The sequence below is a fragment of the Enhydra lutris genome, unplaced genomic scaffold (genome assembly GCF_002288905.1).
Source record: "Enhydra lutris kenyoni isolate GAN:26980312 unplaced genomic scaffold, ASM228890v2 scaffoldscaffold25, whole genome shotgun sequence".
Lineage (NCBI taxonomy): Eukaryota > Metazoa > Chordata > Mammalia > Carnivora > Mustelidae > Enhydra > Enhydra lutris.
The window spans coordinates 4,854,951-4,919,556 of record NW_019154109.1 but is presented as its reverse complement, the minus strand read 5'-3'; the positions used below and the strand labels follow the sequence as shown (position 1 = coordinate 4,919,556).

Below are 64,606 nucleotides of genomic sequence, written 5' to 3'. Positions count from 1 at the left end.
GGGGGGGGGGGGGGGGGGGGGGGGGGGGGGGGGGGGGGGGAATGGCTCCTGGCCCCTCCCAGCTTCTGGTGGCTCCAGGCGTTCCTTGGCTGGTGGCAGCATCACTCCATTCTCCACTTCTGTGGTCACATTGCCCCCTTCTCTTCTGTCTGTGATCTCTCTGTGCCTCCCTCTTAAAAAGATGCTTGTCGGGGCACCTGGGTGGCTCAGTGGGTTAAGCCTCTGCCTTCAGCTCAGGTCATGATCTCAGGGTCCTGGGATCGAGTCCCACATCGGGCTCTCTGCTCTGCAGGGAGCCTGCTTCCTCCTCTCTCTCTCTCTGTCTGCCTCTCTGCCCACTTGTGATCTCTCTCTGTCAAATAAATAAAATCTTTAAAAAAAAAAAAAAAAAGATGCTTGTCATACCATCTACAGCCCGCCCGGATAGTCCTGAATAATCACCGTAAATGTAATCCCATTTGCAAGGTCTTTGCCATGGGAGAGATATTCACAGGTTCCACCGATTAGAGTATGTGCATTTTGGGGGGCAATTACCAAGCCTACCCGGGAGGGTGTGCCCAGGAGAGAAACTGAGGCATAGAGCAGCCCAACATCCTAGTCTCAGTCAGAAAATTAAGGAGGGGAGCCCCAGAACAGACAAGGGGCCAGCTCTGCCTTTGCCTCTCCTGGTATGGAGGGAGTCCAGCCCTGCCTTCTCCTGGATCCCTTGGTTCCTCTTTCCTGGCCCTCCCCTCTGCTGGCGCCTGCGTGGGAGGCCCTGGCTGCATGACAGATGAGTCTGGCTTCAGAGCGGGGACTCTTCCTTTTCTCCCCTGAGAGCAGCATCTTTCCCCAGCTCCAGCTTGGTAGCCCCACAGTGGGAGAGGTTGTAAATCCCCCACCCACCCACGGGAAACAGCTGGGTCCCAGGCACATCCTGTGGACTTAACCCTTTCCAGGCCTGCTGACCACTCCCTGGGCCTGAGCTTCTGCTCCTGTGTGTAAAGCTGGCGAATGGCCCCAGTATTGTTTATAACGATACTTAAAACTGCCGGCCCTGCTGGGATCCAGGAAGGGGCAGGGTCCGCTGACACCCTGGGGTGGCTGGTGGCGACCACAGCAGGAAAGCGCTTGCCTGGGGCACATGAGCCTCCTCTTTGGTCATCCCTAGCATCCAAAAGGCCTTTGTTGGGCATTGAACTCTCCAGGGCTCTGGGATGAACCGGGACCAGCTGGAAATATCCATACTGGCCCCAGGGTGAGGCTGCTGGAATCTGTTTACTTAGCTTTCTCCTCACCAGACTGTATGTGTCTAGGGAGTAGGGACTTTGCTTATCTTTGCTTGATAATAAATTCTTATAAATGGCCTGGATAATGCTGAAAGTTTCCAGCTGTCCATAATTATTCTCCCTCTCTGCCTCTTCTGACACTGAATTCATTTGGGAAAGTTGCTGTGGTTCGAAGGGTGTGAAAATGTTTCACAAAGTTAGGAAATCACACACCTCAGGGATGATTATTATTATTTTTTAAAGATTTTATTTATTTATTTGACAGAGATCACAAGTAGGCAGAGAGGCAGGCAGAGAGAGAGGGGAGAAGCAGGCTCCCCGCCGAGCAGAGAGCCCGATGCGGGGCTCGATCCCAGGACCCCGAGATCATGACCTGAGCCGAAGGCAGAGGCTTAACCCACTGAGCGACCCAGGCACCCCAGGGATGATTATTATTAGAGTCTCAGAGAGGCTGGAAGTGGACACCCTTATCGGCGGGAGGGTGGGGAGGCTGTCCATTAGCAGGTTCATGATGGTAATAATCTCTCTACTGGTGTGTGCTGGTAATAAAATTTCATGGGGCTTTCATAACGCCTATCTTATTTCATCCTTCCCACTCCCTGGAGCAGAGATGATCCTTCTCACTCGTGGATAAAGAAATGAGAATGCAGAGACATTTAGTAATTTGTTCAAAATCGCCCAGTGATTGTGTGATGTCAGGGCTGGGATCAGAACCCAGGTCTGTGGGGCTCAGAACCGGCCAGGGCAGAGCAAGGAGATGCTGTAGGTGCTGGGGTGGGAAAAAGTGGGGCCAGCAGGAGGGACAGGCAACAAAAACTGGAATATGAGGCCCAGGATAAAGGTTGGGCAGTTTTAGGGGCGCCCGGGTGCCTCAGTGGGTTAAGGCCTCTGGCTTCGGCTCTGGTCGTGGTCTCAGGGTCCTGGGATCGGGCCCAGGTCGGGCTCTCTGCTTGGCGGGGAGCCTGCTTCCTCCTCTCTCTCTCTCTCTCTGCCTGCCTCTCTGCCTGCTTGTGATTTCTGTCTGTCAAGTAAATAAATAAAGTCTTAAAAAAAAAAAAAAGTTGGGCAGTTTTAGATCCCTACCCTGGGTGACTGAAGGTGGTGGTCAGGCGATAATATCATTTTATTGAATGCTAAATGTGGGCCAGGACTCTGCTAGGTGCATTGTGTGAATTATGAATGATTCATGTAGTAACGACAGCAAAGGAACAAGGATGGGATGGAAAATGTGAAGATAGAAGATGGGAATTGAGGTTTTTCAGGAGAAAGGGGCCTGGGCCAGAGGCGTCATGATTAACCGCATGCTTGCTGGCTCAGAACAAATACGGGCAGATGCGTCGGCCACTTTGGGCTGGGAGAGAGGCAAGAAAACCTATCACTCCAGAAGTGGGCTGGGGTGTGAGCCTGGACACTCTGGCCCCGCCCCCTGGGCTCTGATTGACCCCGCCCCCAAGTCTCAACAGAAAGACAATAGTCCCAGAGAGCCACCTCCTCAGGGGACAGGACAGGCGGGTGCCAGCCTGCCCAGCAGGACAAGGAGGCCTTGTCCAGGCCTCCCGTCCAGATCCTGCTCCACCCTCGCTGGCCCTGGGGGGTGGTCGGAAGTTTAGATCCTGGGGTGGGAGGAGGCCTGGAGCTCTCAGTAAGGGCCAGCGCTGGGGCTGGGGTCACCTGGAGGTCTCCAGGGAGCCAGGGTGGGGCTGGGGAGCAAGCTCTGGCTTCTGAGGAGTGGAACAGACATGTTGAGGCTTCCAGACCTTTCTATTTGATCCACAAGATACCCCTGTGGGGCCTGAATGGAAGGGATGATTTGTCCCATTTTACAGATGAGAAAATAGAAGTTCGAAGAGGTGGAAGCTTTCCTGGAGGCCACCCAGGGAGAAAAGACAAAAGAGGAAGCGCCTGGATTCCTGCCAGCATGGGGAGTGCGGGGAGGAGGTGGGGGCTGAAGAGTTTATTGGAGGCTAAGCAGATTCAGGAGACCAGAGGCCATCTGAGAAGACGGAGGCAGGCTCCTGTTAGCCAGTTCTCCCCCAGTCCACCTTTTGCGTCCCCTTCCATTGCCCTCCCCCCAGCCAGCAGGCCCCTGGGAGCACAGGCCAAGCCTGCAGCATTCCAGGAAGGGAGGCACAGGGTCCCGGCCGCACAGCCCAAATCTGCTCAGCTTCTCCTTGAAATTCCACACACCCTGAGCATTTGGCAGGAGCCCGGAATGCGCTTCATCTGAACAATTTGTCTTTCATGGCGTATTTGCATCAATTACTCCATTGTTCCTCTCCCCTTTCCAGGGCCACTAGGGCTGCGGAGGAGCTCCGTGAGCGCTTTGGGGGCGGGTCAGTGCGCGGCGCGGGGAGGCAGGGGCGCCCCCTGGCGGTCCAGTCTGCACGCACACATGCTGGTGCCCCAGCCGGGCTTGTCAGGGGCGGCAGCCTCAGCAAACCTTCCCGGGTGGCCACCCCAGCTCCCCAGGGTTTCCGGCTGGAGCAGGAGAGAGATTCTGGGTGGCAAGAAGACACAACACATGCGGATCAGGCACTTCATAAGAGGAGGGGTGCTCTTGTGAGAAAAAGGGATTGTCCCTGGGTCCAAGGCCAGGCTTCCGCCCCCGAACTTCCCCCACACCTGCGTGGCCATAGGTGATTCAGCTTTGGGGTTCAGGGCCTCTATGAAATGAGAAGCCTGGCGGGGAGAACAGTGTACAATGGCACTAAAATCCTGAGTGTAAACGCCTACCACACCGGGTCTGAATCCAGGCTCTGCCCCTCGCTGGCTGCGGGCCAGCTGTTTACCCTGATGAGTGTCTGGGCCTTGCTTTGTTTGTTTGTTTGTTTTTAATTTTTTTAAAAGATTTTATTTATTTACTTGACAGACAGAGATCACAAGCAGGCAGAGAGGCAGGCAGAGAGAGAGGGGAAGCAGGCTCCCCGCTGAGCATAGAGCCCGATGTGGGGCTCGATCCCAGGACCCTGGGATCATGACCTGAGCCAAATGCAGAGGCTTTTACCCACTGAGCCACCCAGGCACCCCTGGTCCTTGCTTTATAATCTGGTGGCAATGATAGAGTCAATCTTCATGATGGGTGGATTCTGTACTTGCAAATCAGCCTGCTTGCTAACATTTATTAGTAACCCCCAATAGATACTCGGGCGGTTTAGCTGTTGTTTGCAGACATGTGTGGACCTGGAAACAATTGGCCTTGTGCAGAGCCCGCGTTCCCAGCTGCCTTCTCCTGTTGGCTCTGTACTGTAGATGAGCACTCCTTCTGCAGTCTATTTAGTGCCACGTTTTTTGCATTTTTGTACTTTTTGTTGGTGATTTCCCTGTTGACAAAGGCCGCCTAGCACCGTGCTGGAATGCGGGCTGGTGTTCCTAAGCTCTGGGAGCCTGTGATGCGTCTCACAGAGAAAATCCGTGTCTTAGAAAAGCTTCATGTGGGGGTGAGTTACGGTAGTGCTGGCCAGGAGTTCGATGTTAATGAATCAACAGTATGTATTAATAAGGTGTCTTTAAACAGAAACACACAATCAGGTTCTGTGTTGATGGGTTGGGGAAAACGTGGTGACCAGAGGCTCACGGGAACCTAACCTGTATTTCCCCGGGAGCAGTGGTTCCGTATTTGTCCATTCAGTGTTTGGGCGGCTTGATGGAACCCAAGAACCCGGAGTAACGAGAATCCACCGTACTTACCTCACGGCTCTGCTCTGAGCCGGGACTATGTCCCGGGCGGCCCTGCAGTTCTTACACTCCTTGTTCTGTGATGTGTGAGTCCGTGTGTCCATCTCCTGAAGCCCCTCAGCCGCCCCGAGCTGGGATCCCTCCACGGGCACACACAGAAGCCTCGCCAGCCAGGTTTTGCGGCTCAGACCCAGAACTTCCAGTGACTCTTCATTTATTTGGTTTCATTGAAAGGTCCACACTTGTTCTTGATGACCCTGAAAGACTTTCCACAGACATGACCTCATTTGCTTCTCACAACAATACTGGGGTGGCAGCGTCATTGTTCTCATTTCATAGGTGAGCCTAAGGTTCAGAGAGGCTACATCCAAGCTCAAGGTTACCGGGTTATTTAGCTGGAGCCAGAAAGCTGCTCATTCCACCGGCTTTTCACCTCCAGGCTTGTCCCTATTAAAACATGTCGCTCCAGGGAAGGTAAGAGCCAGACCTTGTAAGATTTTATTTATTTATTTGTCAGAGAGAGATAGAGAGCATGAGTAGGGGGAGCGGCAGGCAGAGGGGGATGCAGGCTGCCCGCTGAGCAAGGAGCCCCATGCAGGACTTGATCCCAGGACCTGAGGATCATGACCTGAGCCAAAGGCAGCCGCTTAACCAAATACACCACTCAGGCGTCCCTTGTTATTGACACTTTAGTGTGAATGAGTGCACTGAGGTCCCCAAAGAAACTGGCTGAGAGCAAGTGGGAGATGACTATCTGAGCAATGCTTCTGCAGGTAACCCTAGTCACCCCACTTCTCCTACCTCCTTTTTGCCTGCAGCCCCTGCGGGCTCTGAGTCACCCGCCCCACTGTCACCATGGTTACCATCCTACACACTCAGTACATCACAGCTACACCTAAGCCTCCCTTCCCCATCTCACCCACCTGCCCATCCCTCCCACATCCTCTCAATCAATTTAGTTCTATCTCAAGTTTCGGTTAAATTAAAAGTATTTGCATATTTTTGGGCTATGTAAATATTTTGCCTATCCAAGCCACGTCGTCTATGATGATTCACTTCCCCCTGTCATACAACTTCTCTGAAGTTAAGTTGTGCCCTGTTTCTATTTGCTCGGTGGTGTGTGTGTCTGGGTCCATATCAGCCTCTATTTTGCTGATGGCAGAATAAGTTCAGGACATCCAGACCCACAAGTGAATTTAGGAATGTTCTTTCCCTCCCCACCCCTCGCCTTTCTTTCTTTTTCCTTTTAGAACTTTTCCTTTTCCTTTTAGAACTTCTCAGCAGCCACCCCCTACCCCACTCCCACCTCCTGCTCTAATCCGTGGGAGGCACTCACCGTGCCTCCCCCAGAGCCCGGCCTGATCTCAGGTGCTTTCCTCCCCATCACCCTGGGAACTCCCTTTGCCTCTTACCTACCCATTCTCAATCTCCTATGCCCCATGCCTTCCCCTTCTGTAGTTTGCTCCTTCATTTTGGGGAAACACCATCTCCAGCAGCTTCCTGGGAAAAGACGCAAGAGAGTTTTGAGGCTTTGCATACTTGAAAACATCTGTCCCCTGCCTTACAGTTAACTGATAGTTTGGCTGGGTATCTCTAGCATTCTGGTTGGAAATCGTTTTCCCTTAGAATTTTGAAGGCATTTTTTTCTTTTGCATTCTAGCTCCCAGTATTGTTGTTGAGAGACCTACAGTCATTCAACTTTTCAGTCTTTTGCATGTGACCCACTTTTCCTCCCTGGAAGCTTGAAATATCTTTTGTCTCCTCTCTCTTGGGTCTTTGTTGTAACAGAGCCGGGTGCTTGGTGACCCGACCCCTTCCCCCTTCCGTTCTGGGAGGTGTGGGTTTAATTGCTTTGATAACCATCTCCTTCTGAATTCTCTGATGTCTCTTTCTGGAACTTCAAATAGTAAAATATTTGACCTCCTGGATGATCCTATAATTTTCTTATCCTTCCTGATCTCTTTCCCAACTCTTTTTGTGCTTTTGGGACGATTTCTTCAACTTTCTTATCCAGCCCTTCTATTGAATGTTTGATTGTTGCTATCATATTTCTCATTTCCAAGAGTTTTCAAAACATTTTCTGAGTGTTTCTTGTCCTTTTGACACAGCCCTGTGTTCCCAGTTTATGGACAGAACAACTTCTCTCTCTCTCTATTAATCATAGTTTTTTGAAGTTTTGTTCTGTTCCTTGCATTGCATGCTTTTTCCGTAGCTTTTAATCTGCTTGTTTTAGTTCTCTTTCAACTTAGATGTCTTCCTTAACTATCTGGTGATCCTGAGGCGCCTGACTGGCTCGGTGGGTTAAGCATCCAACTCTTGATTTCAGCTCAGATCCTGATCTCAGGGTCCCAGGATTGAGACCCATGTATGGCTCTAAGCTGAGTGGGGAGTCTGCTTGAGGATTCTAGCTCTCCCTCTCTCTCTGAAATAAATAACTAAATCTTTTTTTTTTTTTTAAGATTTTATTTATTTATTTCACAGACAAAGATCACAAGTAGGCAGAGAGACAGGCTGAGCAGAAAGCCCTATTCGGGACTTGATCCCAGGACCCTGGGATCATGACCTGAGCCGAAGGCAGAGGCTTTAACCCACTGAGCCACTCAGGTGCCCCTATATAACGAAATCTTTAAACAAAATCTGGTGATCCTTAAATGTCCACTTATATATATATGAATTTAAGACACTCAAAAGCCAATTGGAAGCTCTGTGTGGAGTGGGGCTGGCCTCTCATGGCTTTGACTTTCGGTGATCAAGCCACAAACTTGTGGCCTTCTTGCAGGACTCTCAGATGTGAATGCCTTCTCTTGGGGTGGCCAGTTTCCCTGGATCAGAGTCTTTACGTCTCATACCAGGTAGTAGGAACGAGGCTACCAGTGCCTCCACTCCTGGAACAGAAGTAGGAGGGAGTGCGTGTGTCTTACCCTTCCATTTGTCAACTTCCCTTCATCCCCTTGTTTTTAGGATGATTCCGCTGTTCTTAGCTGTGCCTGCTGTCCCCAAATCCCAGGGCTCTCTGGTCCAGGGTATCTGGAGACAACACCTCTCTTTTTCCACTAAGGCCTGAACCCTAGCATTTCGGTGTTTGCACCGAAACCACGCCCACCAAGATAACCAAAGACATCCCACTTGCTGAACACAGTTGGTGGAATGGGTTGGTGGAATGAGCTTCGAGGATGTTGACTCAGTTGATTACCCCTCCCTCCTGGGACTCTGTCTTCTCTTGACTTCTATGCTGAACTTGTTTGACCCACATTTCTTTTCCACTCTGGATTCCTTCCTCTGCCTCTCCATCCCACATCCATTCTCCATGGGGCTTCATCCTCGGCTTTCTGTTCCCATCGTTCCCTCTCCTCCTCTTTCCTTCCGAAGATTGTCCTTCTAATTCCCTCTTGAACCATCTCTGCTCCATGCGACTGCTGCTGCCTTCATTCAGGTCCTCCTCAGCAGTCACCCCTTATTATTATCACTATTTGGTTATATTTGTATATTATTTATATTATAGTATTAATGTTTATTGTATTTGTTTATTACTATTATTACCTCCGAACGGGGTCCCTGGGCCTCCAATTCTTCCACTCTCTAATCCAGCTTTTATAGTGCAGTCTCTCATGAGCTTTCTACAGTTCACACCTGACTGTGTTACTCTGGTTTACAACACTTTAATAGACCTTAATTAAACGCACCAAGTCTGGGCTCCCTGGCCCCTAACATGCAGATCAGGTTTTGTGACTTGTCCTCATCCCACATGTACTCCCAGCTTCATCTCCTCCTGCTGTCCCCAGTCTAGTCCTTCACACCCTAGCAAGAGCAAACTGCCCATAGTTCCCCAGCCCCCATACCTCATGCTACTGTGCCATTCCTTGGGGCGTGATGCCCTTTCTCCTTGGTTTCCTGATGAACTCCTGTACCTCTTAAAAAACCTAGCTCAGGGGTTGCTTCCTTGCTGAAGCTTCTTTTGAGTACACCCCCCCCACCGCCTTTTTAAAATTTAAGTAGGCTCCCTGCCCAGCCCAGTTCGAACTCATGACCCTGAGATCAAGACCTGAGCTGAGATCAAGAGTCAGACGTTTAACCGACTGAGCCACCCAGGCGCCCCTGGAGTCCTTCTGAGAGAATTTATCACACCTTGTCAGTACTGTAATAAAACACATAGTTGTGTGTATAACAAAAGCTTGGGAGTTTTAAAATATATTCATGTGGACAACAAAGCAGGAGATAAAGGCTATCTTCTGTGTGCCTTTCAGTCTGAATCATGAAGAATTCGCACTGATCAAGGTAGGGGGAGGATACCAGGGAGGGTCTAGCAAGTGTGGATTTCACCCCAGGCTGAAAATATTTTGAGCTGAGTGTGCATGAAGATAGAGGTGTTGGTGAGTATAAATACCGTTTTGTCACAGGCTGTGAACTATCTTGGCTCCCTGACCTCAACAAGGTATCCTGAGAACCTCAATATCCTTAAATAGCAGAAGCAGGAGTAGGAATATTCTTCATCCTTCCATACCTTTATTCTTTGCCTACAGAGTCAAGAAATGGTCCGTTTACTCCCTGCTTCACACTGCCCTCTAGTGTCAGATGCCTTGTCCTGCATCCCCGTTTCGTCCGCTTCAACCCCGCTGGTGTCCAGAGAGGAGGGGCAGGGGCTGGAGGTGCCCCTCCCTGGAAGGAGGCTCTGTAAAGCCTTGGAGTCAGCTGTGCACACACGACTGCCTCAGGCATTCCCCCCTCCCCTGTGGCTCTTTGAACGGGTTTTCGGAAGGTTTCTGAGTTCCCTGGAATTGGTGTGTGTGAAAGCTTATAGCTCTCAAAATGTTTATGAATGCTATGGATTTCAAAAGTTTTCAAAAAAGTTCTAACCTCTCCCAAAAGTAAAGAACCACGTAACTACTTAGTTCCTCCAAGGAACTTCTAGATTGCAGGGAGACCTCACCTTGAGACAGATAAACATTGGGGCGCCTGGGTGGCTCAGCCAGTTAAGCGTCTGCCTTCAGCTCAGGTCATGATCCTGGGATCCTGGGGTCCTGGGATCGAATCCTGTGTCGGGCTTCCTGCTCAGCGGGGAGTCAGCTTCTCCCTCTCCTTCTGCCTGCCGCTCCCCCTGCTTGTGCTCGCTCTGTCAAATAAATAAATAAAATCCTTTTAAAAAAAAAGATAAACGGTGTCAAAGCACTTATATTGTTACGGTAATTGCACTGAAAACAAAAACAAAAAACCCCCTACTTCTGTCAGAGATGCTGTATTTGTCGCTTTCCAAGCTTTCCTACTGCAGTTGACCCAGATTGCCAAGGGTGAACAAGGAATGCACTCGGGGAAAGTTTGCCGCTGATGGATTAGGGCGCAGGACTAGACACACTTTTGATTGTTTATCATCTGGGGGGAGGGGTGGGGGAAGAGATAAAATGGAAAGGGATTCACGTTAAGTTTTCACGACCAGTCTCATATATATAGTTGATAGGTACCACAAGAAAGTCACACACACATTCTTTCTGAAAGAGAGAGAGAGCGGCGCCTGGGTGCCTCAGTGAGTTAAAGCCTCTGCCTTCGGCTCAGGTCATGATCCCAGGGGCCTGGAATCGAGCCCCACATCGGGCTCTATGCTCAGCGGGGAGCCTGCTTCCTCCTCTCTCTCTCTCTCTGCCTGCCTCTCTGCCTACTTGTGATCTCTGTCTGTCAAATAAATAAATAAAATCTTAAAGAGAGAGAGAGAGAGAGAGAGAAAACGCGAGCGCTCCCTCTGGTGGCAAGGAGGAGAACTTCATTCATCTCCAGCTCCTAAGAATTGGAATTTCATCTCCTGGGCATACAGAGATTAATGCCAGTTTTCTCATACAGAAACACACAATGGACGGAAATAAAAATCACAGTTGCACAAACTATTTCATGCACTTTCTTATGAAAATTTCCCTGACTTGTAATTTTAGGGACATTTTATTAAATCACAAATCCCCAGAGCTTACTCGCAGTGGCCAATCCTGCCTTTAATAATATCTTGGATATTATGAAACTTATTGATTGATTCCTGTCAAACGAATCTCACTGAGAGGGAGTTTTTTATTTAAAGATTTTATTTATTTACTTGACAGACAGAGATCACAAGTATGCACAGAGGCAGGCAGAGAGGAAGGGAAGCAGGCTCCCTGCTGAGCAGAGAGCCCTACACGGGTCTCCATCCCAAGACCCCGGGATCATGACCTGAGCCAAAGGAAGAGGCTTTAACCCACTGAGCCACCCAAGCACTCCAAGAGAGGGAGTTTTTTTTTTTTTTAAAGGTTAGCTACCATGTGGAATCTGAAATGATATAATGAAGTTTTCATAGTCAATTACATTAAAATCCCATTTAAAAAAAAAGATTTTATTTATTTATTTGACAGAGAGAGACACAGCGAGAGAGGGAACACAGCAGAGGAAGTGTGAGAGGGAGAAGCAGGCGAGCCGGATGTGGGACTCGATCCCAGGACCCTGGGATCATGACCTGAGCTGAAGGCAGACACTGAACGACTGAGCCACCCAGATGCCCCCAAATCCCATGTTTTACACATCACTTAAAAAAAAGATTTATTAGGGCGCCTAGGTGGCTCAGTTGGTTAAGCGACTTCCTTGGGTTCAGGTCATGATCCTGGAGTCCCAGGATGGAGTCCTGCATTGGGCTCCCTGCTTGGTAGGGAGCCTGCTTCTCCCTCTGACCCTCCCCCTTCTCATGCTCTCTCTCTCTCTCATTCTCTCACTCTCAAATAAATAAGTAAAATCTTTTAAAAAATATTTATTTATTTGAGAGAGCAAGAGAGAGGGAGCACAAGTGGGGGAGGGGCAGAGGGAGAGACTCTTCAGCCAGACTCCCTGCTGAACATGGAACCCAATGTGGGGCTCAATCCCAGGACCCTGAGATCATGACCTGAGCTGAAACCAAGAGTTTGATGCCCAACCGGCTGAGCCACCCAGGCGCCCCTGTGTAACACTTTGAATGGATCTCTGGCCTATGTGTGATTTTGTAGCAGTATGCATTGGGCATTTGGAAAATACTGGAACTCTGATTTCTGCCTATCTTCCAAATGTTAACACACTTTATATGTTATACAGTGACTTTTTTAAAGTCACGTTCGTTCACATCACCCCTGATCTCTTCAGAAAAGTCTGCGTATTTGGGAAACTCTTGCATTCACAAAGGCAGATACAAATTTTTCAAGACTTGAACTTTCCCCCAAAAGCCTGGATTTTATAACTGACCACCAGTACACTCAGCTGTTGTCTTTGAAGCGAGAGGTCCATGTGTTTCATTTTTGAGAAAATATCTACCAAATATTCAGGTCCAACTAACCAGAGTTTTTCAATTAGTTGTTCCATCAAGTCAAAATGACATGCCATGAAAAAAGCAGTGAGCAGTGCCGCACTCCCTCCCACGTTGGTAGAGAGCTGATGCGCCCGGTGTATGCAGACCATATTTAATTGAAGACAAGGCACACTTCCTCCTGTTTCATCTCGAGTAAAGCTGGCTTTCCCCCCAGGGAACATAGCGTTAGGAAGCACACTGGGATCGCTAGGGGCACGGGTTCGGTGCTCCTGGCTGATTCCTGGCCTCAGCAGCCTTTGCACCGTTAGGAGAAGTGATGCCCAGCCAAGCGTCAGCAGACTGTACTCCGAGAGGCACTGGCCTGGACAAGCACTGGGGAAGGGATGGTCTGTCCTGTGAGGCTCGCCATAACTTCCACCTCCTGCTCTGGCTGGGAGAATGAGTTTTACCCCTACCCCTACCCCCGCGTCGGGTTCCCTACCTCTGCTCCTGTGGTTTCCCTCTAGACGTACAGTGTCGTTCGTTTCCCCTCCTGGACTTGCGGCAAGCAACCCGAGGGCAGGGCTCTGCGTCAGAAAGCCTCCCGTAGGTGACCCTGGCGAGGAAAGAGGGGATGGGTGGGAACTGACATGAGGCTGGGAGTCTGTACTGGGAAGGACACAGAGGAGGCGATCCTTTTCCTTGCACAGAGAGGCGTGTAGCAGCTTTCCTATTTCTCTGCCCCAGTGTGAAAAGGGGTGGGGAGCTTATGCCCTCAGAAAAAGGTTCGCCCAGCCTTGGGGTTTTGGTGAGTTTATTTTTTATCTTGGCTCAGGTCTTTTTTTTTTTTTTTTTTAAGATTTTATTTATTTGGGAGGAGAGAGAGTCAGCATGAGTGGGGGGAGGGACAGAGGGAGAAGGAAAAGCAGATTTTCTGCTTAGCATGGAGCCTGATGTGGGGCTCGATCCCAGGACACTGGGATCGTGACCTGAGCCGAAGGCAGATAGATGCTTAACCAACTGAGCCACCCAGGAGCCCCTTGGCGTGTCTTTTTTTTTTTTTTTAAAGATTTTATTTATTTATTTGAGAGACAGAAATCACAAGTAGGCGGAGAGGCAGGCAGAGAGAGGAGGAAGCAGGCTCCCCGTGGAGCAGAGAGCCCGATGTGGGGTTCGATCCCAGGACCCTGGGATCATGACCTGAGCTGAAGGCAGAAGCTTTAAACCACTGAGCCACCCAGGCGCCCCCCACTTTTTTTTTTAAAGATTTTATTTATTTATTTGACAGAGATCACAAGTAGGCAGAGAGGCAGGCAGAGAAAGAGGGGGAAGCAGGCTCCCCGCTGAGCAGGAAGCCAGATGTGGGGCTCGATCCCAGGACCCTGAGATCATGACCTGAGCCGGAAAGCAGAGGCTTAACCCACTGAGCCACCCAGGCGCCCCCCTTGGCGTGTCTTAAAAGAACTTCACTGGAGCCTTGGATCAGGAAGCCGCTTCCTGGTCAATTCCTCCCCAAGATTCCTGAGCCACAGTCATGGCGTGGGGGCAGGTGAGAGAGAGGGTGAAGAATGAGGGCTGGAATCTGCAGAGGGGGGGTTGGAGCGGAATGGCGAGGGGAGGAGGAAGCTGGCTGGGCCCTAAGTGTTCATCTGGCATCAAGACAGAGCCCTTTGTCTGTGTTGGTGCCTCTTCTCCTGATGTTCCTGGCCCCAGCCTGGACATGGGGTGAGGAGGTGGTCATAGTCCAGGATGACCTCGGAGAGGCTAAGTTTACTATCAACAAAGGCCCAGCTGTCCAGCTGTTGTTTCTATGTATGTCCCAGCACATTGTTGGAGGGGAGAGTGGTTCATCACCTAAGTCAAGGTCAGGAACTGGCTATGGCTGCTACTCCCAGGGGGAGAGTGCCCAGACATCTGGGTGCCAAGAACTTGAACAAGATGGCTTCCCAGATAGCCCTTTCCCTGCGCCCTTAACCATGAGCACTCCAACCTTATTTCAGGACCCTGGGGAACAAGCAAGGATTCTCCTGAGCCCCAAAGGACAATTTCCTGTGCTGTCTTTGGTCAGAAGTGTTCTCTCTGTGTTGTCCATTTGTCCATTCATTTATTCAACAAACACTTATTGAGCACCTACTATGTGCCAGACACTGTGCTGGGTACTGAGGAAACAAATGAATAAGACATGGTGTCAACATTCAAGTTTGTTGTGGCTTCAACATTGTGGGTTAAGTGCAGGGAAAGAGGGACACATGGGGGCTGTGGAACCTGGACGAGGGCTCCTAATGCAGTCTGGGGTGGTCTGGGAAGGCTTCCTGGAGGAGGCAGTGTAATGCTAAGATTTGGAGGAGGGTAGGTGCAGTGGGCTGAGGGTGGAGTGGGTGACAAAGGCCTTCTGAGAAGCCTCTGCTGCTCCAGCAGCTTTGAGCAGCTCTGTATGGCTGGAGCTAAGGGAGTGTGGAAGTCAGGGAAGCTTCAAGAGTGAGATCCCAAAGGGCATGTAACTTGATTACGGGGTTTGCATTTCATCCTGAGGCCACTGATGGGGGACATGGGGAAGTGACATGACTGTATCCTCATTTTAGGAAGATGGTTCAGGCAGCAGGGGGATCCTAGAGAGGCTGCAACTAAGCGGGCCACCCATGGTGACCCAAGATGACAGAGGCAGGTTGGGGACCCCAAGCAGGGAGCAGGACCAAACTCGGTGCTCCACTGATCCTGGGGAGCGGGGAAGGAGAGGTGTGGTGGGTGACCCTGGGATTAGGGGGTTGGCTCGGGGTGGAGGCTGTGCCATTTTCTGTGATGTGAAGAACAAAAGGAGGGACATACATGGGGTTTGGGTTGGGACCCAGGTGTGAGGAGGGGCTTGCTGATGGCTGAGCAAGCTGGCAAACAGGCAGCCGTGCGCCCCGGTCTGAGGTGGGGGTGTCCCCGGCAGGAGACACAGATTTGGCACCAGGGATGGACAGCAGGCTGGGATTCTGTCCCCACTGACTCACCATCCCCTCTTAGCCCTGGGACTAAGTTCAGCCTTCTGACAAAGAAGAAAACAATGTCTTCTGCATTCTGGGAAGAAGGAATAGAGGGAAAGCAGTGAGATAGGACCAGGACCCAGGAAACCTGTGTCCAGGTGCCCAAGCCTGGCTTCCAGGCCCTGGCAGGGTGGCGGATCTGAGGCTCACTGTGGTGTCCTCAGGGCCTGGGTCAGTGCCTAGGATCCAGGCTGCCTCCATCATGAATATGTGAATGAAGGGATGGCAGCTGCTTGGGGACTTCCAGAGTCCCTTGGGTCTAGAGCACTGGAGGGGTGGGTAGGGTGGAGGGGTGAAGGGCAACAGGCAGGAGGTGGGTCAGGGCCATGTGGGCTGTGTGTCGCTGGCTCTGCTGAGGAGTGGCGCAGGTTGAAGTCAAGCCATTGATCCAAAGGGTTGTGTCTGTCCACAATGGGTGCCTTTTCTAATTGGCCTAACTATAGTAGGTAGTTCTTAAGGTATCTCTTCCCCAGCCCAGCAGTGTCAGCCCCAGCTGAGAACTTGTCAGAAACGCAAATTTCCAGGCTCTACCCACGACCTGCTCAGCGAATGGGAAACTCTGGGGCTGGGGACTGGGAATCTATGTTTTGCCAAGCCCTGCAGGTGATGCGATAAAGGTTGACAACCACGGTGCTAGCAGAGGCCGGCTCTTCTGACACACTGCTGTGCCTGAGCCCCCATCTGGGGCCAACAACTTTCTCAGCGGAGAGAGAAAACTGTCCCTGGAGAGAGGTGGTGCAATGCCTCGAACCAGCTGAGCCGCGAGGACAGAAGTCCTGTGAAGTAGAGGGGTGTGGAGTCCGGGAAGGCCTCCAGGAGGAGGTGGCTTCCAGCTGGGACTCCACCGACTGACTGAAAGCAGAAGAGGGAAACGTTTCAGCCTCAGAAGACCGCAAACTCCAAGATACAGAAGGGGAAAGCCAGGGAATTCGGATGGGAGGCAGGAATGGACTCATGCGGCTAGCACGGAGGGGCAGGCAAGCTGGGACCTGGGCAGGAGAGGCCTGGCTGGGGATACATTGTGTGGAGGGGGTGGGGTGGGCAGGGGGAGGGGGAGATGGAATTGGGAGAGAGACACAGTGAACTGGCTTCTGGTTCCAGCCTTGCTGACTGCTCACGTGCCACTTTGCAAAGATTTTGTTTCTAGCATGGGGTCCACCCCTGGTTTGCCAGCTCACTCTTACCTCTGTCCCCCCACATCCCCTCCCAACCCCACAGAGTCGGCCCCAAACCCACCTGCTTATTATGGGATTTCTGCTTCTGGAGAAGCAGCCTGTTTTTCAGGGACCTGTCCAGGCCAGGGCCGGCCCCAGGCTCTTGGGTGTGAGGGCTTAGCTGGCAGCACATGGGAGGTCTGGGCTGGGACTGGGGGTGGCCTTTGGTCCCCCTCCTCCATTATAGCCCTGGGCTGATAGGGGAACTGGGCAGATGGGCTGAGAAGGACTCAGGTCGGGTAATGCTGAGATGGAGGAGAAGGTTGCTCAAGGGTGGACATGAGAGGCTTGGGCAGGGTGTGGGAGGAAGTCAAGGGTGTGGGAAGGCGGTGGGGACCGTGCAGAGCTTTGAAGGAGGGAGTGTGACAGATGCCTGCTGTCGAGCTGGGGTCAGCCCGCTCTCTGCCCAGGGCCGGGGCCTTGCTGGGGCTCTTCCTGCCATGCCCTCCCCAGCTTCCGGCGCCCATCCCAGCCCCCAGTCAGGCCTCCCTGGAGGGGAGGGAGAGGCCTCGTCCTGATGGTGTCTCAGCGCAGACGAAACGGGCTAACACCATCTGTCGTTGCACAGCCAGACCTCTTACAATTAGGTAGATAGAGAACAGCTCATCAAAGCATCACTTACAGCTTCTAACGTTGGGGCTTTGGGGGTCCAAGGTTGATCCGTTCCAGACTCCTGGCAGAAAGCCTCCTGCTGGCTGAAGACACACGTGGCCCGTATCTCTGTGCCTGGATGACAAGGGCAGGGCTGGTCAAAGAGCACAGAGATCTGGGTGCTGGTCTCACCACGGACCCTTCCTTGCCGTGCGATCTTGGGTGAGCGGCTTCATCATTCCAAGCCCCCAGTTTGCTCGTTGGTAGAATGGGTTGGTGATAGTACCTACCTCGGCGTGTTACCTTGAGGCTTCAGTGAGAATCTCCTCAGAGCTATCGTTCATCAAGCCTTCGCTTCATGCCAGATATTTACAAAGCCCGCCAGACACATCACCTCACTTGGGCCTCACAGCAACCCTCTGAGGTAAGCACCGTTATTGACCCATTTTACAGAAGGTGAAGTAGAGGCTGGGAAGGATTAAATTGCTGAGGTTACACTAGGGAGTGTTACTAGTGAGTTGTGTGTCCATTCCCTGGCTTGGGCCATGTCTCCAATGCCATAGGCTTTAATGGCGAGTCTAGGTTGTGGCAGAAAATTGAAGGGTGAATCGGAAAGCTTTTAGTTCCTTGTTCCTTCTGCCCTGGTCTCCTCGGCCCATAGCCCTGCCTCTTCTCAGAACACAGCTGCGGGGAAACCTGGCCCTGGATCAACTGATGGGCTTAAGAGGAGGTGGATGGAGAAGGGGACTGGGGGCCGCTGAGGTGATGGCTGGAGTATGTGGGGGCAGGGCTGCCTGGGAGGCAGGCTAAGCCTTGTCACTTGCTAATCTGGGCTCCTTGGCTTCCCAGACAATGCCCGGACAGTCAGGCAGGCAGGCATTCAGGCTGACAGGTGTCACCACTGAGGGGATGGGGCCTTGACTCCACAACCTACAGCCTTACAAGGCTTAGCTCCTCTGATCAGACACTTCCTTCCTTGCCCTGTGGCCTCCCCAGCCCCAGGACATTGGGAGCTGTGGGACGGGAGGCTGGAAACCCCTCCAGGTTTTCTCCCCTCCCCTCATCTACCCCAAATTGCTCCCTCTTCCTGGGTTGGCCCCTTTCTCCCTAGATCCAGTGAGTCCTGATTCTCATTCCTTCTCCAGCAATTGTTGCATCTGTTTTGCATCGAGCGGGGAAGTCTTGGGAGATCTGAGAGGGCACAGACCACCTGGACCCAGGTCATGGCTGCCTCAGACTCTCCCTGAACTTCAAAAGAAGCTAAGGGAAGGCCATCAGCTTTGCCCCAGGGAAGGGGCGTCCCTAAGGAGGCCAGGCTCACCCTCAGGCCACTAAAGTAATCGTCTGAATGAGGAAGCCGAGTTTCAGAGAGGACACCACTGCTGGGTCAATCACGGTGACCCTGCATTGTGTTAGGGTCCAGAAGGCCTACAGCAGGGTCAGACTAAGGGCGGCGGGGGGGCGCGGGGGGGCCAAAGCTCCATTCACTGGCTCTGTACAGGGCGGGGCTGGAGATGAGGCCGGTTGAGGTGTGTGAACGAGATCAGTCTGAGCATTTCACACAAAACTGTTCACAGAAGGGATCACAAGAGAGTGAGTGCAACCTCACAGGAGAGAATAGAGAGCCGGAGGACGAAGGTTCTAGTAGGTTAGGGCTGGGGTGACCAGGTGCAGCCGTGGGGGTTGTTCAGCTCACATGGACCTTGGAGCAGGCCGGGCCTGGCCGCAGGAGCCCCCACTGGCTGTGGGGCACCGCTTTCCAGGGCACCTGGAGGGCACATGTGAGGGTAAAAGGCAGGGCCAGGGTTATAGGAGAGTTCAAGCAGGAATGATAGGGAGACAACTGGGTGTAGCCAAGGGGACGGAGTGCCGGGCTGGCCTTTAGGAGACCTGGCCCACTCACTGTGTGGCCCCTTCTCTCTGGACCTCTCTTTCCTCCAGAGGACAGTGACTGCCCTGGGCAGTCTTCCTGCTCTGACATCCTGGCATCCTCTGGGCAAGTTCAGAGCTGACTTCCAGGAAGGGGCCAGGCCCTGGTGGGCTAGATTCTGCCCAGGGATGCGTGAGGGTCTGCTCCGGGCTGTCGGGCCCAGGGAACACTGGATCTGAGTGCCTGCCCCCAGGCCCGCCATGTTTCTGCCTGGCCTCCTGAGCATAGCCTGAACCACAAAGTCCTGGGTTCGTGAAATGTCCAAGGCATTACAGAGTATGTTAGGGTCTCACTGCGGGTATAACAAATTTCCACAACCTTAGTGATTTGAAAGAATGCAAGTTTGCTATCTTGCAGGTCTGGAGGGTAGAAATCCAAAATCAGTCTCCCTGGTCTCACAGCCAAGGTGTCGGCAGGCCTGCTTCTGTCTTGAGGCTCTTGAGGGGAGGTCTTGAGGGGAGAATCTGTTTCCTTGACTTTCCCAGGTTTTAGAGGCTGCCCGCATTCCTTGGCTCAAGGTCACATCCTCTGTCTTCCAAGCCAGCAACATAACAGCATCTTTTCTCTTTTTTGATCTTTCTTCCTTCATCAGGTGTCCTACTACTGAGCCTGATCCTAATGCCTCAGTCTGATAAGGACCATGTGATTAGACTGGGCCCACAAGGATAACCCAGGATAATTCTCCAACTCAAGCTCTTTCATTTCATCAGATCTGCAAAGTACTTTTTGCCCTAGAAGGTAACATGTTCACATTTTGTTCATTAGGACATGGGCCACTTTTGGTGGCCCTTATTCAGCCCACCATAGGGAGTACTACCTGGGGATCTCACAGGGCCATGAGGACTATTTCTGGCTCTGTGTCTGGGGAGGGTCTCCCCTGGCCAGGTGGGTGTCTGTGCAAAAAAAATAGACACAGCCTCAGCGTTCCCAGGACCGCAGCTCCTGCTCCACAGGGAGAATGGTAAGTGGGCAGAGAAGCACTGAGCTGGGGGTGGCTTTTAAGGAGGGTGACAGTGAGCGAGGAAGGCAGGAGAAAGTCTGCAGAAGCACACTCAGTCAGGGCAGAGAGTGGGGCCCAGGGCCAATGCCATCCAGTGGTGGCCCCCTCAGCTGGGTCCTGGGCATCTTCCCACCAGAGATTGCCAGCCTTGCAGGCGGACCCCAGAGGCCTCTGCCTCCAGAGTGGTCCACAGGTGAAGGAAGACTGGGGCATGTTCAAGGACCACAGGGGGTGACAGTCCCACTTTTGAAGGCCACTTGTGAACAGGCAGCAGGTAAGAGGCTGACAGGTTGGGGTGGAAGTGAGAGTGGAGAGCTGGACCACACGGTGTGGCGGGGTGTCGATGAGGCCTGGGATGAGGCAATCCTGGCCCCACTCTGTCCCATTAGGGACTGAGCATGGCTGACACCCCAAGGCCCTCAGAGGCCGTGATTCATTGTGGTTCCTGCTGACCCTCATTTGTTCTTCCATTTGTCAATGTTTTCTTTGTGCTTCCCTTCCAAAACACAGAATTATCCAGATAATTCATTCTTTTGGTGCATCTTAACTTCTTGTAAGAAAGTTCTTGTATAGGGGCGCCTGGGTGGCTCAGAGGGTTAAAGCCTCTGCCTTCGGCTCAGGTCATGATCCCAGGGTCCTGGGATCGAGCCCCGCATCGGGCTCTCTCCTTGGTGGGGAGCCTGCTTCCTCCTCTCTCTCTCTCTGTCTGCCTCTCTGCCTACTTGTGATCTCTCTCTGTCGAATGAATAAATAAAATCTTAAAAAAAAAAAAAAGAAAAGAAAGTTCTTGTATAAATTATAAACATGACAAGCCAATGCTCTAAACTCCAGCGGACTCACCCCAGCCTTCACACCCTTCTCTGACCTCCCACTGCTCCTTGGTGGTTGTCTGTCCTTACTGTTCATTCCAGGCCCTGCACCCAGAATCCTATGCCTCTAAGCAACTTCCCAGACCCTGTCCCTTCTCCCTGGCAGCCTTCCAGCACGGGGGCGTTCCCAAGTTGACCAGAGAAGAACCAAATTGGAGCGGCCTCTGTTGGGCACCAGAATGGCAGTAGCCGGAGGATGGGGCCTTCTGTCCCTCCGTAGGCACTGTGGGTGTGTCTCCTTAGCACACCCCTGTCCACCAGCTCTCTCCCCCACCAGCTCCCTAACCTCTCGCTGCCTGGGAGTCCTCTGGCTGGCCTCCAAGAGGGGGTCAGTATCCTGCTTGTCCTGTCCCAGCCTGGGAGCCTGGCCCAGGAGATGACCGACGATAATAGTCACAGGATTAACATAGCAGGCATTGTCTTTCTCTGACTATAGGGTGGGTATTATGTGTTCATCAACTGTTCTAAAAATACCCAGTAAACAGGTGCGGCCTCCAATGGCACCAGCCCCCTGGATTCTGGCTGGAGACCGAGGGCAAGGCAGGGGAGAAGGTGAGTTAGTCTTATTGGGTCCCAGGCATGGGATTTGGGGTGCCGTTTGGAACCCGGGTAACCTAGATTCCCAGAAGCTCACTTGGAGGGGGGTGCAGAGCGTCCACAGACTCTCAGAACTCTGCGTGCATAGAGGCGGGTGCTGCTGCGACCACCCCCTTGGCTCAGCCCCAGGAACCTTCGCTGGAGTCCGCCTGCCGTGCTGTTGACATCACTCCCAAGCCCAAGCAAACTCTTAGGGCCCATGGACCAGAGCCACACGAGAACACCCAGATCTAGTCTATAGCCCTCTTAGGCTTTTGTAGTATGGGCTCAGGGATCTGATTTCTACATTTCCTTGTGAGAGATGTAGGTCAGCAAGACAGTTAATCCTCCCCCAGCCCCTGTTGGGCCCCCCAAGCCTCCTGGTGCCCCCCCCCCCACCAGAGCCCCGGGCTATGCACTGGTCCCGCTGTCACTGCTCAGTGCCTCCTCTGGTCTGGCCGCTCATTCTCTCCCCTCTTCAGCTGGCGTCCCCCTAGGTGGGTGCTGGTTGGACTCAGTCGGTGGCCTCTGTGTGCACAGGATCTATGTGTACCCTGATCTTGGACACACGTGTCTTCAGGGAGGGTCTGTGGTGTGTGCTGCAGTGTGTGTCTGCTCTGTGGGGGTGTGTGTGTGGTGGGAGGGGATGGGAGGGGCAGCGGCTCTGTTCTATTTTTACTGGCCAGTTGCTGTGGCCCATAGTTTTCATAGCCTCCCCTCTGTCTGCCCCTCACAGTCTGCGGTCCTCAGTGAGACACAGGCCAGCCCAGCTCCCAGAACCTGAACGAGGTAAGTGGTTGCAGCCCAGAACTGCCGATCTAGGTCGAGCCCAGAGAGAGAAACTGGGGCTTGAGTTAGAGAAGACACAGGGCTTGGAGAAGGAAGACCTATGCCATGGCCTGTGCATTTGGGTTTGCCAGTGGAATGGTCCTAAGATGCTCCCACAGTCCTTTATCCTTAGGAATGACCTCTCTCCTGCAAAACTGTAACTGGAGGTAAAAATCTCCACTGCCCATTTTCAGGCTAAGAGCCAGGAGCAGGATTGCCCACAAGGTTGCTCAAGGGGCCCCAGGGTAGGCCTTCCCAGCAGGTCCCGGAGGGAGAGGGCGCACAGAGGAAGGTGGTGGCATTGGGAATCGGTGGGGAGGGGTGGTGGGGCTGCATTTGGAAGTTTAGGAAGATCCTGACGAGCAATAAAGGTGGACAACGCCTACAGCAGAAGACAAAGAAGGGGCTCTGGTGTGTGGGACTCGGGGGAGCCTCGAAGACCAGCCCCCAGCCTCCAGCCCCTGCGGACTGAGGAAACCATCTTGCCTCTTTGTTCTTTGTCTCTGAGGGACGTGTTTGGCTCCCCTTGCCCACCCACCTATATAGCAGGGCAAGAGCCGCTGCGGGCAGACTGCCAGCCCCACTGTCCACTGCTCCTGACTCCACGGAGTAGAAAGTAGTTGGTGGGGCCCTCTAGAGGGAAGGCCAATGGTGACAGCATTTGGGGTTGGGGCATGAGAGTCTGTGAAGGCAAAACAGAGGGGCACCTTCTATATTGGGAGCCATGGCTGGGGGGGTGGGGTAAGGTGGACGATAGATGGTACCAGCCACTGGAATTGGGGGACTGTCGACCCCACAGTGGCTCTGAGGTTAGGCTTTCCTGCTAAGAGCTCAAGATGGAGGGTGTGGGGGGTGTGGGAATATAATGCTTGCTAATGATCAAAGAGGACTGGGATGCCCTTGAACTGGGGTCCAAGGTCAGGGGGTGGGGAGCAGAGGGAAGAACATGAGCCTAACCAGAAATTTGTGTCCCTGATTATCAGGTGTGAAAAAGATTGGCTCCTGTCCCTATACACACACACACTCACATACACACTTATCCTTACGCACACAGACGTTCATACGCTCAGCCTCAGTCCCCTAAGCTAGTTGATATTCCCAGTCCACCCCACAGGGCCTCAGGGAAGGGAAAGCCCAGCTCTGAGTCAACCCCTGGCCATCCTTCACTCCCTCCCTCCAGCGGTGGATTTTCTAATTATCTCCTCGCTTGCTACTTGTGGGGGAGATGGAATGCGAGCCTTCTGAACTCACATTCGCTGCTATCTGCATCCTGACTTCTTATCAGGTTTCTGCTTGTCTTCCACAGGACCTGTCAAGGGGTCCCATCTGGTGGGTATCAGAGCACAGGCTGGGGACCCCGGGGCCTGGCATTTGTCAGGGGGCAAGCTGGGGGGCAGGCCCTGGAGCTTGGCAGGAGACCGAGGCTGGCCCGGGCCAGGAGGGCCCCATGCTGGTGACAGTGGGCTCTCTGAGGGAGGCGTGATCATGGCCAAATGCCCACCAAGGGAGAGGCACATCCCCACTCAGCCGAGACCTGCTGCCCCCTGGGATTGGCATTATGGCAGGGCGGTAATGATGGACAGAAGGACCTGGAGGTGTTTCTTCACCAGCTCGTGTTTCTTTTTGGACTTACTTGCTTGTCTTCAGAGGAGTGGAGAATAAACAGCTGGTCATAAAATCTAATTTCAGCCAAATATCTGGGGAATTTATGGGTTGGATCCTACCTCTCCTTCTGTGCCCCCGGGGTGACAGCTGAGACTCTGGGGTCACACTCCCTTTCCCCCTTCTCCACCCCAGGCCTCACCCTCCCCAGGAGGCAGAGGCAGAGGTGGGAGGCCCAGACAGCTTTCTGACAGATGGGGGAGACTTGGGACAGGTGGCCGAGCCCCATTCATGGTTTGGGGGAGGAGGCTTCACAGGCACAGAGGGAGAGGAGAGAGGTGGCTCTGGAATGAAATGACTGAGCCACTTTACAAACATCCTTTAGATTCTGCCCTTCCGCCACCCCCCCCCCCCCCCCCATACCAAACCAGGTTCCTGGGCCAAATTCTAACTCCTGACCCCGCACGTCCTGCCCCCGCCTCCCCACGCATACACATGTCTCCCCCATCCTTCACCTCACAACCCAGCTCGGCATGCCGGTCCTGCCTCGCACACCTGCTCCCGCCAGAGTTGTCCTTCTCCTTCCCCTGATCTTTTGCACAACCCCACCCTCTACTGGAATGCTCTTTGTCCAGGCCCAGGCAAGATGGTGGGTCAGGTCTGGCTTTGGATGTCCCCCTGCGCCACCTCAAGGACCCCCTTCTTGGCCTGGGTCCCCCAACTATCAGGGGTGAAGGGATCCCCGGGACAACCCAGTCAGGGGGCTTCGAACTGTGCTCCGCAGACCGGGGTCCTCACCGAAGGCCGCGGGCTCCTAGGTACCCCTTTCAGCCTGTGGCGTTGGCTCTCATTGCTTGAATTTGTTTTGCTTCCAAGTAAAATTTGGTTTGAACGAAGCATTTAAGAGCTTTTTTCAGTGGACGACAATTTATCTCACCCCTTTGCAGAAAGGAAAACCGGCCTGAAGAGGGTCAGATAAAGATGAGAGTAGACGGCAGGATTTGCCCGGCCTGCTGGTTTAAGCCCCTCAGTGCAGCGCGGGGCCCCCTTTCCGCCCCACCCCTGGGCTGTCAGTCACACTGTGCCCGCGAGCTGCGCCCGCCCTGGCGCAAGGACACGGCCCAGCGCGGGAAGAGCGCCCCCTGGAGCTGGCCCAAATGGCAGTTACTTACATCCCATCTTTGCTCGGTGCTCTTCCTCTTTCGGATTCTCCCCTCTCGCACAACTTCAGGGACGCCCTCATCCGCCGGACAGACTCTAAACTCAGCACGTTGTGGAGGGCCCACGACCTCACATTTCAAACAGATTTCTATGGATTCTATTCTGCTCCCTACGAGGGCTGGCAGACTTTGCTGGAAAGGGCTCAATAGTAAATATTTTAGGTTTTGTATGTTCTATTGCATATTCTTTATTTTACACCCTTTATGCAACACAAGGCGGGAGAGGCCAGGTTTGGCCTGGGGTCTGTAGTTCGCAGACCCCCGCCCTACGTACCTGTCCAACAGAGCCACTTACGGTTCTTAGAGTGCTTCTTTGCATTTCTAGGATTTTTCTCTGTCTTGTGAGCGAATGAGGGAATGAATGAGTGAATGGATGAATGAGTGAATGAATGAAAAGAAGAATCAATGGACAAACATTTTTCTTGTCCTGGACCTGTTGGAATCCATTCTGTCTGATTTCTTCTTCCTGTTGTCTGGCTCTCCTGGGCCGGGCGGCTGACACAGCACCAGGGCCCAGCTGGGTTGGGAGGCAGGAGTTACAACTTGCTTGCTTTGTGCCCCCAGGTGCTGCCCCCCCGACCACCACCATGCCTGAAGTGTAAGTAGCCCCACCCCCCTGCACCCCCTGTGCTGCAGATTTCAGCCCTATAGGGGAGGCTCCATCTGTTCAAACCCTGAAGCAGCTCCCCAGGAGATCAGGTTCTCACATAGAAACAGTCCTGAGTACTAGGTCCCCTGTGTCACCACGCGTCCTCCTAGACTTTGAGCAGAACCTATGCTCCAGGTTGCCTAAGGAAGACCTCTGTGGCCTCTTACAGAGTTCGTCTCTGCACAGGCCAGATGAAATGCATGTGCCAGGTCATGATTTGGCTCAACAGATGAACAAAGCTTTGGGAATTTGCCCACAAGGCCAGGGATGGAAGCTTTCCCATGCTGGAACCCTGTGTTGAGGCTTCCCTGAACCTCCACCACTCCACTCCAACTTATAATGGCTAACGCCTCTGAGCAAGAACCCAGTAGTCCAGAGGGCCACTGAAGTTGTATTCTGTTCTGCTGGAACCCTTGAGCTGGTCTCCCTGCCTGATGCCCACTGTCCTTCTGGTGTGTGGTTGTCACCACACCACCACTGCCCAAGCTTGTCCGTGTTGTTCTGTTGTTGCTTATGTCTTCTGCATTATTCACACTCTGTCTTTTGCTCTTTCCTCCTGTCCTTCCTGTGATGAATGCCTGAAGCGAGGTAAGTGAGATCTGGGGTATCTTACCATTCTTGATCACTTGTCTAGGCCCGAGGGACCATCCTGTTTTGGACAGAGTCAGTCCAGTAACAAGGGATTGCCATTGGGTTATTCTACCCCTGCCCAATGACCAAACATCGAGAGAGGAGCAAAGAGGTGTCCTTACCCGTCCCTCAGGTCTCAGATAACGCTGACCCTGAAACAGTCCTGATTTATCGAGGCTGCTGAGAACACAGCCTGTGTCCCGTGCAAGGTCAGGAACTGGAGAGATCGGGCTGTGGGCTCTGATCTGACAAGGGTGGGAGTCAGCAGCCCTGACAAAAGGGACATTTGGCACAGAGATTCTCAGAGAGAATCCAGTTCACCGTTTCTCAATAGCCATATGAATTTCTCAGTTTTGCTGAGGCTCCTATTAAAGTGAGTTGCCATTGATCGATGGTCAAACAAGGTGGCCCATCAGCTCACCAAGAGGCGGGGAAACAACACTGCGACGGACATTTGCCATGGGTGCACGACAGGATGTAAACTGTGGATGGTAATGATCGTGGCAACAGGCCACTTCTCCCACAAGCACCCTAACCTGAAACGTAGCCCAAACCCCGCTTTAGGAGAGGAAGGGACCAACAAACCCTTCCGAACAGTGGGAGTGGAAGTCCCACATCCCATGCATGAACTATGAAGCCCATTCATCTTCCCCCATTTTCTCCCTTAGAGCCTGCTCACTATGCCCTCCTGGTGCACCCCACAGTTCCAGTAGACCGCTGCTCTCTGGCAGCAGCCAGAATCGACAGCCCATGGTCGGGAGGAGCTACAAGTGCTGAGAAGGCCTCACAGCCTCATTAGTTAGGGGTTGAGCAGTGCTCCTTACCGGCCTCTCCCCTGGTGGCAGGGGGGCGGGGGGATGCTGCTGCAAACTAAGACTTGTGAGAGCATACATAGTGGGCAAGAATATATCAAGTATTTTTAGTAAGAAGAGAAAACAATGTTTTTATACCTGAGAAAGATGAAGATGGATGGTGTTGACATTAAAAAAAAAAAAAGCTGTGATGTGCAACAAGACATACTTCCGGATGTGTGAAATTCACAGCTCGTTTCCGGACATGATAGATCATCGAGGTACGGGGATATTACCGTGCAGAGCGCTAAGTGGGGGCGTCTGTTTCATGCCTTTCAAAGGACTCGAGCACCCATGAGGTCATTCTGTCTGTATAATTCTGTGGACTGAGGAAGGTGGGTCTCGGCGTTCTTATTTACAGATGAGGAAGGAGGTGGCCATAGAGGTCACGTGACTCACACAGGACCCCCACCAGCACTGGAACCAGGATTGAAAGTGAGGGCTTCAGCCTCTAGGTCAAGGTCAAGGTTGCGGTCACTGACGACAGCATTCCTCGAATTTGAGGGGTTAAATCACAAAGATGGGGAACGTTTTAGGGGCGAGGATTCTGGGTATAATGGGGGTGAATCTGGAGGACACACACGCTGGCCTAGACCAGATTTCCCATCTGCAGCCTCTACCTCACCACCCATCTCTCTCCTTCTCACCATCAGAGAAAGTCCAAGATCACGGCCTCACGCAAGCTCTTGCTGAAGGTGAGGCTTTGTGCTGGCTCTGGGGGAAGAGCCAGTGGGAGGCAGAGGGGGTGTGGTGGAGACTCTGCGGGGGTGTGGAGGGTCAGGGGATGGTGAAGAGGAAGGAGGCCAAAGGGAGGAGGCTGAGGAGGGAGGCTGGCCATTGCCTGGAGCCAGGTGGTTGCTGAGTGGAAACCTGAAACTAGGGAGACCTGGCTCCTGCCCAGGTTCCTGAGGGAAGACAGTGACCAGTTTGCGGGCGTTCATCCACTGGTGGCTGCCAGAGGGCCTGCTTTATTTTGGCCAGAGTTTCTCTCTTTGGAGCTCCTTGGGCTGAAACAGACCAGAAGTGGCTACGGGGAAGACTGTGAGGGAAAACAGCTCCGGGGGCCTAGAGACACTGTGTGTGGTGGCCCAGGGTTCCTTCTCACCTGGCCCACCTGTGGGTTGCACACACACACCTGCAGGCTCGGGACCATCTCATCCATGTGCTCCCGGAGCTGCCTGCTCTGGGCCCTGACCAGCACGAGAGGACATGGTGCTTGTAGTGCCAGGGGCCAAGCCGGTACCAGCCTGGGGTCCTCCTTCCCCTCGAGCCCTGATGCTGGGTGGGGAGCGCGAGGGCCCTGGGCCCATGGTTCAGCAGGCTCTGTCCTGTGCAGAGCCTGATGCTGGCCAAGGCCAAGGAGTGCTGGGAGCAGGAGCACGAGGAGCGGGAGGCGGAGAAGGCCCGCTACCTGGCTGAGCGCATCCCCACGCTGCAGACCCGCGGCCTGTCCCTCAGTGCCCTGCAGGTGAGTCTGCGGGGCTGAGCCCCGGGCCCGGGCGGCTGGAGCCTGCACTAACGCTGGGGCTCCAGTCTCCGTTCCTTCCCAAGGGGCTCTTCCCTTTCATGGTCTCATGTCCTCGCACAGGCCTCTGGGGGGTGGTGCTGGTAGATCCCCTTTCTTTCTGTCTTTCTTTCCTTCCTTCGTTTTTTCCTTCCTTCTTCCTTCCTTCCTTCCTCCTTCCTTCTTCCTTCTTCCTTCCTTCCTTCCTTCCTTTCTTTAGTTAGATTCCATTTCACAAGTTCAGGGAGGGAGCCTCGGGACATGTCCGTCCTTCCCCTACAAATAGGTTTTTAATGTTTGTAAAACACAGATAACTGTTTAAATGCCAGCGACTGCAGAGAAAGGAGACTGGAAGGAAATACACCAAAATGTCACCAAGGGTCACCTCTCCCCGGTGGCAACACTTGTTATTTATAGTTTATTCTTTTTATTTAATACCTAGCTTTCAAGTTTTCTATAATTTGCTTATTTTTTTAAAAAAGATTTTATTTATTTATTTGACACAGATCACAAGTAGGCAGAGAGGCAGGCAGAGAGAGAGGAGGAAGCAGGCTCCCTGCTGAGCAGAAAGCCTGACGCAGGGCTCCATCCCAGGACCCTGAGATCATGACCTGAGCTGAAGGCAGAGGCTTTAACCCACTGAGCCACCCAGGCACCCCTGCTTATATTGTTTTTTGTTGTAAGAAAACTTTTTAAAGAAAACAATGACATTCAGAAAACAAAGGGTTTACGCAGGGACCTTTTAGCAGCCATGAACTTCAGAGCAAAGGGGTGTTTTCAGCTCCTTTCCAGAATGTAGGTATTGCAAAGGCACCAGGCAAAGAGGCAGAAAGGGAGACTGGGGTCCAAATGACTCCTCTCCCCTTTTTTCTGTTCCTGTGCGACGAACCTTGCTTCCCCCAGGACCTGTGCCGGGACCTGCACGCCAAGGTGGAGGTGGTGGATGAGGAGAGATATGACATTGAGGCCAAATGTCTCCACAACACCAGGGAGGTGAGCTTGCAGGAGGGGAGGGGCATGGCTAGCCCAGGCTGGCTGTGTGGTGGGGGCAGGGCATGGGCACTGATGCTGGAGCTGCGGACTAGGTCCCCTTCCTTCTGCAGGGTTTGGCAAGTGACCACGTGGGAAGCTCTGGTCCCTCCAGTCCAGCCCCCTAGGGCTGGGGATGGGCAGGGAGAGGATAATCACACAGATGAAAAGCACAGCCTTCCTCCCCACCTGCCACGCAGGCTCTTCGGTCTAAGAGGAGCTGCCCTCTTTGCTCACCCACACCAACAATCACATGCTGGTTAATAACCTCTTCCCTTTGTGGATGGCTCCCATGTGCACTGCATCCTTTGATCCTCCCTACGTGCTTCTGGATGAAGCAGGTGCTATTATCTGCACCTTACAAAGGAGAACGCTGAAGTTCAGAGAGGCTGAGAACTTTGGTCTGGGTCACACAGTGGTGGTTGTGGGACCAGGGCTGGTCGCTAACCCCCCCCCCCCCCAACTGCGGTGCTCAGCGTTCCCTCGGTGTGGGGTGTGGGAGTAGGAGCTCTGTGCAGACTCTTCTCCCATGTGGTGGGGCAGAACACGGGAGGGCAGAGCTCCTGCTGCTCTGGCAGGCTGCCCCTGGGTGCTTGTTCAAGCAGGGAGGAGGGGATGGAGTGGGATCAGAGACTACTCTCTTCCCTTTTCTCCCCATCAGGAATGATGATTTGCGGCATCACTAATCTCCCCAGAATTCCCTCCAAAGATAGCACCCTGGGAACTCCCCCTAGGGGTCTAGGACTTGCGGGGTTATCCACCTGACTGGGTCAAGGCTGTGCTCTCAATGAGCTGCTTTGAAGGCTCACGGGGAGGGACTAGTTAGAAGTAGGAATGGGCCACAGGGATAGGAGGAAGCAGCCCCACACTACGAAGAGCATTCCAAGCCAGACTTGTGCTGAGTTTGGTGGGGCTGCCCCATCTATTCCCGTTACCATGACAGAGATGTGCTTTATCTCTCCACTTACTCATTCATTTATCAACAAACACCTGTGGCTGTTCCGAAAGGGATGGGTGGGTCTGAGTGTCCCAGAGGGTCTGGCCTGGAAGCTGGAGAATGTGGGGTATAGCTTTGGCTGGAACCCTAGAAGTCTGAGACCCCCAGGAAGGGTGCTCTGAGGTGCTCCCTTGCCATTGGACCCTTGCTCCTTCTCACCTGCAGATTAAGGACCTAAAGCTGAAGGTGCTGGACCTCCGTGGAAAATTCAAGCGTCCACCACTGCGTCGGGTCCGGGTCTCGGCTGACGCTATGCTCCGGGCCCTACTGGGCTCCAAGCACAAGGTGTCTATGGATCTGCGGGCCAACCTGAAGTCAGTGAAGAAGGAAGACACAGAGAAGGTGAGGACCCTTCTTCTCAGAACCTTTCACCCCCTGTCCTATCACCTGTCACTCCGTCACATAGCCTCAAGCAGGAGCTCCTGTTGGAGGCCAGGCAGCCAGATAGAACATTCTTGAACCCTCTTGGAGTGATGAAGTCTTGTGATTCTCTTTGGGAGAAAGAGAATCTCTTTGCTCCCTTCCCTCAGGCTGCTCTCAATCTGAGGAGGAAATTGGGACCCAGAGGAAGCCAGACTGAGTAAGAAAGTAGAACAGCACCCAGTGTGAAGAGAATGTGCAATTAGGGTGACCAGGGAGATAGTGTCCTCTGTCACTAGAGGGGAAAAAAGACAGCAGGTCATTAGGTCATTGTGGCCATTGGACACATGAGCACAGACATTGGAGAACTGAGTTCAATCACTCATTCAGCAACAAATCACTCAGAGCTGATTGAACTCGATATATGTACTCAGAATGGATGGGCTCTAGAAGGAACATGGATGAAAGACATGGTCTCCGGCCCAAGGAGCTTCATAGAGAGAGGAAATGGCAGGTTGTATGCTGGTAAAATGGAAAATGAGCCAGTTTAGGGGGAGGTAAGCTTCTTAGAAGAGGTGGCCTTGAGCTTGCCTTGAGCACCAGACCAGGAGGTTGGCATGGGTCTGGAGGCAAGGCTGGGCTGTGGTCTACCAGGGTGGGAACTGACCCCGGCACCCCATTGCGATCATCCAGAACTCCCAGTTGACACAGCTTCCTTCTTCCAGTGAAGCCTCAGCTTGTCCCTTGTCTACCCCAAATGTGTCCTTGGGCCTCACCCGTGGGGCAGGGGTGCTGGGATTTCCTCTTGTCAAACAGGCTGACTTTCCCTCACCTAGTTTCTCTGGTGCCTGGAGGGCCCCCAGCTGCCCCCCGGCCTGCTTGGTCTCCGACATGTGTGTGTGGCCCCCCATAGGAGCGGCCCGTGGAGGTGGGCGACTGGAGGAAGAACGTGGAGGCCATGTCCGGGATGGAAGGCCGGAAGAAGATGTTTGACGCCGCCAAGTCTCCAACCTCACAGTAGAGGTACCTAGAGACGAGCTCCCTTCTTCTGGGGCCCACCAGCCTCTAATAGACAATAGGAGCTCTAGGACGATGGCCACTGGGTCAGGCCCAGTGTGGTGCGTTGATGGGGGTCAGCTTGGGTCGACTCAGTCCTGGCTCCAGCCCCCAGAGACCTTGGGCAGATCATTTCTGGTTTGGGGCAGTTTTTGCTCCCCTCATCTCCAAAGCTGGAGGTTGTATCAGATCAGTGTTCTCTGAATGAGGTTCTCAGTCAGGGTGTACCGGTACCGCCAGCAAGGTTCCGGCTCCACTCCTGAGCTGCTGAATCAGTAACTCTGGGGGTGGGTCCAGAATCTGGGTGATTCTCCCCAAGACCTTGAGATCCACTGGGTTGGATGATCCCCGAGGGCCCTCCAGCTCTGACTTTCTCAGAGTCTAAGCTTTTAAAAATACCTCCTGGCAAAGTATCCCAAACTCAGAGTCCCTGGCCTCAGGGGGTTCCATTCAGAGAAGACAAGACCACCCCCTGCCACCCCTGAGGAAATTGCTAGAGAAAGCAGCAACGTTAGGCCACATAAAAGCCCCACAGAGTGCTGATGCCTGCTGCCTTGCCCTGGCACAGGAGGCCTTCCAGAGCCCTGAGCTCTCTGAGGAAGAGATGGGCAAGGGTTAGCAGGTACAGGAGAAGGGCCTGTTTCAAGGCCGAGGTGCCAGGAAAGCACAGAAGTGAGAATTAACCAGCTGAGGGAGAGGAGCCACTGTAGAGCTTCCAAAAGGGATGGGGAGCTTAGCTTGGGCCCTGGGCTGAGAAGCTGAGGCTTTATACAAACCCTTCTGGATGATGGTCCAGTCTGGACGGGGGCAGGGGGGAGGGAGCTAGGGGTGAGAAGTCCCAGAACTGCACGTCCCACGGGGAAATCTGTAAGATGGCTTCTGCCTCTTTTTCCCTACAGGCCGGCTTGCTGCTCTGTGCTCTGGGCTTCCGCTTCCCGCTCCTCCCTCCAGCCTGGCTCCCCTCTCTGCCTCCCACCCTGCATTTCTGGAGCCTCCATCCTGCTCCCACCTCTCCCCTCCAGCCTGAGTGCCCTCCTCTGGAACTGGGATTAAACAGACACCCAAGAGGACACACAGCCGTGTCTGAAGACCTCCCCCTCGCAGGGTAGAGACCCCAGCTAGCTGAGCTGGGGAGGAAGAGGTGTGGCAGCACCTTCCTCTCTGGCCCCCTGCCGCAGCCCTGCACTGCTTCCCCGACCTGTAGAGTGCCCCCAGGCATCACAGCTTCTCCATTAAAAAGCAGGGTCCCAGTCATTTCTGTAGCTCTGGCTGTGAGTGCTCAGAAGAAAGAGAAGACAGGGAGTCTGGAGAGATGGATGAGGGTGGTTCCAGGCAGGAGCTCGGAGTCCCGAACGGAGGTCTAAGGAATTGGCAGCTGTCTGCTGAAGTCCCTCTGGGACCCATTCTGTTCAGCCCCAGTGACATCACACAGCACCCCCTCAACCACCCAGGTTGCTCAGATTACCCGAACCCTAACCTCTGCTGCAGCCCCAGCCCCTCCTAATGATGCCAGCCATCAAGATGGGCCTCTCCATTCAGAACCCCTCGTCCCGCTTGATTTCACAGTTCCCTTGCTCTGCAAACCTGGATCACCTCTCCCTGGTAGCTGCTGGGTGTTCCTGACTATTCTGGACTGAGAGGTCAGGGTGCTTTCAGCCCCTCCCCGGGCCCCACAGGTACCGGGTGGGAGTTGCTCCGCACCCAGGCCCCGCCTGCAGGGACACCTTTGCAGTTCTACGTCTGGCCACTAGGTGGCTCCTTTCCCCATCGCAGCCCCTGGGGCTCTTCAGTCCTTCGGACTCCTGCTCTCTCCACCCTCATGCCCCCTCCTCCCACTCATTTTCTCTTCAGGCTCCTGGACGGGTCATATCCTCCAGGTCATATTCTCTAGATCCACTGGCCTCGAGGTGGGCTGGACAGTAATCTGTCCTCTAGGTCATGTTCTTCCTCCATTCCATTGATGTCTGGACCCAGAGGGTGAGGGGTGCGAGCCTGCTGGAGTGGAATGGGGGGAAGCGGCAGCCTTTCTCCCTGCCCTCCCACATGCTCCTCCTATGGAGCAGAGACCAAAGTTCTGGGAAGAGCAGAGCCTGGTTTTTCAGGGCAGTGTCTTGGCGACTCCTAAACTGAGCCTATAAAACCGGGGCCCTTGGACTTTTTCACCACCCCAGCACTGGTCCCAGGAGAGGCTGAGCAGTCTGAGGAGTCCCCCTTCCTCCCGCCCTGTAACTCCCTGTTCTGTCCTCTGCTCCCAGTGTATTATTTGCCATAAATACCAGAAGCTGAGTACAAAGTGCAGTGCCAACTACCCCCCGGGACAGGGTCTAGATCCTGGGGCTGCCCAGCCTGCCAGCCCCTTGAGGGACCAGAAGCTTGAGTGGATGAGCGGAGGCAGCATCTGCCCAGGCTTCTTCTACAAACAGCTCAGTCGGCAGAAAGGCAGATGTGTGCAAAGAGCACAACTCCAACCATACACAGAAACCCTTCGGCACAAACACACCCAATCTCTCTCATACACACACACACACACGCTCGCGCACGCGTGAAGCTGAAGAACCTGATGGGGCCAGTCCGCGCCCCAGAGGATGGGGTTGGGCTCCCTGCCCAGGCAGCGACAGAAACCCACCCTTCCCTGCCTCTCAGAGCTCCTCCTTGCTGGCCTGGGTCCAAAGCATGGTCTCCTTGCTCTGCCTCTGCTCAGCCCTTTGAGAGAGCCTGGCCCCAATTTCCAAAGCCAAATCTCAGTTAAACCTCAGTTCCGCCAGTCGACTATTAACCTGGGGCCCTGGCAGACTGGGATCTCCACCCTGCCTACAAACGCCGGAGACCAGCCCCAGGCCTGACTCAAAGCAAACACCTGGGTGCCCTGAGCCCGTGGGGCCAACTCAACACACCCAAGGTGAGGGCCCTCTGGGAAAGGGCCACAGACTCACACAGAGGCTTCCTGGAGGTCGACATCTTGTCCTTCCTGTCTCCCAGCAGGGCTAGACCTAATCCATCCCCTGGGTGGGCAGAGCAAGGGCAAAGGGGCCAAACGCTTCCTGAGAGCGAAGACCCGGGGGCGGCCTGGGTGAGGGAGGAGGCAGGTTCCGTCACAGGGCCGCTTTGCGGGGGAAAGCAACGTTTGGGAGGAGGCTGCTCATGGAGTCATAGCCGTGAACAGGGCCTGGGTGGGAGGCACGTGTCTGGAGAGCCATGATTCTACTTCTTTTCACATGGAGGCCCAAGACCGGACCGGATACAGGGGCAGCTGAGCCGGGAGCTGGGCCTCCCACTGAAAACAGCTCCCACTGGCAGCCCGCCGAGTATACGCCGGGTGCCACCGTTCACAACCTCACATTTCACCCTCACAACACCCCTCTGAGAGAGAAGCACAGAGAGGTCACCACCTTCCCTCTTTGGTCACACAGCCAGTGGACGGAAGGGCCAGGATTCAACCCAGGCAGTCAGAGTCCATACGCTTAGTCACTATTTTAGTAATAATAAAAATGATGCTCAATGCTTTATCAGAATTATATCATTATATATATTCTCACAAAATGTTAAGAAGTAGATACTTTTTTTAAAAAAGATTTTATTTATTTATTTGACAGAGATCACAAGTAGGCAGAGAGGCAGGCAGAGAGAGGAGGAAGCAGGCTTCCTGCGGAGCAGAGAGCCAGATGTGGGGCTCGATCCCAGAACCCTGAGATCATGACCTGAGCCAAAGGCAGAGCCTTTAACCCACTGAGCCACCCAGGCGCCCCTAGATACTCTTTTTTTAAAAAAAGATTTATTTATTTGAGAGAGAGCGAGAGATAGCACGCGCGGAGTAGGGGCAGAGGGAGAGGGAGAAAGAGAGAGAATCCCCAGGCTGACTTCCCAGATCAGGGCAGAGCCCAGCTGGGGGGTGGGGGGTGGGGTGGCTTGATCCCAGGACCCTGAGATCATGCATGACCTGAGTTGAAAAACAAGAGTCAGCCACTCAACCGACTGAGCCCCCCATGTACTCCAAGAAGGAGACACTCTTATCTTGGATTGCCGAAAGAGCACCTGGCTAGGAGACATGAATTAGTTCACCCTGAGTTGTAGGGTTTGATAGCTGCTCGCCAACAGCTGGAGCCTAGGTCAGCCTGTCTCTGGGGTTGTCCTTTCCTGGAACCAGACCTGCCACAGAGAGCCCAACCAGCCCCTTTCCCCAAGGGACACAGCTGGGGGTCAAAAGCCCTGCTCATGCAGCTGAGGAATTCCAATATCTCCACCCAAAGGGAAAACATTCAAAGGAGATGCAAATGGCACCCAGCTGAGCAAAGGTAAGGTCTTCCTCCAAGACCAGGGCCAGAAGTAGGGGTGGTGGAGGGATGGCAGATTTCCTGGGATGCCTGTGGTGGGCAGGAGATGGACTTCCTCCCTCTTTTGTAGGAATGCCCAGGGCTGAATGCCACCTGCTATCCCCTGCCTGTCCCAGAGCCCTCAGGACGCCCGCTGCTGCCTCTCCCTTCCCACAAGGTCCTTGTCTCCATGAGGGGGGAGGTAGGAGGCTGGGCCCCTGTCTGTCTGGAGCCCACCCCAGCAGGGCGATCAGGACAGGCCCAGTGTCCAGGGCTGCCAGGGCTAAAGGGCCTGCGAAGGGAGGGAGCAGAGTTAAACATTAGCCCCAGAGGCCCCCCACGAAGTGAGTCAGACTCCCCGCAGGGATCTGGGCAGGGCAGCCAGGGTGGGGGGGGCAGTTTCGTTCCAGCTGGGAGATCAAGCTGCTGAAAACTGGGACAGGTTGCTGGGACCCATGCAGTCTCCTCTCCTGACCACATGGGGCTCTCTCCTCAGAAATCCCCAAAGCTTGCCAGCTGAGGCTCCTTTTTTAGAGCTGAGGAACAGGGGGCTCCTTGGATTCCCAAGACAAACTCCTAAGCTAGTCTCTGGGTTCCCTGAGGCGGAGCAGCGTGAGTCTCTATAACCCCAGGGCCCTGGCACAGGAAAACTATGGTCAATGTCTGCAGGCCCAGGGAGGGCAAGTGACTTGTTCAAAGTCACAGACATAACTGGGAGGAAAACATAGGTCCCTGGACCCCCAGTCTCCTGAAAAAAACTGGATGTGGGCTGAGCTTTGATATCTCAGCCAGAGGCAGAGTTCTGGTGACCTGAGCATGTGGCCCACCGCTGGTGGGGCTCAGCACACATCTGGCTCCAGGGGAGGTAGTCATTGTTTTTTAAAGTTCTTACTTTGCAAAACTAAATGGTATCAACACCATTTGGGTATTCGTATTTTAAAAATATTAGTTGGTGAAAACCCAAAGCCTGGGAACCACTGCCCTGGGTATTTTAGGGTATGAGTGGGATTACCTCATTTATTTGTTTTCTGCCTTTGCCAAGAGTTGTCAGGCATGGCTCAGTTGCTCGGTGGGTATACAGGAATGGGAATAAAATGGAAATGTCAGGGTGTGATTTACAAACCTGCTACTCTGGGGCCAGGGTCCCCACTCTGACCTCTTTGGAGAAGGAGAAGCTGACCTATGAGCTATGTAGATAGGGGTGGGGGGGTGGATTCCAGAGCCCGAGGTCAGTTTTGGGAGGAGAGAACGCCCCCTTCCCCCACTGCTGTCTGGGAAGTCTTGACAACCCTTGCCCTTGATGAGGGAATTCCCCATGTGACCAGCCCTATCTCCATGGATTGTCCTTGGAGGAAGCAACCAGCACATGCTTGTGGTTTTTAATGCATATATAGTTGAAGAGCAATAAAATGAACATCCTTATCCCAAGCACTCATGTTAAGAACAAGGGTGTTGTAAATGCTTTCGCAGGCCCTTCCTCTCCACAGAGGTCAGGAGTCCTCAGGTCTGCGTTTACTATGCTCTCGGTTCTCTTTCTAGCACTGCTCTGTACTTACGAACTCCTAAACAAGACATTGTCTACTTTTGTCTACTTTTGCCTTTTGGGGGTAAGCCTGACATAAAAGTGTGCTTCCTGCTTTTTCCCCTTCCAGGTGATGGTGGTGAAAGTCACCTCTGTTGCTGTGACGTGACAAAAATACCATCGCTTAGTCACCCATTTTCCGATTAACAGACATGGAGGTGGTTTCCAGAATTTTGCCACCGTAAAGAGTGCTGCTTGGAATATTCATGAGCCTCTTTTCTGCTCTGGTCAAGAGCTTCTTTCCCCAGGAGTGCAACTGCTAGGACGTCAGGAACCATATCTTCCCCTTTGCCAGATTGTTCCTCGTGCACCCCTTCCAACAACGGTGGTAGTTGCTGTTGATCCATGTCTTGTTTTTGCCATATCTAGGAGGCCAAGGAATGCTTAGAACCCCCTTCCCCATCTCAGCTTCTCCCTGACCCTGCTCCCAATGTTATACTCAGCAGGGTCTTTGGCTGATCTGGGTTTTCCTGTTCTTTCCAAAGCAAGTTAGTGTGATTCTCCAAACCTTTATTGAGCACCTGCTCTACTAGGTGTAGAGTTGAGGGGATCCTGAGGGGAGTAAGGCATTTGCTCTTAAGACACTCACGAGACACACAGGGAGTCAGCCCAGGGGCACAGATATCTGGCACATTAACACGTCCCTCCCTGGCCTGACCTGGGGAATCCCTCCCTCCTCCTACCCACTCTGCAGTTCTCCGCTGGGTGCTCTGGAAAACAGGCAAAGCTCTCTTCAGAGCACCCATACTCCTATATCCCGCTATCTGTTGGACAGCTCCTCCTGGCTTTCTTCATGGACCTTAAATTCTAATGAGTAGAAGTCAGGGACGCAGCTGACCATCTCACCATGCACGGACAGTCCTCACAACAAGGAATGATCAAGTCTAAAATGTCAGTCATGCTGAGGCTGAAGAATCCCTAGTGCTTTGAAGTCCTCCCCAAATCACCTCCTCCTCCTGCTGCCCTGTCTCATCAAGGAAGGGCACCTGCCTTCACCCAGCTCCTCAGCCTAGGGAGATGGGAGTCCCAAGGCTCGGTCTTCCTTCGCTGCCCACAATCCGTTGAATCAGTCCTGACGATTCAACTTTCCAAAGCTCTTGCCAACACCTCTCTTCTCCCCTTTCCTGGCTACCCTTGCTCAAGCCCCCTTCATTTCTTTTGTGGACTATACAGAATTGCTGCCCCCTCCCCGCCCCCACACACAGCATGGCCTCCCACTTCCAGTCTGACCTCTAGTCAAACTGCGTCCAGAGCTGTCTGTCAGGGTTATGACGTTTCCCATGTAAAGGCCATTAAACCCTCCCTTTTTGTTCAAGTTCCGCATATGCTACAGTGAAAAGGTAATACCTGAGCCAAACACAGGGTCCTTTCTATCTGTCCCCTGTCTTTCCCTTCAGCTTCGGAAGGCGCTCCACGCTTCAGGCACATGAGTCTTCTCTCCCTCCACAAACACCTCCCACTGTTGCCCCTCTGTCTTGGTTGATCCTGTGTCCAGAAGCCGGGTGCTTGGCTGCCATTTATGATGGCTGAATTCCACTTAACCTCCAAAGCCCAACCCCGATGTTCCTTCCTTTTTAAGACTTCCCAATCCCTCCATTAGAGTTAATCCCTCCTGGTGACATAATTTCAATTTTTATCAGTCTGCCTGGAATGAGGCTTTGGTGTGTGTCTCCATTGCTAGAGTGGGAAGGTCTGGAGGTCAGGAGCCGAGGCCTTACCACTTTTGTGTCCCTGAAGTCAAAGCCACTAGGCTGATTGTCGTGGGTAGAATTCTGGTTCCCAAAAAGATACGTTTAATCCTAACCCCTGGTACCCAAGAGTCTGACCTTACCGGCAACTAGGGTCTTTGCAGATGTAATCAGGTTAAAATGAGGTATGTCTATCTGACTGTATTCGGTGGGCCACATGTAATGACTGATGTTTTTCTCAGAAGAGGGGAATTTGGACGCAGACATGGACACACAGGGAGGAGTCCTTGTGATGGCAGAGGCGAAGATTGGAATAAGACAACTGAAAGCCAGGGAACTCGGAATTGCCAGTAACCACCAGAAGCTAGGAAGAAGCAAGGAGCGATTCGCTTCTCCTCTAGAGCCCGTGGAGGCAGCGTGTCTCTGCCCATAGCTTGAACTTGAACTTCTAGCCTCCAAAACTGTGAAAAAAATACATTTTTGTTGTTTTAAGCCACTCATTTGTGGCACTTTGCTACAAAGCTCCAGGAAACTGCTGCATTGACAGCACCTGGCACATGGAAAAAGCCTAGTAAATCTGTAATGCCTGCCCTCAAAGAACTTTGGGGGCTTTAATATGCACTTAATTTAATTTTCCTTACTTCTAGAATCATCCTCATACCAACCTTCCATGTCTTTGGGTTTTTATATCCATAGAGAGGCTGCCGGATTTTGGACTTAGAGCTGTTTGACTGTCCCCTGGCTTCAGGAAGTGTCCCTAGAAGGACCAGGCATCACATGACTTAGTAGGAGTATTTTTCTTCCTAAGTTGAGGTGCCTCTACCGACAAACCTTGGAAAGAGCATTCTCTAGGTCCCCAGGGAGACAGCAGGCTCCCTCTCCCTCTGCCTACTACTCCCTTGTGTTGTGCTCTCTCTCTCTCTCTCTCTCTCGGTCAAATGAATAAATAAAATCTTAAAAAAACAAAACGAAACAAAAAACTTTCTGAGGCCCTTGTCAACCTTAACACTGCTCACCCCAGTGCCATCAACACTCAATGATTGACTCATTTGATTCCCACAGTCTGGAAGGAAGCAAAATATCATTATTTCCACTACATAGATGAGGAAACAAAAGTGATCTGTCCCAAGTCATATGGCGCCTAAATGGCAGAATCCGAACTCAAAGCCACGTCTTCAGGCTCCCAGTCCAGCCCTCATTCCTTAAACCTCCCTTCTCACTGCCTAGGCCAAGAAGAAAGGCTCCCTGGAGGAGGGGCCTTTTTGGGAAGGAGATCCCTTGGCTGTGTGTCTGTGTTTCCAGGCTTCTGCTCAGCAGGGGGCTTGCTCATCCCTGTGAGCTCTCGGAGCTGGAGGGCACCAGTCCTGCATCAGTGCCAAAGGGAGGCCAGGCTGGGGAGCAAGGCCAGAGTGCCCCCAGTTCTGTCTCCCCTCCTTCTCCTCCTCCCGGTGCCTGGGGCTGCATCTCATCCCTCTCAGAGCAGGAACTGCTGCTGCTGACCTCACAGTTCTGGTCCATCAGGGGAGATAAGATTCTCTGCACTCAGTGACTGGCCGTCTCTCAGCCCATCTGAGACTGGTTCCTGGGTAGAAAGCCCCTGGCCCCCACCAGCCCAGCTGCACACGTGAGGGGAGCCAGGTGGTGCTGGTGTTGCCTGAGAGGCCTTCAGAATTCAGTCCCGGTTATCCGTGCTTATTCCTTCCAGGGGAAAAGCTGAGCTTCCTCTGCCCTGTTACACAGCCTGCCGCGCCTGCCCAAAGACCAGCGTCAGCAAAGCCAGGACAGTGCCTTCCACATCGCTGTGTTTTCAGAACTATGGGCACTCGAGTGTTAGCTGACCTTCATCTAAGGCTCTCATCTAGGGAGAGGCTGGCTTTGCACGGGGGCGCGTTTTGTAGTTTTGTCTGCGGCACAGAGAAAGCACTGCCCGGCTCCTCTCCTGGGGCCTCTTAGGGGCGGCGGGCCGGGCTGGGGGCTGCAGGCCGGGAGGCGCTCGACGCCCCGGACCCCAGATGACGGTACCTGCTCCCACTCTCCCGCTCGGCTTCCGCTCTTGGGTTACTCCGGGCTAAGTCGCTTTACCCGCAGCGAGCTCGGCCCGACCACGATCGTCGGGTCCCCGCCCGCCGCCCCGCTCCCGGCACTCCGTCCGGCCCCGGGAGAGAGGAGGCGGTCCAGCGCTGAGCTGGTCCAACTGGTTCTGAGCAGGAAGTCCCCCGCCCTCGCCGCCGGCGGCCGATCGACCCCGCGCGGGCCCGGGAGTCCGTCGGTCCGTCCGGGGGGCCTGCCCGACAGCTAGCCGGCGCTCGCGGGCTCGCAGTGGGGCCGGCCCGGGCGGAGATCAATGCGGCTGGGCGCGGGCCGCCCACAGCCCGGAGGCCGCTCGGGGCGGCGAGTGCGCGCGCGGCGGGCCGGGCGGGCTGAGATAAGCGGCCATGTGACCTTACCTGGGCCGGGCGGCGGGGGAGGGGCGCGCAGGTGAGGCGGCGGCCGCCCGGCCCTGCACGCGCACACGGCGGCCGCGGGCTCGGCGGCGGCATGGCTGGCGGCAGGAAGGATTGGTCCGCGCTGTCCAGGTGAGCACCGGGGCCCGCCCGGCAGCCGCACCGGGCTCCTCTCTGGGGCCGCGGCGTCGGCCCCCTTCCGCTCCCGGAGCCGGGCTCCGAGCCTGGGTCCTGCTGCTCCTGCGGCTCCTCAAGCCGGGACGCCGGGCGGGGGTGCGTGCGGGGCGCGGGGCAGCCATTGGGGCCAAACTGGGGAACTCTTAGGTGACCCGGCCCGGGGCGGGAGGGGGCATTCTCGCTCCCCCACGGTTTCCTTTCCTCCCCTCCGGAACTGAGGCCACACACGGGGTGTTTGGGGGAGGCTGGTCCCCGGCCTGGAGAGCCCCCCCACATGACCCCCCCGTAGGGTGGCGGGGACATTTGAGGGGACTGGGGAGGTGTTCAAGAGTTACCGCCAAGCCTCTCCCTGCTACCACTTTCTCTGGTAGGGACTAGGAGAGCCGGCCTCTGGGGAGGTGTCCCTCAGCCCCTCTTGGGGCCGAGGGGTGGGGACAGCACTCTCTTTGGAGGGTCAGAAGAACGGGGATCAGTGAATAGAGACCACTGGGCAGCAGATCCTTTTCCCACTCAGGAGGCTCAGATTCTGAGTGTGGCATTTTGGGGTGGTGTCTGGACTCGGTGACCTCAAGATAGTTGCTGTCCCCCTCTGTGCTTCAGTCTTTTTTTGGTTTTTGTTGGCTGGTCTGTCAGAGGGTCAGGACACTGGGTATCTTATCCCTGTCCGCTGGACATCCTGTCAGGGTTGGATAAGACTGGGGTGTTGGGGGTTGTCCTGGAGGCAGCACCTCTCACTGTGGCCGGTGACCCCTGGTGACTCCTCTTGTAGATACCCTGCACCTCCCCTTGGAAGTGTTCACACCAGCGTCTTCGTCCCATCCCCCAGGGTCCCTGCCATCCGCACCCATCTTGCCCTTGAAGAAACTGAGGCCTGCGTAGTAGCTCCGAGCTGGATTCTCTCTGCAGGGACAGACCAGCACCCTCCCCAGGCCTTCCCCATGAATGTGGCTTTCAGGCATTCTCCAGTGTTCTAGGATCTCCTTCCCCTCCCTCCAGAAGGGCTCTAGAGCTTCTCTAGTGTCTCAGGCTCATCCTTCCCAGGGCTGGGGGGTCCACCTCCTCAGACCCTCAGGACCTCCCATTGCTCTGAAGCACAGTTGCCTAGTAACCCCCCATGTCGGGGGGGGGGGGCAAGGGCTCTAGAGAGGGGATAAGGTAAGCCCCGAGAATGGAAGGAACTCAGTGCCCTGGGAGAAGGAACCTAGGCTGCCCCAGAGGTTGGACACACCCCAGGGAAGGTCTGTGCTGAGGGTGGGGTTTGGGGGTCCAGACCTTGGACTCTGCACGTGGGTCAGTGTGCATGGGGGTTGATGTGGGAGCGTCTTTGCTCCTAGCTGTGGGCATATCTGTGCCTGCGGACGTGTGCTTGCATGGGTGCGTGCAGGTGTACGTGTGGGCTAGCATGTTTCTGGCCCATGTGATGTGGAGACGTCTGTGTGGGTAGATGCTTATGTTGCTGAATTTGGGCTGTAGAAGTCTGAGTATGTTTGGTGTGAATGTTTATTGAAGACCTCGGTATAGTGTATTGGGTGAAAAATGCAAACCACACACTCCTTCGGCAGGAGCTCACTGGCTGGTGGGATGTGTGTGGTTTTGTGTCTGAGAGCGTGCCTGGATCCGTATAGGGTGTGTGTGGTGGGTGGGCGGCTGGAGCACGGGAGCTTTAAAAATGGGAGCAGGGTCTGGTCTTAGCTTGTCCACTGCTCAGATGGACATGGGGCTGCTGGGGTGGGGCTGCGTTCCCACGGGATGTCCAGGGTAAGTGCCAGGCACACCCTGGGGAACCAGTCCTGCCACTGGAGCCCCTGGCCTGCCCTCCCTGCCGGCCTCAGCCCTAGCAGAGCCCTGTGGGCAGACACAGCTGCTCCCAACAGTCCTTCTGAGGAGGCACCTGGAGCAGGGGGCCGCTCCCGCTCTGCTCCCCGGCTGAACAACAAGCCTCGGCGGGCAGGAGGGAAAGGGCTGTGAGTCACTGTCAGCCGAGTCTCCCAGGCTGGGGAGGACTGTGTTGAGGGTGTGACTGGTGTGGCTCCAGGCAGGGTCCAGGTGGGAGCGGAGGGCCAGCCTGCCACCCATCCTTGGTGTAGTATCGTAGACATACAGAGGCTCCAGCCCTGGGACGAGGGCGGTGGTGAGCTGGCTGGCAGGGTGCCTTGCTCAGTGGCCTTGTCCTTTCCTCGCTGGGCTGGCCCGGTGACGGGTGAGGCTGGGCTGGGCCTGTCTGCAGGGGGTGAGGGGTGGGTCTGAGGGTGCCTGGGACTGAGTTGCTAGTGGTTAATCATTTCCCGGCCTGGGCCTGGAGCCGCCCTCCCACCTCCCAGCTTGGCTCTCCGTCCTCCCCGGACACCTCTCCCTAGCCCATTAGGGCTGAAGGGGACTTTAGTGACTCTGCATGGTGACCCTTCCTTGTGCAGAAGGGCAGCCTGAGACCTGTTTTCCAGAGGGGTGGAAGACTGGGCCAAGGTCATACAGCCTGTCAAGCTCCCGTCTGCTCTTTACTTCAAAGAGTTGCCAGTCCTGCTCCTTGAGGCCCAGGGTTCCACTGATGTTTCTGGGGCCGCCTTCCCACCCTTCCCCTACTTTAACCAGAGCAGCTGAGCCTTGATCTGTTTTTCAGAGCTTGGTTTGAGGTCTCCCGCAGGGAGGTTCTTCCTTAGATCTAACTTCTTTTTCTCTCTGTTCAGCCGCTGATAGCAGCGGCGTGAGTGCAGTACTGGGGAGGATAGTGGCCCAACATGAAGGCAAAGAGAGGGATGTTGTCCCCGGATGAAGGCCAGGTGGTGGAGGAAGGGATTGTCAGGAAGGAGGGAGTGGGGGGGGGTGGCTGCCTAGGGCTATGGCTTCAGCTGGGACTCCCAGGTGGTGGGACCCAGGTTCCATTCTGGGCCTGGTTCTGGTCAGTGTGTTGGCCACAGGCTTCCCCAAACCTCTGCTCTCCCAGGCTGCACCGTGAGCTCTGGCTTGCCCCAGACTGGGGAATCCCACGCGGTCAGAGGCCTTCCCAGGCTCCTCTGTGCCTTCCTCTGAACATACACTGATGGGCTGTGGCGAAGGTGGGGCCTCACTCTGGCTTAGGGGCAGCCCTCCTTGGACCTCTTTTCTGGCATCTGGTATTGTGGTTAAGGGTCTGGGCTTTTGAGAAGCTGACCTGGGATGGAATCTCACTTTTTGCTTTTGATTAGTTGTGCTATCTTGGGAAAGTTGTTCACCCCAGTGACCTTCCATTTCCTCATTAGTGAAATGGGGGTAACACCCCCTTACCTCACGGGGTCGTTGTGAGGTTTAATGTCCATGTTATTTATAAAGTACTTAGAACGGGGCCTAGCATTATAGTAAGCACTTAGGTGTTAGTACTGTCACTTCTTGATTCCTTTCTTTATTGACTTATTATTATTTACCACATTCAACAAATACTTGTGCGCTACTGAATGTTAAGCACCGTTCTAATGCCCTTACTTATCATACATATATATATTTATTTATTTATTTTTAAGATTTTATTTATTTATTTGATAGACAGAGATCACAAGTAGGCAGAGAGGCAGGCAGAGAGAGAGAAGGAAGCAGGCTCCCTGCCGAGGAGAGAGCCCGATGTGGGGCTCGATCCCAGGACCCTGGGATCATGACCTGAGCTGAAGGCAGAGGCTTTAACCCACTGAGCCACCCAGGCGCCCCTATCATATATTTATTATTGGGGTTTCAACAGCTGCACCTGCTGAGGTCCCTCCTGGGGACTGACCCTTGCCCCCTGCTCCCAGTTCTGTCCATTTCCTCATCTTATAAGCAAGAGTTATTGGCAGTAACCTTTCTTCCCCCACCCCCGGGTGTGGTGGTGGTCAAGGTGGTGGAGGAGAGTGACTCATGTTCTGCTAGGGGTTGAAGGCAGCCCCATGATTCTGGAAGAGCTGTGAGGAGTGAACTGTGGGGTCCTGGCATAAAGCTGGTGGGCCTGCAGGGACACCTGGGTCCCACCTCCTGCAGTTCCAGCCCTGAAGACGTCTTAGGGCTAGGGCTGGCCTGGGGAGCGAGTGGGGTGGGGGGGGGGTGAGTCATTTCCGAAGAGACCAGGCTCTGGCAGATCACTCTCCATATATGGCCGCCCTGGAGATAAACAAATAAGCTGCTTCCCCCCAGGGCTGAGAGGAGTGTGTGTGGGAACGGGTTGCTCAGGACCGAGGAATCCTGGAGGCTCCAGCCCAGCCCAGCTGGGTGTGGCCAGGAGAGAGGAGCTTCCGGCTTTGTGGGGGCCCTTTCCCCAGTGGATGGATCCCTCAACTCTGGAGGGCAAGAGCTGGCCCTGAACTGGACATCAGGGGCAAGAGTAAGTCCAGAGAAGGAGAGCTGAAAACACGGCCTCAGATGGAAACCAGTAGAAACTGGTGTTTATTTCCAGGTGTGATGGAGAAGGGCTCCGGTCAGAGCCCCATTAGCTTTGACCACAGAAGTAATTAATTAATTTAAAGATTTTATTTATTTATTTATTTATTTATAAAAAGATTTAGTTTATTTATTTATTTGACAGACAGAGATCACAAGTAGGCAGAGAGGCCGGCAGAGAGAGGAGGAAGCAGGCTCCCTGCTAAGCAGAGAGCCCAATGCGGGGCTCGATCCTAGGACCCTGGGATCATGACCTGAGCCGAAGGCAGAGGCTTTAACCCACTGAGCCACCCAGGTGCCCCGAGATTTTATTTATTTATTAGAGAGTGAGAGAGCACAAGCAGGGGGAGTGGCAGAGGCAGAGGGAGAAGCAGACTCCCCACGAAGCAAGGAGCCCAAGGTTGGACTCAATCCCGGGAACCTGGGATCACGACCCGAGCCAAAGGCAGAGGCTTAACCGACTGAGTCACCCAGGCGTCCCTGACCACAGAGTTTAAACATAATTCTCATGGGCCTTCACATGAGCCCTGTGAGCTCTGTGTATTTGAAGATGGGTCATTGATTCACTCCCTCATTCACCCACACGAACTGATGATCTCTCATGAGCCAGCATAGCTGAGGAGGGGGCACACATCAGAGCCTGGCTCGGAACAGATGGGCACGTTGTCTCTGGGGGAGCTCAGGATTTGTCCCCCCTTCATGCTTGTCCTTGTCAAGACAGAGGTTTCGCGATTCCGGGAGGAGGAGAGCCCTCACGTCTGAAAGTTGACAGTCACACTGGTTCCTTCCACAGTCGCTGGCACTTGCATGCGAGGTGCCATAGTGGATGCTGGGGATGAGAGACGCTCTCTCCTGTGGTCTCTCTCCCTGTAGGACCACATCTTCACACTTCATTTTCAGATGTCTCATATCCTCTCCACTCTCCTTCATCTGCCCGTCTTTATTTTTTATTTCTTTATTTTTTTAAGATTTTATTTATTTATTTGATGGATAGAGATCACAAGTAGGCAGAGAGGCAGGCAGAGAGAGAGGAAGGGAAGCAGGCTCCCCACTGAGCAGAGAGCCTGATGCGGGGCTCGATCCCAGGACTCTGGGATCATGACCTGAGCCTAAGGCAGAGGCTTAACCCACTGAGCCACCCAGGCGCCTCCGTTTGCCCGTCTTTAAAAAGAAAACAAAACTTGATGTAATTTATATACAATAGACACACATCGTGTCTATTGTATATAAATTATACCTCAATTAAAAAACCATTCCTTGAGTCCACATTGCACTGTAGCTACTTTCCTGTTTCATTTGCTTTTCTTCCTCCAAAGACCTGTTGGTCCTCACCGGTTCCTCCTTCCACCATTCTCCCTTTGCTAGTCCAGCCTGGCTCTGGCCCCAGCCCTTGAGCTGCTCTCCTGGGGACCAGCACCTCTGTGCTCACTACTCTGTGCTGGTCTCTCCCCGACCCCCCTCGCCCAGGTGGTCTTGGACAGGACCTCGTTCCTCCCTCCAGGTTCACACTCTGCCCTGGCTTTCCTCCGGTCTCCCTGGCTCAGGGCCTTGGTCTCCTTTGCACCTATGTCCTCTCTCACCCCGAACAGCCAGAAAGGGAACTTTTCCTCCCCCCACCCCCACTGGCAGCTAACATTTCCCCAAACTGCCTCCCTCCCCACCATCTTTCCCATTTCACTAACAGCACCAGGAATTGCTCAGGCCAAAAATCTAGGAGTTTTCCTTCTTTCTTCTCTTAGTCTCTGCCTTCATCCACATCCAGCCCATCTGCAAGTCCCCTTGGCTCTATCTTCAAGATGTGTCCCCAGTCTATCCCTCTTTCCTTCTCTGTGTCACCACCACAGTTCAGGCCAGCAAAGCTCTCACCTGGGCCATGACAGGAGCCTCCTAACAGGGACCCCCGTGTCCTCTCTCCCCCTGCCACCCTCAATTCTTCTTCCATCAGTGGCCGGAGAGATTAAATAATAATAGTAACAAATTCTATCATGTCACTCCTCCATGTAAAGCTACCCAGTGGCTCTCTGGCACACTTGAATAAAACTCAGATCCTTTCCCTGGTCCATGAGGCCCTTTCCTCTGGCCTCTCCTCGCTGTCTAAGTTCTCTGTGAGCCTCACTGGGGCTCCGGCTCCTCCTTGCCCTGAACACCCAGCTGTCACACCCAGTGCTTTACCCGTGCTGTGCCCTCCTCCTGGGACACCCTGCCACCAGATCCAGCTCCTCAGAGCTCTCAGAGAGGCCTCCCCTCCCCGTCACCTTCTCTCACGTTACCCCTTACCTGGTTCTGTTGTCCTCGTGTCACTTCCTGACATTGTTTGGTTCATGCACTCATTTCCTGGCTCACTGACCACACCCCCGACCCCTGCACTCGGTGCTCCTGGGGATGGAGGTGGGGGGAAGAACCTGCTGGCCTCTTCTGCTACGCCCCCATCCCTGGGACTATGTCTGGCACGTAGTCGGTGCTCAAAAAAATATTTGTTCGGTGAAGGTTGGATAAACGTGATGTTGGGCTTAGAAAAACAGATTGGAGCCATTGTGTGGTGTATCCTCTACATTTACAGAAGGAAAAATTCGAAGAGGAAAGCCAGGGATGTCCACAAGGGCAGTGGAGTAGGCTGCCTTATGAGAGGCTGCCTGGAGAACCTTTCCTTGGAGGATCCAGAGATGCATTTCATATGCACTTCTGTTTGTGGAATCCATGGGTTTGCATGATTATTTTTTTTCAGAAACATGTCTGTTCCGTAACTGGAGGCGTGGTTGCAGGTGATACCCCGCAGGAGGGGGAGAGGCGCAGGAGGACTGGGGCTGGGCCACAGGACAGGCTGGGAGAGCAGGTTTGACACCTGACAGTGGCAGAGGGAAGGCCTTAAACAGCAACTCTGGGAGGGAAGAGGCCTTTTCCAGACACTGCCTTTCTGTAGGGCTCCAGGTAGTCCTGGGAGAGTCCCAGGAAAGCTCCGGAGAGGGCTTGCTCTGCTGTCTCTCCCGTTGTGCTATTCCCAGCCCGGACCTTGTCCTGGGGTGCTGTGTGAAGCACGTCCTCCTGCCCAACAAACCTCTCACCTCTGTCCTCAGGCTTGGCCGGGCCCTCCCTCCCGCCGGGCCTGCCAGGTCCTCCCCAGCCCCCTGTCACCTCCATTAAAATCCTGTTCACCCACCAGGATCCAACCCAGGGTCAGTCTCGTCTGTGAGACTTTCTGGATAATTTTGGTTCACAGTAATCATTCCCTCTCCTGCAGAGTAATGTCTGTGCTTTGGTTGAGGGACTTATTGGGGGACATGCTTTTTTTTATTTATTTTTTTTATTTTTTTTTTTAAAGATTTTTATTTATTTATTTGACAGAAATCACAAGTAGGCAGAGAGGCAGGCAGAGAGAGAGGAGGAGGCTCCCCGCTGAGCAGAAAGCCCGATGCGGGGCTTGAACCCAGGACCTGGGATCATGACCTGAGCCGAAGGCAGCGGCTTAACCCCCTGAGCCACCCAGGCGCCCCGGGGGACATGCTTTTGTTTCTTGGTAGATAGAGGTATCTTTAGGGCAGGGACTCTGCCTTGTTCTGTGAACCAGCCCCCCCGCCCCGCCCCCGTTCCTGCCTTGCTGGTCCATTGCCATTGCTCAGCAATGATGTATTTGGGCTTTGGTTGGGATGGAAGGATGGGTGGATGGAAGGTGGGGTGGGCTGGCAGTGAGGTGGGGGGGAGGATGGCAGGGCAGGTAGCTTAAGGTGATTGCTGGGGAGCGCCTGGGTGGCTCAGTCGGTTGAACGTCTGACTCTTGGTTTCAGCTCAGGTCATGACCTCAGGGTCCTGGGATTGAGCCCCGAGTTGGGCTCCCTGCTCAGTATAGAGTCTGCTTGGCCCTTTCACTCCCCCTTTGTCCTTCCGCCTCCTTGCTTGCTTGCGGTCTCTCTCAAATAAGTAAATCTTCAAAAAAAATTAAAAAAAAAAAGATGATTAAACAGGGAAATGAGGGGAGACTGAGTTGACGGGTGTTTGGATAGACAGGTGGCTGCGTGGATAGGTAGCGAGTGAGGAAGGAGGGGGCAGGTGGGCGACTGGTTGTGAGAGTGCCTGACTGGTCCTGTGAATGCAGAGTGGCAGTGGGGAGGGGACAGGAACCCAAAGTAGAGTGTACAGAGTCCCCTGCTCCCTGACAAGTGAAAGCTGGTTCTAGGGCGTGAGAGAGACTCAGAGAGCTCCTGAGAAGGGAGGCCGATACTGGAATCTTTTCTAGGTTTAACTGGTCTTGTTTGTGGGGCTTCCCCTCTGCACAGCTGAGAAACCATGGGCTGCTGGGAAACTCAGGTTTTTCTGTGCTTGTCCATTGGTGGATGTTATCTAAGAATCCAAAAAGAAAAAGGAACTTGTCAAGCGTATCCATCTCCTTCAGACAGAACCATGCCCATCCTCTCATGTTCGTAGCCACCCCCAGAGAGGGAGGCCCCGCATTCCCACTCTGGATTCTAGAGTCAGGTCTAACCCAGTGGTTGTCATCAGCAGTGGTTTTGATGCCTACCACCCCACCTCCCTCCTCCGAGGGACATGGCAAAATGAGGAGACATTTTTTGGTTGTCACAGCTTGGGGGGGCTCGTGCTGAGACATTGAGTGGGTAGAGGTCAGGGTGCTGTTCAACCCCTATAATCCAGCACAGCTCCCGCATGCGGAGTTACCTGGCTGAGATGTTAGTGATGCGCGGGATGAGAAACCCTGGTCCATGGGGCGCCTGGGTGGCTCAGTGGGTTAAAGCCTCTGCCTTCAGCTCAGGTCATGATCCCAGGGTCCTGGGATCGAGCCCTGCATCGGGCTCTCTGCTCCGCAGGGAGCCTGCTTCCTCCTCTCTCTCTCTGCCTGCCTCTCTGCCTACTTGTGATCTCTGTCTGTCAAATAAATAAATAAAATATTAAAAAAAAACCAAAAAAACCCTGGTCCGATCCAAATCCTTTTGGTACCTTTAGCTGAAATTTAATACACATGTAATGTGAATCACAGATGCGAACCACATTTAAAATAGTCCATTTTTTTTTTTTAAAGATTTTATTTATTTATTTATTTGACAGACAGAGATTACAAGTAGGCAGAGAGGCAGGCAGAGAGAGAGGGGGGAAGCAGGCTCCCTGCTAAGCAGGGAGTCCGATGTGGGGCTCGATCCCAGGACCCTGGGATCATGACCTGAGCCGAAGGCAGAGAGGCCCAACCCACTGAGCCACCCAGGTACCCCTAAAAATGTTCATTAAAAAAAAAAAAGATTTTATTTATTTGCAAGAAGGAAAGAAGGAAAGCACAAATGGGGGGAGCGTCAGAGGCAGAAAGAGAAGCAGGGTCCCCACTAAGCAGGGAGCCTCATGTGGGGCACCTGTCCCAGGACTGTGGGATCGTGACCTGAGCCGAAGGCAGACACTTAACCGACCGAGCCACCCAGGCGCATCTAAAATTGTCAGTTTGTCTTTACTAAGAAAGTAAAAAGAAACAGGTGATCGGTTTTAATAACATATCTCGTTTCCCCAGTATATCCCAAACATTATCATTTTAACGTGTGATCAATATGCAGGATTATAAACGAGATATTTTAGAGTCTGTTCTTTGTATCAGGTCTTGGGGATGCTCATGTCTCTTATAGCACATGCCGGTTCCAGTGCCCCATAGCCCCCACACACAGCCCAGGCCGAGTGGGTGTTTGCTGTCTTCCCCCAGCGCCACAGGGGTCTGGCTCAGAACTGGGGATCTGTGGGTCTAGGGGTCCAGGGGTCTGGCCTGGGCCGCACTGATTGTCCCCCCCTCCCTGCCCTGCAGCCTGGCCAGGCAGTGGACCCTCGAGGATGAGGAGGAGCAGGAGCGCGAGCGCCGGCGGCGACACCGGAACCTGAGCTCCACCACGGACGACGAGGCTCCCAAGCCCGCCCAGAATGGAGACACACCGGCTGCCCGGAGGTGCTCGGGTTGGGGAGGGGGGTGGTGCGAGGCGCCGGTTCCCTGTCCCAGGGGACCAGAATGGATGTAGCTGCCCCCGACAGACCACGTATGGCAAGTAGGCCTGCCTGGTGAATGTGACCTAGGGTCTGAAGATAAGCTGTCAGGTCCTTTCCCTCCCCAGACTGTGCTCCGTGTACCAGGCTCCAGCCTCCTTGGAAGCAGAACCCCTTCTGTGGGTTCATACTGTCCCTGATGCTTTGCTGGATAGAATCAATTCTTCCAGTGTCTCTGAGCCAGAGGCCTCATTAACCAACTTTACAGCTGCAGAAACGCCACGAAGACATGTTAGGTACACAGGCCACTTGCTGAGATGGCTTACCCAGGGAGTGGCAGGGTCAACTTTTCCTCTGGCTCTCTCAGGCTCTATGGCTTAACCCTTTCCACCACCCACGCTACCTCCCTGTCCCTCTGACCCTCCATGATTGGCTCCTGAGGGGAGGGACATGGGGGCGACTCTCGCCGTCTGGATTGTAGGACTGTGGGGGACAGCAGGTTCCCCGTGTGCCGGGGTGGTGGTGAGCACTCACAGGGAAGGAGTCTCATTCCGCCCAACAAGCCTGGCTTGCACATTGGGAAGCTGAGGCCCAGTGAATTGACTTTGCCCCAGACCACAGGGACGGCAGGAAGGTGAGGGAGGAAAAAGGATCTCCATTGGCTGGAGGCCAAGGGCTGGATACCTTTTGGACGGTCTCCTCATGTTGCTTTTGTTTCCTTGGGTCCCCGAGGGAAGGGACAACTGGGTCGCGCCCCGGGCTGCGCCTGAGCCATGGCCATCACGTGACTACCAGGAGTGCAGGATGGCCTGCCGGAAGCTCCAGGTTCTACTCCCCGGTTCCGCTGCTCATTATCTGGGTGACCTTTGACCAGTCTCTGGTCTTGATCTGAGCCCTAAGGGGCGAAGACTGTTTGTATTCCCTTTGAGCTCCAAGACCCAGCATGGGGCCTTACACCTATAAAGAAGTTGTTCCGTGTTTGTTGATTGAGTCTGAATACAGAATAGTTGGACCTTATAGAGGTTTATCAACTTTTTTTTTTTTAAGATTTTATTTATTTATTTGACAGACAGAGATCACAAGTAGGCAGAGAAGCAGGCAGAGAGAGAGAGGAGGAAGCAGGCTCCCTGCTAAGCAGAGAGCCTGATGTGGGACTCAATCCCAGGACCCTGGGATCATGACTTGAGCCAAAGGCAGAGGCTTTAACCCACTGAGCCACCCAGATGCCCCTATCAACTGTTTTTGAAAGCATGGTGTGCTTTGTTCAGATGACTTCCTGGAAACCCCATATGTAAAGCAGGTGAAAGTCATCCTTACTTAAGGAATAGTTGGGGGGTAGGGGAGGCCAGGGCTCTCTTTGCTCGCCCACTCTCTGGCAGCCCTGGAAGCTTCTCCATTGGGTCAGGTCACCCCAGGGTCTCTCCCACCTCTGATATCCTCTGATTCTTAACCTCCCACCGCATCTCCCATCTTCTGGCCTAGACTGCTGAGTGTGGAGGAAGCAGAGGTGCCCAAGCCACGAACCTCGGCCTCCAAAGATGAGGATGAGGACATCCAGGCCCTCCTCAGGACCCGGCAGGAGCGGAGGCAGAGGCGGCAGGAGGTGGAGGCTGTGCGGGCCCCCAGCCCGCCGGAGACAGAGGAGGGAAGGGATGGCTCTGGCCCAGGGCAGGCCAAGCAGCAGCCTCTCATGCCCAAGAAGGAGGTGGAGCCGCCGCCTCCGCGGAGACTGAGCCGGGAGCGGCGCAGCCCCTGGGCCAGGGAGGAAGAGAGCTCGGCAGCCCAAGAGTCCAAAGGTGGGAAGAAGGAGGCCTCAGAGAAGCCTGCGGTCTCAGAGAAGCACCCCGCTCCAGGGAAGACATTAGTACTTGGAAAGAGACTGGTCTCAGAGGAAACCTCCATCTCAGGGAAGGCCGTGGGCCCTGAGAAAACATCTGTGTCAGAGAAAAGAGCCGTCTCAGAGAAGAAGTCAATTCTAGAAAAAACATGTGTGTTGGAGAAGCCGCCAGCCTCTGGGAAGACATCAGACTCAGAAAGGAGAACAGTTTCTGAGAAAGCATCGCTCTTCGAGAAGTCTCTGGTGTCAGAGAAGACCCTGGCCACCGAGACAAAGCTGGCCCCAGAGAGGGCGGCCGCCCCACGGCAGCCTCAGGCAGGGGAGCAGCCGGCCTCTGGGGGAAGCCAGGATACCTCCACCACCGGGCAGAGTGGAAAGGCCCTCCCCGAGAAGACCCCCCCATCCTCGGCCAAGCTGAGGGAGCAGGGGGCGCCGGACCCTCCGGCTGTGACTTCCCGCCTCCCGCCCATCACGTTGCAGGTTGGCAGTGCCCCTGCCCCTCCCAGCCCTGCACGTGCCCCTCTCGTCCTGCCCCGGGTGGTCTCTTGCTCCCTTGCTGTTTCCTGTCCTCTCACCATGAGGCCGGCTTGGGCCATTTCCTTTCTCCCTGCCTGCTTCTGGTCCTTGTCAGAGTAGACACTAATACAGGGCAGGTGGCTGGAAGCTGAAAAGGGCATCAGCTGTGTGACAGGGACCACCTGCCACCCTGCACCCCGTCCTCATCAAGGGCCTGGATTTCAGGACCCCTGCAGCCTTTCGGGAAGCCTCAGGTCCTTCCAGAAGTTCTGCTGGAAATCTCTGTCTGGTGGCCTGGCTCCACAGAACTGTATTCACCAGCCCCACAGCAGAGGTGGAGGGGCGGGAGGCAGCTTCCTCCTGTAGCTCCTGGGCTGGGCTGGGCCACACAGGGTTCCCATGGCAGCTTGGGCTTTGGGCTACCCAGACCTCCTGTGTAACACCCCCCCCACTCCATCCAGGTGAAAATCCCCAGCAATGAGGAAGAGCTGGACACACTCTCACCCACCCAGGCCACCTACAGCAGCTCCCTCAAACGCTCCAGCCCCAGGACCATCTCCTTTCGGGTGAGAGCCCAGGGCGCCTTTGTTTCCAGTTCACTGGAGGGCAAGCCAGGGAAATCAGCATTTATTATCCAGGCCTTAGGTTAGATACCGAGTGGAACCTTTGGATAGAGGGGGTTTTGGATTCTCATGGATGGCCAAGAGCCGATGACTTGATTAACTGAAGGAGAGCAGGTTCATGACCCAGAGGGCAGGTGTGGATGAGACTGAGCAGCCCCACCTAGTGGGCAAGGCCAGAGCTGCAGTAAGAGGGCACCAGGTGGGTTCAGTGGCAGGGGCCCCCAAGCCCACCTTCATCAGCTCCTGATCTCACCCAGGAGGCTGGCGTAGGGTAGGGGCTGAGAACAGTCAGGCTCTCCTAGAGCTCCCTGCTCTGCCTGTGCTCCCGTACTACAAGTTGTACAAACTGGAGACTCTGATCTCACCTTCTGGTATTTACTCTCGGTTCTTTGGTTCACCGGGTGCCCCAATGTGTGCCAGGCCCTGGGGGAGGAAGCTGGAGGCCTGGTGTTGATCAGGGCTGGTCCCCTCCTGGCAGGGCTCATGGGCAGTGGGGAGGCAGGTGGGAAAACAGATGGTTGAGGTGGTGGTGGGGTGGGGCACAGGAAGGGCTTCTGACCCAGTCTGGTGGGTGGGGCAGGTGTCTCCCAGACAAGAGGAAGGCCTTTAATGGAGGTTTTGTTGGGGGTTGGAGGAGGAGGAGGAAGTATTTAGAGAGCTGAGCCCATCCCTTCTGGAGGGCCCTGGCCTCCTTGGGATTCTCACTCATCAGAGCCTTTCCTTTTTCTTTCAGATGAGCCCCAGGAAAGACAACTCAGAAACAACCTTAACCCGCAGGTCAGGGGCCTGGTGGCTCTTGCTTTGTCTGATCTGGTCACATTCAGCCTGTGTGTGCTGAGCGTCTGCCGCATGTCTTCCCAGGCAGGGGCCACGGGGTATCTGAGGGCAAGGTGCCGTCCGCGGCCAGGGCTCCAGATCCTGCAAGGAGCTTAGACTGACACAAGTGACGGAGGCCCAAGGAGATGGAACGGGGAGGGAAGGGATCAGGGAGAGCTTCTTGGAGGAGGCAGGCTTGGGTGGAGCTCTGAAGGTAGAGGAAGTTGGGATGGCGAGTGGGAGGAGAGCCTCGGAGGAGGGGGACTATGAAGAGTGCAGGGAAGGGGAAGCCCCTGCTTTAGCGGGCCTGATGTTGGGGGAGGAGGTAGCTGGGAATCCACATGTTCCCTGAGCATCCCTGTGCCCCATAATTTTGATGCAAGTCGCTTAAGGACTGTGTTTGGAAGAAAAGAAACGGAAACAGGGTCTGGGAGGCAGTTGTCCTTATGTATTAGGAATTACACGCACTTGTGCTATGTCCTTCTGCCCATACACATTTGCGGAGGCCGGCTGTCCTGGGCGAGGCCTGGGGTGGCGGTGGCAGCAAGGGGGTCCACAGACAAATGAGACACGGCAGCTCACATCGAACCAGTAAACATGCAGGAGCCCCCAGCAGGGTGGTATAGGGACAGGAATGTGTTCCCGGAGTGGTTGCAGCAGCCCAGCCTGCGGGAGGCAGAGGACACGTCCCAGAGCAGTTGACTTCCGAGTGGGACTCGAAACAGAGGGCCTGGCACAAGTAAAGGCCCAGAGGGGAAAAGCCTGAGGTATCTGGTCACTTGGCAGAGATGCCCGTGGAGAAAGGGGTTAGAGCGGGGCGGGGGTGGGGAAAAGCTGGTGTCAGAAGGGGAGGCAGGGACCAGACCACGAGAGCCATGTATGCTGTGCCAGGGAGTTTGGTCCCTGCCCTGTGGCCCAAGAGGTTGGAGCTAGAAGGACGGGGTGGGCTTTGTTTGAGGTGGGTGGGATGGTCTGGTGGCAGGAGGGGGAGAGCTTGGGGTGGCAGGCGGAGGGAGTGGGGGAAGGTAGTCGCAGTGGTGGGGGACGTGGGGAGGGAGATCCAGGAGACGTGTGTGAGGTGGATGTGACAGGACGGGGGAGGAATGGCCGATACTCCTGATCCTGGGGGCGTCCTGCTGAGTGGGCTGTTTCTAGGGAGGTGAGGAAAGTCCTTGGACTTTTCTAGTAGATTTCCGCCTCAGCCAAGTCACTGGAGTCTCATTCAGTGAGGGAGGCCGTCTTCCCTTTGTCCAGAGGGTGGGTGGGCACTGCTCAGACTCCGGGCAGGCTGAGGAAAGAAGTGTCACTGGTCTGATCTGTCCTGCCCTCCCGTCCTGCAGCGCCAGCATGAGGCTCCCGGCTGGCACAGTCAAGTTAGGGGAGAAGCTGGAGCGATACCACACAGCGATCCAGGTGGGCAGGGCTCTTGCGGAGGGACCTCGGGACCTGACCGGCCTGCTGGGTGGGGGTCTGGGCGCCTCACCTTCAAGGGTTAGCCTCTGTATTCTCTGTTTCCAGAGATCGGAATCAGTCAAGTGTCCCGGCTCGTCCCGCACTGAGTTCTTTGTGGCTCCCGTGGGCGTAGCCAGCAAGCGCCACCTCTTTGAGAAGGAGCTGGTAGGCCAGAGCCGAGCAGAACCAGCCTCCAGCCGGAAGGTGAGGGGCTCGGGCCCAGCCAGGTGTCTTTAGGTTGATTAGGCTTGAGGCCTCCGGATGCAGAACCAGACCCTGGCCATACTAGAAAGCTCCATGTTTCATGTGTGTTTTGGCAGAACCCGCTCTTGACTCGAGTTGTCATTCAGGAGCCCGTCTCCTTAGTGGCGCACAAGCAGTCCCTGTGGTGGCGGCGGGTGGGGGCCTTCCCGGGTATATGTGGCCCCACTGAGTGGATATGGGAGCGAGGCAGAACGGTGTCCTTGGGCCAGGGCGTCGGAAAATGCTCTGTTGCTGGCGGCTGCAGGCCCTGAGGTGCAGGCCTTTCTTTTCAGGAAAACTTGAGGCTCTCAGGGGTTGTGACATCCAGGCTCAACCTGTGGATCAGCAAGACCCAGGAGTCTGGAGATCAGGACCCGCAGGTACATTGTCCCTCCTTGAGATCTTGGGCTGTGGGCCTTTTGTGTTAGAATTACCTGGGTCAGAGAAGGGGCAGCCCTGAGGGAAATGGAGACGTTCCAAGAAGGGAGACCATGTGGAGTGGGGAGGGCTAAGCCTGTCACCAGGAGGCAGGAGAGAGGAGGGGTGGGTCTGGGGTCTTCCCACTCAGGAAGGGGAGGGGCCCACGGATCCTAACACCCTCTGTAGTCAGCCTTATTCCACCCTCTCCCCCCATGATGTCCCCAACCAGGATCCACGGAAAGAGTCGGTGGCCACCAAGAGGACCCAGTGGGGAAAGAAAGGAGACTCCTCCTTGGATGTCGAGGTGAGGGGCAGAGAGGGCCTGGCCCTGGGGAGACCCTGCCCCCCACTGCCACCCCTCCAACTGCATAGTCCTGGTACCCAGAATGTCCCAAGTTCTGCTGTCAGGCTGGTTTGACCCAACCTCAAGATTACTGGTTGAACCCCTGAGCTGGCTTCTCTTTCCCGCAGCTCTGCAAAGCCCCAGCCCCCTTCAACAAGCAGGTTTGGGACTTCTGACCAGTGTGGGTGTGGGCCTTGGGCCAGGGGATGCCTTCCTGTCCAGAGACCCCCTTTCCCCCCAGCCCTAGGAGCCTCCTCGCCTTTTCTGACAGACTTCTGCCCCACAGGTGTGATGAGCCGGGCCAGGACACACCCGCAAGTCTGCATCTCGGGGGCCCTCCCTCGGGCCAGGCCCTGCTGCCAGCGGCACCCCTGCTCCCTCTCTGCCTCTGGACCTGGGGCCAGAAGTGTTGGGGAGACTCAAGCCAACTCCTTCCCAGTCTAGCTTCTGGGGGTGGGTGTGCCCCACCCCCTTCTCGTCCCATGGCAGGCACAGCGGGTCCTGGGACCCAGTGTCAGCACCCTGTGGCCTCCATGTCCTGTCCGGAGGTGGCTTCCAGGCCCTGCTCCCTTGCAGGGGCAGGGCGGTGCTGTCTCCCGGGAACTCTGCGATCTGCTTCTAGCAGGTGCTTCCACATGCCTATGATGTCTCTCCCTCACTGAGGCCTGGAGCTGAGCACCTCAGTCCCTGTGGCCTGCCTCCAGCTTGCTGAGACTGTCCAGGAGCTGCCCTGTGTCTTCCATGTGCCCCGTCTCCCCGCTTTGTCTGCCTCTCACTTCCTTGGCCTGCTCCTCTGGCCAGGAACTCGGTGCCATTTTGTGCACCCCTTCACCCCCTCTCTGGAAAAGCTATTCTCAGGAAAGAGCTGATAAACTCCTTCACTCTCAGGTGTGACCAATAAGACCTTAAAAATGGATTCCTACCTGGAGGATTTACTTTCCAGTGGGTTCGTCTACAGGATGTGAGGGGGACTGTTGTGACTGGATTGTGTGTGTGGGGGGTCACTTATTCTCCCTGCAGCCCCCTCTTGTCCTCACACTGAGGTGGGCTGACACCCTATCCAGCATAGTGACTTGGTGGGGGGCTGGTGGGGGGCAGAACTGCCACATACAGTGCCATGCTTGCCGCCACGCTTCCCCAGCAGGGTCTCCCAACAGCCCGTCCTCCCCTCCCCCTATGTCGTGGCCCCTGTGAGCTTGGGAAATGCTGAACTTTCTGAGAATTTAGGACAGACCAAGCTCAGTCAGTGTGGTGCCCTGTCAACTCCCTTAATGCTGTAATTTAAAAAAATGTATGTATGTATGTGTGTGTACACATATGTATATATACACTATGTATATATATTACAGATACTTATGTAGTCTCTACTATACAGATATCTACACATATGTACTCCATACTACACACACACTTCTCTATATATCTACATTTTTCCCCACTTGAACTTGATTAGAATTCTACCTAATTGCTTGGGTTTTACGCAGAACCAGCCGGGGAGCAGGGAAGAAGTGCAGAACCCTGCCCTCTTCCTCTTTGTCCCCTATCCCCAGGCCATACCTGGAAAACCCCAGGGTTTCTCAGAACACCGCCCTTCAGGGTGTCACCAGGCCTTAGTTCCCCAAGCTTGTGGGCGCCGACATAGCCAGCCAGGGATTACCAGCCTTGTCCCAGCCTATGTGTGAGTGAGGGCTCCAGTCTTGGATCCTTTGGTCCAGGGGACAGAAGATCCTCAGGGCCCCATCCCTACAGACCTCCCGGGAGCCCCAGGCTGGCCCGTCTGCAGCTGGTGGGTCTCTTGTGGCTGGTCCTGTGCCTGCACTGAGACTTGGAGGCCCCGCCCTGTACCCCACTAATTCCCCCAAAGGCTGGAGCTCTTGCAAGAGCTCTACCTCCAGAATTTGAGGACAAAACCAGGGGCAGGGGGAGGGGTGTGATGAGCATTACCCAGAAACTCAAAGGACCTGCTGGGAGCTCAGGGTTCAAACAAGGACCTGGGATTTTGGGATGTGCATGTTCTAAACTTTGGCAAGTTACCTGGCAGGTGAATTTGTTCTGCTGGTAGAACTGTCCTCACATAGACCTTTCTTGGGAGAGGCTCCCAGAAACCCTCCTCCAGAATGGAGGCCTGGTGGGGGACTGAGGGGGGCTGGCTTGGGCCTCGTGTCTGAGAGGTCCTGGCGGCTGCTTCCTCGGGGTGTTGAAACACTTCATGCCTGCACAGCGTCCCCGGGGTGACCATCAAGGACAGGCGCCAGGGCAGAGTGTTGGGAGACAGAACCCCATGACTCCCTGTCCTTTGCATTCATGCCTTCCCCCACCGCCCAACATCATAGAGTACTTGACCTCATTCCTGGCAGGGGGACAGACACCCAACAAGGAGACAACTATGTGCCCAAGATGATTTCAGTGGGTGACAGGTGTGAGGACAAGAGTGCAGCACGCTGATTTCAGGGTGGCTAAGTGAGCAGGGGAGGACTCTTGGGGGGGGTGACACTGAGCGTCTTCTGGAGACACAGCAGGTCCCCCTACTCATATACCCACGGCTCTGCCTGGTCTGCTCTCCTGCCCTAGTGTCCTTGGGGCCCCACACAGGACGTGCTCTCCTGTGGGTCCTTGAACCTGCAAGCAGTGTTCAGCTTATGCTGCTTCCAGTATAACTCCAGGTAAGCACCATCTCTTTGTTTCCTTTTCCCTTCTACCGTTAGCTTGAGGAGGGAGCTCTGTATCTGTTTGCAAGGACCGGGCACCCACGACAGCCTGGGAGCAGCTCTGCCGTGTCAAGGTGTGGCTGCTGGAAAGTGACCTGACTTTCTCCCCGTCTGCCTGCCCCCAGCTTCCCTGAATTAAATCCCTGCTTTAGAACACTTAGTAAAGCCTCACATGGTCCACAAGTGCCAGGAACCTACTGGATTTTTTTCCGAGGGACCTTTGGTGACTCAGGTGCCCAGGTACCTCTCCTAGGCATCTGTGCAAACAAATCACATCCTCTTGGAAAGATGGTTGGGTTTACGAGGAACAGTAACCCACTGATAGTGGCTCAAGTGACAGGAAGGTCCAAGATAAGCAAGTCCTGAATTCCAGGAGATTCCAGGCAGGACACAAAGCAACGCTGGGGTCCTGGTGGGCTAGAGAGGAGAGCGGGACCATCATGCTTTTCTTCCTTTTTTTCCGGGGCAGCCTGGTTGTTCCCTGTTCCTTTGTCAATCTGCTCCCTCCACCTGCCCTTCTCTGGCTCCTCTCTGCTGGCCTGCAGTCCCACTCCCCCAGGATGTTGACCAGCAGGTACGCGGCCTCAGGTCACCCTGTCGTAGAGCTGCTGGCGGCCTTGAGGGCCACGTGGTGGGAATAAGCCTGGAGGTGGGGAATCAGGCCATTGGGCTCCGAGGCCCTTGGGGACCACGGAGGGGACAGTGTCAGCGGAGTTGATGGGGCAAGAGCATGATAGCAGAGCTGGGGAGCCGCAAGCGGAAATCCCACATTCTCTAGAGAACGGTGGCGGCGGGGGTAACGGAATAGCTCCCAAGGCAGCAGGACCGAGAAGAGAGTCCAGAACTGGGAGGCCTATGGTCAGGCAGAGGGGAGGAGGCTAGGAGAGGGGGAGACTGGCTTCCTTCACCCACAGAGAAACAGACAAGCGTGTGCATCACTGATGGGCAAGATCTGAAAGGGCCGGTGGGGTTTGGAGCTCAGGGGCACATGGGAAGAGGGGGCCTGGCCCAGAGGAGGGGTGTTGCTTCTCCAGAGGTAGGGGAGGGACCTTGAAGACTCAGAGGTATTGACGGGGAGAGTCAGCTCGGACTTGCTTTCCCCCTCCATTTCCATCCTGTATCGACCCCCAGGATGTCCTGGGCACTGTGCTAGGGGCTGTGGACACAGACATGCAAGCCAACCACAAACCCCCTGGGTCCTGGCCTACGGATCTTGCATTCTAGTAGGTTTAGCAGATCGTGGTCCCGTATTCCTTCATCTTCAAGCTCTAGGGGGATGAACTTTGGCGGTCCTCGTGGTCCCCTCAAACAACCCAGCTTCCTGCCCGAGGAGAACCATCATTCCAGACTAGAAGTTCTACCTTGTATCTGACCCCCCAGAGCAGTTTTAGTCCCTTCTCAGGGAGGAGGGCTTGTCACACAGCTTTAGGGGGCAGGGGAGAAGACCCACTTTGCAGATGGCCCCCCTGAGGCCTGCCGAGCCTGCCTGCAAGGTCACTCAGCCCCGTAGAAGCAGCCAGTAGCTTGGGAACTGGCTTCCCCCACAGCATCCTTTTCAGTGTAGCTGCAGATAAGCCCTTCCCTCTGCCCCCGATACCCCTGGCCCAGAGACACATGCAGCGCCTTGGACATTGCGATCTGCCCCCCAACCCCATTCCCAGCCTGTCATCCCAGGCCTGGGCCTCTGGCATCTGCTTTATCAGGATTCTTAAGAGGGACAGCTGGTTTATGTTACATGGCTGCTCCCTCCTCTGTTCCCTGCGTATCTGTGCTGGTTTTAAATAGCTTATCTGAGCAGCTGGAAAACCACATGGGCTTATATGGCGTGGGGTGCCTGTTCCCTTAGCCCTGTCCCTGGCACCTGCTAAAATAGCAGCCAACACCCCCCGCGCCCCCGCCTCATCTCCTGCCGCACATCCCTCCCACCATGGGGCTTGGCTTCCGAGGCTCCAGCCCACAGTCCTGCTTAAAGCCCTCTCCATCCCCTGTCCTCACCCAGTCCCTGCTGAGACTGAGCAGACACCTCGGGATCGGTGGGCAGCTGCTGGTGTGAGGTAAGACTCGGGCACGGCTGGAGATGGGGCTGCAGAGAGGAGAGGGGCAATGTCTTCCTTGGCACCTTTGGGCAGAGTTTGCCCGTGTCCGCACTGCGTGGATGTCAGAGTTGCTACTGGTTCACGGTCCCTTCGAAAAGAGGCCACACTTTAGAGGAGGTGTTGCAGGGATCGGACTCCAAGACTAGCACAGTAGGACAGCAGCAACCCTTGGTTAGAAGTTAGAGCCTTGGAGAGCTGAGTCCCAGCTCTGCCACCAAAGATATTGTAGCTGGGGAGTCTTGGGGAGTAACTTTCCCTCCCTGGGCCTCAGTTTCCTCATCTGTAGAATGGACAAGATAATCGCCAGGCCGCTGCCTGCTCTAAAGACAATGAAGCTCTAACCAACGGGGTCTCCCCCAGATTGCTCGGCCCAACCCCTCACCTCCAGGCCCAGGGCCCCCTGAACCTTTCCAGGCATGTCCTTCTGGACTCAGAGCAGAGCAAGACTGTGGTCCTATCAATCACAAGGGTCCTGGTGGCCAAACTCTCATCTCCAGCAAGTCAGCGACTGTCCTGGAGGCACTGAGAAAGAGCGCAGGTGCAGAGAGGCGGGCAGGGACCACTGGAGCAGCTCTGCAAGCAGACGGGAGACGTTCGTCTGGCTTCCTGAGTGGGCACCACAGCCTCCCCAGAGAGAAAGCACAGCCAAGCAGCATCTGGGGGGCTGATGGTGGAGAGACCCCACCACAGGGTCCTTTCACAGGCTGTGAGCCCAGCTCCAGGTGCTAGAGTCCAGCTGCCCCCTGTCCCCAAGGTCTCTGGAGTGTGACCCCCTTGCCCCACCCCATCCTGACATGCCCTGGAGGGACAGACCTTGCTCGGTGTCTGGGAGTGGCAAGAGAAGGTCTTATTCCCTTGGTTTTCGGCTTCT

At 54.6% G+C, this 64,606-nt stretch overlaps 2 protein-coding genes across 2 annotated transcripts; both read left to right on the top strand.

Annotated features, from left to right (window-relative positions):
- Positions 1 to 25,629: 25,629 nt before the first annotated feature.
- Positions 25,630 to 33,404, top strand: LOC111151081 (troponin I1, slow skeletal type). The gene is made up of 8 exons (XM_022508831.1): positions 25,630 to 25,664; positions 26,300 to 26,303; positions 27,850 to 27,891; positions 28,533 to 28,664; positions 29,604 to 29,693; positions 30,892 to 31,068; positions 32,000 to 32,109; positions 33,042 to 33,404. The coding sequence occupies exons 1-7, from the start codon at positions 25,654 to 25,656 to the stop codon at positions 32,105 to 32,107; spliced, it is 564 nt and encodes a 187-aa protein (XP_022364539.1). The 5' UTR covers positions 25,630 to 25,653; the 3' UTR covers positions 32,108 to 32,109; positions 33,042 to 33,404.
- An 8,844-nt stretch (positions 33,405 to 42,248) lies between these two features.
- On the top strand, positions 42,249 to 59,847 carry LOC111151008 (ladinin 1). Its single transcript, XM_022508698.1, has 10 exons — positions 42,249 to 42,298; positions 52,509 to 52,646; positions 54,164 to 54,998; positions 55,496 to 55,600; positions 56,391 to 56,434; positions 57,814 to 57,886; positions 57,992 to 58,129; positions 58,462 to 58,548; positions 58,818 to 58,892; positions 59,218 to 59,847. Exons 1-10 carry the CDS (start codon positions 42,261 to 42,263, stop codon positions 59,221 to 59,223), a joined length of 1,539 nt encoding a protein of 512 aa, XP_022364406.1. The 5' UTR covers positions 42,249 to 42,260; the 3' UTR covers positions 59,224 to 59,847.
- The last annotated feature ends 4,759 nt before the right edge of the window (positions 59,848 to 64,606 follow it).

What these genes read in the sequence shown, in the direction of transcription:
- LOC111151081 (XM_022508831.1), top strand. An exon ending in CACGCAAGCTCTTGCTGAAG is followed by an intron (nt 27,892 to 28,532) that starts GTGAGGCTTTGT and finishes TGTCCTGTGCAG; the next exon opens with AGCCTGATGCTGGCCAAGGC. An exon ending in GTCTCCACAACACCAGGGAG is followed by an intron (nt 29,694 to 30,891) that starts GTGAGCTTGCAG and finishes TCTCACCTGCAG; the next exon opens with ATTAAGGACCTAAAGCTGAA.
- LOC111151008 (XM_022508698.1), top strand. Translation starts at nt 42,261, where the DNA reads ATGGCTGGCGGCAGGAAGGATTGGTCCGCGCTGTCCAG. An exon ending in GATTGGTCCGCGCTGTCCAG is followed by an intron (nt 42,299 to 52,508) that starts GTGAGCACCGGG and finishes CCTGCCCTGCAG; the next exon opens with CCTGGCCAGGCAGTGGACCC. An exon ending in AACCAGCCTCCAGCCGGAAG is followed by an intron (nt 58,130 to 58,461) that starts GTGAGGGGCTCG and finishes CTTTCTTTTCAG; the next exon opens with GAAAACTTGAGGCTCTCAGG.